Raw genomic sequence first — 65,760 nt, 5'->3', positions numbered from 1 at the left:
AGGTGGGGTAGCATTGCTGGTTAGAGAGGAGATTAACGCAATAGAAAGGAAGGACATTAGCCTGGAGGATGTGGAATCGATATGGGTAGAGCTGCATAACACTAAGGGGCAGAAAACGCTGGTGGGAGTTGAGTACAGGCCACCTAACAGTAGTAGTGAGGTTGGGGATGGCATTAAACAGGAAATTAGAAATGCGTGCAATAAAGGAACAGAAGTTATAATGCGTGACTTCAATCTACATATAGATTCGGTGAACCAAATTGGTATGGTGGCTGAGGAAGAGGATTTCTTGGAATGCATATGGGATGGTTTTCTGAACCAACATGTCGAGGAACCAACTAGAGAGCAGGCCATTCTGTATTGGGTATTGAGCAATGGGGAAGGGTTAGTTAGCAATCTTGGGTAAGAGTGACCATAATGTGGTGGAATTCATTATTAAGATGGAGAGTGACATAGTTAATTCAGAAACAAAGGTTTTGATCTTAAAGAAGGGTAACTTTGAAGGTATGAGACATGAATTAGCTAAGATAGACTGGCAAATGATACTTAAAGGGTTGACGGTGGATATGCAATGGCAAGCATTTAAAGATCGCATGGATGAACTACAACAATTGTTCATCCCAGTTTGGCAAAACAATAAACCAGGGAAGGTGATGCACCCGTTGCTGACAAGGGAAATTAGCGATAGTATCAAGTCCAAAGGAGAACATATAAATTAGCAAAGAAAAAGCCGGCACACCTGAGAACTGAGAGAAATTCAGAGCCCAGCAGAGGAGGACAAAGGACTTAATAAGGAAGGGGAAAAAAGATTATGAGAGAAAGCTGGCAGGGAACATAAAAACGGACTGTAAAAGCTTTAAGAGATACGTGAAAAGAAAAATATTGGTCAAGACAAATGTAGGTCCTTTACAGGCAGAAACAGGTGAATTGAATAACTACTTTGGTACTGTCTTCACTAAGGAGGACATAAATAATCTTCCGGAAATACTAAGGGACCGAGGGTCTCGTGAGATGGAAGAACTGAGGGAAATACATGTTAGTAGGGAAGTGGTGTTAGGTAAATTGAAGGGATTAAAGGCAGATAAATCCCCAGGGTCAGATGGTCTGCCTCCCAGAGTGCTTAAGGAAGTAGCCCAAGAAATAGTGGATGCATTAATGATAATTTTTCAAAACTCCTTAGAGTCTGGACTAGTTCCTGAGGATTGGAGGGTAGCTAATGTAACCCCAATTTTAAAAAAGGAGGGAGAGAGAAACCGGGGAATGAGAGACCCGTTAGTCTGACATCGGTGGTGGGGAAAATGCTAGAGTCGGTTATCAAAGATGTGATAACAGCACATTTGGAAAGAGGTGAAATCATTGGACAAAGTCAGCATGGATTTGTGAAAGGAAAATCATGTCTGACGAATCTCATAGAATTTTTTGAAGATGTAACTAGTAGAGTGGATAGGGGAGAGACAATGGATGTGGTATATTTAGATTATCAAAAGGCTTTTGACAAGGTCCCACAAAGGATATTAGTGTGCAAACTGAAAGCACACGGTTTTGGGGGTATGGTATTGATGTGGATAGAGAATTGGTTGGCAGACAGAAAGCAAAGAGTTGGAGGAAACTGGACCTTTTCAGAATGGCAGGCAGTGACTAGTGGGGTACCGCAAGGCTCAGTGCTGGGAACCCAGTTGTTTACAATATATATTAATGATTTAGGCGAGGGAATTAAATACAGCATCTCCAAGTTTGCGGATAACACGAAGCTGGGCGTCGGAAGATGCTAAGAGGATGCAGGGTGACGTGGATAGGTTAGTTGAGTGGGCAAATTCATGGCAGATGCAATTTAATGTGGATAAATGTGATGTTATCCACTTTGGTTGCAAGAACAGGAAAACAGATTATTATCTGAACGGTGGCCGATTAGGAAAAGGGGAGGTGCAACGAGACCAGGGAGTCATTGTACACCAGTCATTGAAGGTGGGCATGCAGGTACAGCAGGCGGGGAAAACGTCAACTGGTATGTCGGCATTCATAGCAATAGGATTTGAGTACAGGATCAGGGAGGTACAACTGCAGTTGTGCAAAGCCTTGGAGAGACAGCACCTAGAATATTGTGTGCAGTTTTGGTCCCCTAATCCGAGGAAAGACATTCTTGCCATAGAGGGAGTACAGAGAAGGTTCACCAGATTGATTCCTGGGATGGCAGGACTTTCATATGAAGAAAGACTGGATCGACTAGGCTTATACTCACTGGAGTTTAGATGATTGACAGGGGATCTTATTGAAACGTATAAAATTCTAAAGGGATTGGACAGGCTAGATGCAGGAAGATTGTTTCCGATGTTGGGGAGGTTCAGAACGAGGGGTCACAGTTTAAGGATAAAGAGGAAGCCTTTTAGGACCGAGATGAGGGAAAACCTCTTCACACAGAGAGTGGTAAATCTGTGGAATTCTCTTCCACAGGAAACAGTTGAGGCCGGATCATTGGCTATATTTTAGAGGAAGTTAGATATGGCCCTTGTGGCTAAAGGGATCAGGGGATATGGAGAGAAAGCAGGTACAGGGTTCTGAGTTGGATGATCAGCCATGATTATACTGAATGGCGGTGCAGGCTCGAAAGGCCGAATAGCCTACTCCTGCACCTATTTTCCATGTTTCTATGTTTCTAAGTCACTGAACAAATCCACAGTGAGGTTACGGTTCCCTGTCTCGCGATTCGTCATGGGGAGTTTTGCCGCCCACTGTTCCCCGTCTCCATCCACGATCGGGTGTTTTACCATGCACGGTTCCCAATCTCCGTAACCCACATGGGGACTATTACCAGTCACGATTCCCGGTCTCTCTATCTTGTTAAGCGCTATTATCAATCACCATATCCCAATCCGGGAGCTTTACCGTACATGATTCACAATCATCATATCCAACACCGGGCCTTTTGCTGTGCTGGGTTCCCAGGCTTCCTGTCAAACTATTAGTCTGCCAAGCCCCATTGACCTGCTCTCCATCCCCTACCATCCATGTACTTAACCAGGTTTCTCAGACAGATGTTGTTAGCACCACAGACAAAGTCAGGAATCGCAGGTTAACCACGGTGCGACTAATGTTCTGAGCTGCGTACCTTTCAGTGCCAGAAGTATTGAAGGAAAGGCCGATGGTCTCAGGGCATGGATCAACACGTGGAATTATGACATTGTAGCCATTGGCGAGGCTTGGCTGCAGGAGGGGCAGGACTGGCTGCTCTGGGTTTCCATTGTTTGAAATGGGGGAGGGGTGGCAGGGAAATGTCCCGGCAGTGCTCAGTCAGGAAAGACTGGAGAACTCCTCTGGTGAGGCTTTATGGGCAGAACTGAGGAATAAGAAAGATACGACCACATTAATGGGGCTATATTACAGACAGCCCAACAGTCTGTGGGATTTAGTGGAGCAGATTTGCTGAGAGATTGCAGTCTGTTGTAGAAACATACTTTGTGATGGGAGGTGATTTTAACTTTTCTCATATGCACTGGGACGCCCATACTGTAAAAGGACTTGATGTAATAGGTGGACCCCATACAGATTAGAGAGGAGGAGTTATTTGCTGTCAAAGCACATTAGGGATGATAAATCTCCAGGGCCTGACCAGGTCCTCCCCTGCATGGTCTGGAGGCAAGTGCAGAAATTGCAGGGCCCGAGCGGAGATCTTCAGATCATCCGTAGCGACATGTGAGGTAGCGGAGGACTGGATCCACTGCTTCAGAAAACCTCCAAAAATAAACCAGGAAATTGGAGGCCGGGAATCCTGATGTAAGTAGTGGGAAAGTCATTGAAAGCTATTGTAAGGGACCAGATCTGTGACTATGTGGGTAGACTTTGACTGATCCGGGATGGTCAGCATGGCGTTGTGCCTGGTAGGTCGAGCCTCAGCGTTCTTATAAAAGACAAGACAGTGGATGTTGCCGACGTGGACTTTAGCAAGGCATTTGCCAAGGTTCCACTTGGGAGCTTAGTCAAAAGGTTTCAGTTGCTGGACACTCAAAATAAGGCAGTAAATATAACTGGACAGTGGTTTGGTGGGAGAAGCCGCGATGTGGTCGTAGATGGTCACCTCTCTGAGTGGAGGCCTGTGAACAATGGAGTGCTGCAGGGATTAGCGCCGGCTCGGCTGTTCTTTGTCATCAAAACCAACAATCTGGATGATAACGTGGTCAACTGGCTCAGCAGATTTACAGATAACGCCAAGATTGGGGATGTGGGGATCAGCATCTATGGAACTGGACAATGTCGATGCTTCAAGCAGAGACCCATCAGTGAAATTGGAAATGAAGGGGGAAGAGGACAGATTATGGATTGATTTGAAGGTTCGGGTTGTTGTTCTGTGAAACTCAGTGCTCAGGGCCTGTGTGTGAGCTGCTGCCTGTTCACGCACATTCCTCAGAACAGGGAGCGGCCCCTCTCCAGAAATCAAATGCAACCGGGTCTGAAAAAAGAAACACCCTCCTGCAGGCGCAAAGAAAGTCACTTCAATATCGTACTTAACCCTTTCTGCTGCAGGGAAGAGCGAGATAATCTCTAACATGATTTACCCAGGGTCCCGAACGCGCAACATTACCAGTTACAGTTGTTGCCCTGTTTGCCGCCAGTTTCCAGCACCTTATGTTTATCTCAAACTCGAACCGTCTGCAGTTGGCTTGAAAATATTCTTCAAGGATTTTTTTTTTAAATAAACCGGTCCAGGAGACCTTTCCCGGGAAAACGTCTGGCCATTTGGAATGGCCGGAAACCAATTCCACAGGTATTACCGGCGGGGTGTGAACCAACAAACATTGCTTGTGGAAAGAAACCTGCTGTTAACCGTGGGCGACGGGGTTCCTTGTAATAATAGTTGTCCGCATGGAACTGCAATAATCTCTAGTGTTAGAGTTAAACAATTCCCCTGAATCGAGAGGCGCTGAGGAAATCTTTGACCAGATTTATTACAGTTGAGTGTGAATATATATAGTCGGATGTGTTTGGATTAATTTCAGCAGAAAGGCGGCTCCCCGCACCTGAACAGGTGAGTGACGTTGGAGCTGAAACTACCTACGCCGGACAGTCCTGTTTACACACAGGGGGCGGAAGCTCAGCCCCTCCCAGAACCCGGGCTGGATCAAATTCTTAGCCTGGGACTGGCTGGGTTAAACAGAGAAACTCCGCCCCACTGGTTGCGATGAAAGAAAAAGGAGGGATCTGGGCGGAAGTCCGACAGAAAGGTTAACGCAGCCTGTTTGTTTTCCTCTTTAGGGTTGCTACATTGATCACACTCCCGCCTCCTCCCGCAGTCAGACCCGTCCTGAGCCGGTGAGAGTTAGTGTGACCCGGACCGCGGCAGTCCCGCTCTACCCCAGTTCACCCGGCCCTGTCCATCGGTTCACAGCCGAATGTCCTCGGGAGCAGCAGCATATACTGAACTTTCCGTACAGGGAGAACAAACCGGTTCCAGGATCATTGTCCGTCACACCCGGATATCGGACTGTTTTTCCGGGACCACACTGAACACCAACCGGTTACGACATCAGAGGTAAGTGTTGTCTATGATTCTGCACAACTATTCAGCGAGGCTAGGCTCTGTTCGGGATCGGGAGTGGATTTCGTGGGGGAAGGGAGTCCTGACGTGTTCGTGCTAACGAGTCAATTGTCCAAATGGATTAAGAGACGCGAGCTGGGTAATACTGAGAGCGAGCAGAAGGAATCTTTCGCCCTGGTAGAAACATATGAAATATCCCACGGGGCAGCGACCCGTCACCGATCTCTCTCGAACAAGAGAAAACAGCAGATGCTGGAAATCCGAGCAACACACACACAATGCTGGAGGAACTCTGCAGGCCAGGCAGCATCTGTGGAGAAACAATCCAGTCACCTTGGAGGCCACAGGTAGTGTTCTTTACATCGCGCCATTGGTTCCACCGCTCTTCCCAGCAGCAGAAAGGGTTAAATACAATATTAAACTGCCTTCACATTTGAACCACAGTGTCTTGTCGAACCGGTTGGATTGGATTTCAGCGGAATGCCGCTCCCTGTTCTGAGGAACGCGCACTGACGGGCAGCCGCTTACACACAGACCCTGAGCACCGAGTCTCACAGAACAACAAGCCCCACCTTCCAAATCAGTCAATCATCTGTCCTCATACCCTTTCCACTCCAGTCCTGATTAAGGGTCTGGTTCCGCAATGTCGTCTGTTTACACATATCCATAGATGTTGCCTAACCTGCTGAGTTCCTTCCAGCATTCTGTGTGTTGCCATGGTTACGAAAGCTCCGTGTGGGGCGGTGGGCGGGGCCCACAGAAACGGCCCACAGTACCCACATTGTCAGCATGTTCTTGGGGAATTAAGGTGAGAATAATTCAACTTCTGATATTTATTTTTCATATTTATTTCCAACTAACCAGTTGTCTGTGCTTTGCATCAGCGAACACGGAGATATTTGTGGTTTTTTAAGCTACTTCTGCTGCTGGTGCTCTTTGTGTTCCTGCTGTTTTCTGTTTGCACGAGTGACATTTTCCACCGGTCAGATGAAGTTTAAGATTAGCCCCCACCAGTTTCAAAGCAAGGGTGTGAGATGCAAACAGCAAGCACCTACTCCGTTTCCGGAATTTCCCATTTTAGAACAATACATCTATTGTTCCTGTGTCGATTGAGGGTGTTTTGAACTCTTCTCCACAATGGCCAGTGGAAGCAAAGACGGTTTTGAAGTGATGCAGGGATCCACATGGGGGAATACGTAATGACATTTTAGATCAGTTCAGCCGTGATCTCATTATCTGCACAGCAGTTTCGAGGGGACGGGTGGTCCAATTATGGGTTCTGTTGCGTTGACTGGAAAAACTCTGACAATTCAATTAATGTAAGCTTACTAGTGTGTGAAGGGAGATATTATTGTATTTATATAGTTGAACTGAACACAAGCGGTTTGCTTGATTTAATGATTTGCGTTCAGCTTTGTGTGTTCAACGTGTGCCCCAGCTGTGTCAAGGTGTCGAACTTCTGACTCATTCAGTGAGCGAGCCAGCACAGTCCGGGACCGAGGGACGCGCTCCCCGTTCCCTGTCCCTGACTCTACAGCCTCCACACCTGCCACGTGCACCAGCTCACCGCCCCGCCCACTGCGGTCGCGCGCACCAGCTCACCGCCCCGCCCACTGCCCTCGCGCGCACCAGCTCACCGCCCCGCCCACTGCCCTCGCGCGCACCAGCTCACCGCCCGCCCACTGTCCTCGCGCGCACCAGCTCACCGCCCCGCCCACTGCCCTCGCGCGCACCAGCTCACCGCCCCGCCCACTGCCCTCGCGCGCACCAGCTCACCGCCCCGCCCACTGTCCTCGCGCGCACCAGCTCACCGCCCGCCCACTGTCCTCGCGCGCACCAGCTCACCGCCCCGCCCACTGCCCTCGCGCGCACCAGCTCACCGCCCGCCCACTGCGGTCGCGCGCACCAGCTCATCGCCCCGCCCACTGCCCTCGCGCGCACCAGCTCACGGCCCCGCCCACTGCCCTCGCGCGCACCAGCTCACGGCCCCGCCCACTGCCCTCGCGCGCACCAGCTCACCGCCCCGCGCACTGCCCTCGCGCGCACCAGCTCACCGCCCCGCGCACTGCCCTCGCGCGCACCAGCTCACCGCCCCGCCCACTGCCCTCGCGCACCAGCTCATCGCCCCGCCCACGGCCCTCGCGCACCAGCTCACCGCCCCGCCCACTGCCCTCGCGCGCACCAGCTCACCGCCCGCCCACTGTCCTCGCGCGCACCAGCTCACCGCCCCGCCCACTGTCCTCGCGCGCACCAGCTCACCGCCCCGCCCACAGCCCTCGCGCGCACCAGCTCACCGCCCCGCCCACTGCCCTCGCGCGCACCAGCTCACCGCCCCGCCCACTGCCCTCGCGCGCACCAGCTCACCGCCCCGCCCACTGTCCTCGCGCGCACCAGCTCACCGCCCCGCCCACTGTCCTCGCGCGCACCAGCTCACCGCCCCGCACACTGCCCTCGCGCGCACCAGCTCACCGCCCCGCCCACTGTCCTCGCGCGCACCAGCTCACCGCCCCGCCCACTGCCCTCGCGCGCACCAGCTCACCGCCCGCCCACTGCGGTCGCGCGCACCAGCTCATCGCCCCGCCCACTGCCCTCGCGCGCACCAGCTCACGGCCCCGCCCACTGCCCTCGCGCGCACCAGCTCACCGCCCCGCCCACTGCCCTCGCGCTCACCAGCTCACCGCCCCGCCCACTGCCCTCGCGCACCAGCTCACCGCCCCGCCCACTGCCCTCGCGCGCACCAGCTCATCGCCCCGCCCACTGCCCTCGCGCGCACTACATGTGGCCAAAACATTGGAGCTTTTCTATACTCCTGGTCAGCAGTCTGCCTCTACTTCGTCAAGTATTGGCTTGTCCGATCTTCTTGCTGTCTGATGCACTCTTAACACTTTCCTTCAGCATCTAATTTCAAAGTCGTCGATTATTTTGTAATCAGCCTCACTAACAGTCCAGCTCTCACAGCCAGACATCGCAACTGGAAATACCATAGACCCGACTCTACGGTTCTTCGGAGACGATGTTATGTCTCTGCGCTTCAGAATTTTATCTAAATTTCCCATTGCTGCCCTGTCCAGAAACAAGAGCTATTTAATTTCGTGGCTGCAGTTACCAGCTATAGAAATCTTTGAACCGACAAAATCTGTTACTGTTTACACTTCCTTTCCATTTATTACCACGAATTGATAGGGCTGGCCGGTATACTTAATGTTGAGGGACAAGTCAACTTTCCCACTTTCTTCTTTAACGCTCATTAGAAGCTTCCGCAGATCCTTCTCACTTTCAGCCATTGGAGTCGCATAACCCGCATGTCTGAGGCTGTTAATGTTTCATCCGGCAGTTTTACCATTCCTCCCTCGGAGTGTCCGGCACCCTGAGCCCATAGGCTGGCCCTGGACTAATTCCACTTATTCCACTTACTGTTATTTAATTATTTATGGTTTCTATATTGCTAAATTTCTACACTATTCTTGGTTGGTGCGACTGCAACGAAACCCTTTTTCCCTCGTGGTCATTAAAATATGTCTGTCTGTCTGTCTGTCTGTCTGTCTGTCTGTTGATTCCAACACTTTGAGTCCTCGATGCCAGCATTGCTCATGATGTGTTCAGTATAGGAATAAAAGAAGCAGGGTGGCCGTATGCAGCCTTATCGCACGTATCCCAATCCTGAACCAGTTTGTTGTTCCGTGGTCAGTTCTAACTGTTGTTTCTTGATCTTCGTACAAGTTTCTCATAAGGCAGATCAGATGTCCAGGTATCCCCATTCTCATAAGGCAGATCAGATGTCCAGGTATCCCCATTTCTCTAAGGCATATATGTCAAACTCAAGGCCCGCGGGCCAAATCCGGCCCGCGGTGGAATTATCTTTGGCCCGCGAGATAATATCTAATTACTATTAAAGCTGGCCCCAGTAATCGAAGCGCCTATGGCGTATGAAATGGCTAATGCTGAGTTTATTCAGGTACCAGGTTTTCAGGGTTTTTAGTGTTTATTCGGCAGTCTTGCTCGGCAGTCTTCTTCATAAGAAACGGAATTTGTAAAGTGAAACACTTTGTAGTTATAGCAGAGACTGAGACACCTGAGAGCAGGCTGAAAAAACGGAGGCAACGAAAGCTGCGTTCGCACGCGTCCGACTGATCCGGCCCGCATGAAGCTGCATTTTGCTCATTCCGGACCGTGACCTAAAATGAGTTTGACACCCCTACTCTAAGGGTTTGCCACAGTTTATGTGGTCCACACTGTTGAAGGCTTTCAAATAGTCAATTAAACACAGATAAATACATTTCTGGAATTCTCTCGATTTCTCTGTTATCCAGTGTAAGTTAGCAATTTGGAGCACAGCGCAACTTCCTCTACCTCTTCTAAAACCAGCTTGTACATCCAGCAGTTCTCCATCCATGTATTGCTGGAGGCTTGCTTGCATGATCTTTAGCAATACCTTGCTAGCATGTGAATTAGTGAAATTGATCGGTAATATGACATTCCTTTACATTTCCCTTTTTGGGAATTGGGATATAAACTGTTTTTTTTTCAGTCTGAAGGCCATTTTTAGGTTTACCAGATTGCATGCAAATTGCATGCAGCACTTTTACAGCATAACTTTTAAAAAGTTTTAAACAATTCAACTGGACCCCTGTTTCATCCTGCAGCCTTATTATTGGCAACGTTTTCAATTCGACTTCACTTTCCAGAATATCTGGCTCTAGATCGATGAGGAAGTCACTTTTCAGGTGTATTTGCTATTGGGATATTTCCTGTACAATTCTTCTATGTACTCCTGCCATTTCTTTTTGATGTCTTTGCTTCTATATAGTCCTTCCGTTTTTTTTTTTGTCTTTTCCTATACTCATTCTGGCATGAAATGTTCCTTTAATTTCTGTAATCTTCTTGAATAGATCTCTTGTTTTTTTTTTAAATGTTGGCTTCTTCAGCTTCTTTACATCGCTCCTTTAAGGAAGTTTCCGTATCTTTCCTTGATATCTTCTTGAACTTCGTGTACATTTGGAGGTATTTGTTCCAATCTCTACTGGCCTTCACTTCTCTTCACTGCTCAGCCTCCGCAGAAAGCCAATTTGCTTTCCCGGCCTCCTTTGTGTTTGCAATACTTTTTGTTGGCACCTCTTGTATAATGATCCTCACTTCTATCCATAGTTCTTCTGGCTTTCTCTCCACCGAGTTTAATCCATGAATCTGTTCTTTACTTCCGCGTCATGTTCTTGAGGGATGCGATCAACATCATACTTCTGGTCCGTTGGGTTTTCCTGATGGTCTTCAGTTTCATTCTGAATATTGCAACAAGGAGCTCCTGGTCTGAGATTGTCAGAGACCAGAGGGACTGATGAGTACACTCACTGCGGCGACACGGGGCTGTGAAGGGGTGTTTGCCACGCTGTCCTTCAGCAGTCAGGGTACTGAGTGCAGGAGTTGGGAGCTCCTGGTCTGAGATTGTCAGAGACCAGAGGGACTGATGAGTTCACTCGATGCGGCGACACGGGGCTGTGAAGGGGTGTTTGCCACGCTGTCCTTCAGCAGTCAGGGTACTGAGTGCAGGAGTTGGGAGCTCCTGGTCTGAGATTGTCAGAGACCAGAGGGACTGATGAGTTCACTCGATGCGGCGACACGGGGCTGTGAAGAAGTGTTTGCTACGCTTTCCTTCAACTGTCAGGGTACTGAGTGCAGGAGTTGGGAGCTCCTGGTCTGAGATTGTTAGAGACCAGAGGGACTGATGAGTTCACTCACTGCGGCGACACGGGGCTGTGAAGGGGTGTTTGCCACGCTTTCCTTCAACAGTCAGGGTACTGAGTGCAGGAGTTGGGAGCTCCTGGTCTGAGATTGTTAGAGACCAGAGGGACTGATGAGTTCACTCACTGCGGCGACACGGGGCTGTGAAGGGGTGTTTGCCACGCTGTCCTTCAACAGTCAGGGTACTGAGTGCAGGAGTTGGGAGCTCCTGGTCTGAGATTGTTAGAGACCAGAGGGACTGATGAGTTCACTCACTGCGGCCACACGGGGCTGTGAAGGGGTGTTTGCCACGCTTTCCTTCAACAGTCAGGGTACTGAGTGCAGGAGTTGGGAGCTCCTGGTCTGAGATTGTTAGAGACCAGAGGGACTGATGAGTTCACTCACTGCGGCGACACGGGGCTGTGAAGGGGTGTTTGCCACGCTGTCCTTCAACAGTCAGGGTACTGAGTGCAGGAGTTGGGAGCTCCTGGTCTGAGATTGTCAGAGACCAGAGGGACTGATGAGTTCACTCACTGCGGCGACACGGGGCTGTGAAGGGGTGTTTGCTACGCTTTCCTTCAACTGTCAGGGTACTGAGTGCAGGAGTTGGGAGCTCCTGGTCTGAGATTGTTAGAGACCAGAGGGACTGATGAGTTCACTCACTGCGGCCACACGGGGCTGTGAAGGGGTGTTTGCCACGCTTTCCTTCAACAGTCAGGGTACTGAGTGCAGGAGTTGGGAGCTCCTGGTCTGAGATTGTTAGAGACCAGAGGGACTGATGAGTTCACTCACTGCGGCGACACGGGGCTGTGAAGGGGTGTTTGCCACGCTGTCCTTCAACAGTCAGGGTACTGAGTGCAGGAGTTGGGAGCTCCTGGTCTGAGATTGTCAGGGACCAGAGGGACTGATGAGTTCACTCGATGCGGCGACACGGGGCTGTGAAGAAGTGTTTGCTACGCTTTCCTTCAACAGTCAGGGTACTGAGTGCAGGAGTTGGGACACTATTTTCTTTGAGATAACATGAGCCCAGTAAGTCCCCTGATTTAACCCTAGTCTTGTCACAGGACAATTTACAAGCTGCCCGCCTGCATGTCTTCAGACTGGGGTGAAACTGGATCACCCGGAGGAAACCCATGTGATCACGGTGAGAACCTGCAAACTCTCAAAAACTTTCAGAAATTGAAACCGGGTAGTTCCAACTGTAAAGAGTTGTGTTAACCACTATGGGTCCGTTGTATAAGTCGTTGGTGAGACTGTGTTTGCAGTACAAATTATAGTTCCAGCCACCCCGTTTGAAAAGGCTTGATTAAAGTGGAAGCAGTGCAGGGCAGATTTGCGAGTGTGTTATCAGGGCCAGAAGGCCTCAGTGCTGGGGAGGATGCTAATCTGTGTCTTTACTCCCTGGAATGTAGGAAACTGAGCAGCGACCTTACAGAAATGTTTTAATTTATGAAGGGCAGAGTAACTGACTCCCTCTGTTTTATTTGTGTAATTCAGATTATCGCCAGCAGGTGGTGCTTTCTTCCACCCTGAAGGCGGACAAGCAGACGATAAGCAACCAACGTCAGTCGGAGTCAGAATGGACACAGGTATGCTCACTGGGCTCTTTCTCATTAAAACTCTGTCATCATGGTACACGTCTAGTCAAATCGTCAATAATTCAGAGTAATAAACGTGGGTTCTAAAGGGGCACAAAAAGTGATAACAAACGGGGTCATTGATCACACTGGTAAAGCGGCCTTGAGCAATGGAACAATTCATCAGGCCCAGCGCAGGGACCTAACAACAGAAAGAGTCGAATAACTCCAGGCTAATCTTCACCTGACTGAAAGGAGAAGGAGCTCTTGAATAAGGTGGGTGTGGGTAACTCAGACAGGAATACAACAGCGGGCAATGTAACAGTCCAGGGAGCAGATGGAATTTCTGTCAGTATTTGATACGCCCTGATGTGGGAAACGCCTGATGTGAGAGAAACAGATGTCGTTTTCTCTTTTAGAAGGGAAATGGTGAATTCTCCCCGGATTTTTGGGTTGCTGGACAGTGGAGGTGCGGGGTGTTTCCCACAGTGTGTTTTCTGTGGCCGAGTTAAAGAACGGTATATTGTGGGAGAATGGGCTGGGTGCAGGAGACAGCGAGCAGGAGAAATTTTAAACAGGGAATCTGAGTGCGCTACCAATATATGGCGAATGGGATAAAATAGAGACAAGAGGGTCAGTAGAGAAGGCAACGCACACAATGCTGGACGGACAGCAGGGCAGGCAGCATCTCAAGAGGGAAATCAACAATCGACACTTCCGATTGACGAATGTTAAGCAGAGACTTTGTATATCCATTTGAAAGATGTCTTGCTGACATAAAGTAGAGTCAGGACTGGAGAAGCATTCTTCTGTGTGAAGGTCTGTGACAAGCCGAGTCCGCAAGGGTCACTGCTTCGCCATGCGTCGTGTGTGATGTAAATACATTAATAATAAACTATGCATTACGCAAAACGATTACATAATCACATGGGTGGACTGATACGTCGATTTACAGAAGTTGGTGGTGTCGTGTAAATTTGAGACTGTTGTCGAAATGTTCAACATCCAATTATAAATATGAACAGACAGTCACCAGGTACAATTAATTAGGGCAAATATGAGGAGTTTAACTTTGGGAGGTCAAGTTCACGAGCCATATGCACAGTGTATGCTGGGACCGTTAGGAAGATTGATGCACGGACGGGTCTTGTGATGGATGTGCATAGTTTCCTGAAATTGGCAACACAGTCGGCAGCGTGCAACGACAAGTGGTGGTGTGAATATGTATTTCTGAAAATTGTGTTGTAGCTGGATGAACGTTGGTTAAGAAAAAAAATCAGTATTGTGCACTGATCTGATAAGCACATCACGTGAATGATGTGGAGGTTCTGGAGAGGGTGCAGATGTGTTTCGCAATGATTACAGAATATTGGCTTCCAAGAGAGGTCGAACAACCTAGGGTTGCTTTCCCTGGAGCGGTGGACACTGAGACCTTTTCTCAGAGAAATGTGTGAATTCATGATGGGCATAGCTAAGGTAGATAGTCTGTAACTCGTGGCAAATGTTAAATACCAGAGCGAATAGGCTTAAGGTTAGAAGGGAAAGTTTAAAACGGATCTCGGAAGCATGTTGTCTTCTGAGATAGATCAGTTTCTGGAATGTGCTGCCGAGGGAGGGTCTGGAAACGGACACTCGGCAGCATCTAAGAAACATTTGAACTCATGCGTAGGCCGGGAATGGAGGGATATTGACTATGTTCCTGAAGAAGGGATTGGTTTAATTTGGCATCGTGCACATCTACTATTTTATGTTCTATGACTGACTACAGATCTGAACTCGGCCATCTCCGCCTTCCTGTCAAATTGTGATGATCACCATTTGTTCCGGTTGACGAGATTCTACAAGGAGAGACTGGAACAGGCGATTGAGGAGGGTGTGGAGGGAGTCGGCTTCATGTTAATGGGCGATGATCACTTCACCGGGCCAGAGTATCACGTAAGTGAGAGGGAAGTACACTGAGTGTAGATTCTACTGAATTTATCATAGACCAACAGAACCGGTGTAACGGCACCTCTGGGCTATGAAAATCCTTCAATGTTTGTGGTCAACATCAAGAAAAGAGTTTTCGTTTGCGGATACACTGAGCCTTTATTCACCACTACAAGCCTCTGACCAGTTTTCCGAACACTTTCAGTTTTGGACAGGTTAGGATACAGACAATGATTGACAGGTGACTTTAGTGTGTGACACTTGACGGACTTTGCAAGTGGACAGAGAACCACGTTACACCTCTCTGTCTGACATCATTTCATGCTCCCAATGCTCGACATTAAGGGCGATTCATTAGTCTGTATTCTCTTGATAACTCCCGGGTTTCTCACAAATCAAAATTATAGTGATTAATTTCTCAGCTCATTTCTCGAGTCTACCTTAAACCCCAACATCAATTGAACCAGGCAGAGCTGAATCTCGTCTCTGTTAAACTGCTGATCCGTTTTGTTGGTTAATATCCCAACATGCCTCATGGTTCCATTACTTTCTGATCCTTGTGACTGTTCCACTATGAGATTCTAACGACCACAACATATGCTATTAACATTGAAAAGTGCAAAATCAGTATCACTGGAAATATTCCAACCATCTAAAGCTAACACAGAATTACAAATAAACAGCTTTCCAGTGGTCCTTCTGATACTGGAGTGCATTCACCTATTGCCAGCCAGTCCATACCGAACTCGACATTCCACAGGAGACAGCCGACAATTTCAATCCAAACTTCTTTCTCAACATTACCACACGTGCACAGAAGTCCAGAATTTGCTGTCTTCCCCTCACTGCCAAGTCCCAGCTGTCTGCTGACACTGGACCCCTCATGGAGCCTGGCAGTGAAGTGTGAACCTTCTGTGGTTCACCAGCAATTACACCAGGGAAAATCAACAACGACCCTCTCATACTTCGACCTAGTCATAGTCATTAAACTCCACTGTACAGCCACAGGCTCTTTGGCCATCTAGTCCTCACTTACCTAACTTTTTCTGTGCCTCCAGGTACTCTGTAATCTCATCCCTAACAATCGATTCCAACAACTGCAAAAATGTGCATTCAGTTCCTCTGCCATTTCTGTGTCTCTCATTACAATATTTACAATGTCATTTTCTATTGGTCCCATATCTACCCTCATCTCTCTTTACACGTTATATACATTTAAAAAAATCTTTTAGTATCTTCTTTGACATTTTTCGCCAGCTTCCTTTCGTATTTCATCTTTTCCTGCCAAATGACCTTCGTAGTTTTCTTCTGCAAGTTTTTAAAAGATTCCCAATTCTCTAACTTCCCACGTGCTCTGGCTTCCTTGCATGCCCTCTCTTTTGCTTCCAGTACTGTCCTTCTTCCATTCGAAAATGTCTTCTAGTTTGGAATATATCTGTCTTGCCCTTCCCTCATCTTTCGCGGAAACCCCAGCCACTGTTGCTCTGCTGTCCTTCTTGCTAGTGTCTCTTTCCAGTCAATTTCGGCCAGTTCCCCTTTAATGCCATTGTAATTTCCTTTAATCCACTAAATACCGACAGATTGGAATTTAAATTCTCCGTCTCAAATTTTAAAGTGAACACGAACACATTCTGAACACTGAACCCTAAGTGTTCCTGAACCTTAAGCTCTCTTTTCTAATTGCGATCATTCCGCAACCTCCAATCCAGCAAAGCTGATCCCCAAGTGACTTCAACCGCAAGCAGTTCTGAAACGCCATGCCTTAGACAATCCATGGCCTCTTCTACCTCCATGATGAGGCCAAACTGAGGTTGGAGGCGCAACACCTCATATACCGTCTGGTTAATGTCCAGCCTCTTGGTATGAACTTCTGGTAATTCATTCCCTCTCCCTTCCCTTATCACACTTTCACTCGGCCTCCTCTTCTAGTTGCCTATCACCTCTCTCATGATTCTGCCTTCCTCTACTACCCATAGTGTTTTCCCCTTACATTCCTTCTTCACCTCTCCAGCCTATACACTCCCTGCTTCCCCTCTCCCACCCCTTGATCTTTCCTCTGATCGTTTTTTTACCTGCACCTCCTTCTCATCCCACCTTCTTTATAGGGCCCCTGCCCCCTCTGTCTTCAATCCTGACGAAGCGCCTCGGCCCGAAACGCTGACGACTCATTTCTACGGATGCTGCCCGACGTGCTGAGTTCATCCAGCTTGTTTGTACGTGTTGATTTGACCACAGCATCTGCAGTGCACATTGTGTTTACTAAAAATTCTCTCTTTTGATGTCAAGTAGTGGCCTGGTTTTTCCAATCCACTGCCATTTAAAATCTCCGGCGATTATCATGACAATGCCCTTCTGACACGCGTTTTCTATCTCCTGCTGTAATTTCTAATCCACATCCCGGCTGCTGTTTGGAGGCCTGTATACAACTGTCATTAGGGTCCTTTTACCCTTGCCATCTCTTAGCTCAACCCATAGGGACTCTGCACTGTCCGATCCTATCTCAATACTTTCCAATTATCTGATATTATTTCATATACACAGTGCGACACAACCCCCTCTACTTACTATCCAATCGTTCCGATATACCATACATCCTTCGACATTCAGCTCCCAATTGCAGACATTCTTTAGCCAAGTTTCAGAGATGGCCACAATGTCATACTTGCAAATCTTTAGCTGAATTTCAAGATCGTCCATTTTATTTCTTATGTTGCGTGCATTCAAGTATAACAATTTCTGTCGAGTATTTGTAGCTCTCTGTTGTAACTGCACCTCGCCCTGTAACTCATGTAACTCACCCTGTTCCTCCCCCTGTAACTCATGTAACTCACCCTGCACCTCGCCCTGTAACTCATGTAACTCACCCTGTTCCTCCCCCTGTAACTCATGTAACTCACCCTGTACCTCGCCCTGTAACTCATGGAACTCACCCTGTACCTCGCCCTGTAACTCATGTAACTCACCCTCTACATCGCCCTGTAACTCATGTAACTCACCCTGCACCTTGCCCTGTAACTCATGTAACTCACCCTGTACCTCGCCCTGTAACTCATGTAACTCACCCTCTACCTCGCCCTGTAACTCATATAACTCACCCTCTACCTCGCCCTGTAACTCATGTAACTCACCCTGTACCTCGCCCTGTAACTCATGTAACTCACCCTCTACCTCGCCCTGTAACTCATGTAACTCACCCTGTACCTCGCCCTGTAACTCATGTAACTCACCCTCTACCGCGCCCTGTAACTCATGTAACTCACCCTGTACCTCACCCTGTAACTCATGTAACTCACCCTGTACCTCGCCCTGTAACTCATGTAACTCACCCTCTACCTCGCCCTGTAACTCATGTAACTCACCCTGTACCTCGCCCTGTAACTCATTTAAATCACCCTGTACCTCGCCCTGTAACTCATGTAACTCACCCTGCACCTCGCCCTGTAACTCATTTAACTCACCCTGTACCTCGCCCTGTAACTCATGCCACTGGCTGTGATTGTTCTTATCTCCTGCCTGTCCTTTTTATCAGCTCTGTTTTCCCCATCCTCAACCCTAACATTCTGCTCCCCAACCCCCCGCCTAATTAGATTACACCCTCCATAACAGCTCCATTAAATCTGCCTCTATCCCAATTTCTGCATTCAAATCTTTGATATATGAAGACCCATGTCCTTAAAGCTTTGCAACGCAATTTACTTTTGGCAACAATTTCAAGAAGTTTTGGATCTCCTCTTTGGATACCTTGGTTTTACCGACCTGTTCAATGTCCTACCAATAAATGTCTTAGTTCTATCACCGTATGTCCTCAAAAAATGCAACACCTCACACTTGTCCTCATTAAATTCCAGCTGACAATTTTAATCCACCCTTTTCCAGCTGTTCCAAGTCCCTCTGGAAGCTTTGATAACCTTCCTCGCTGTCCCTACTTTGGTGTCATCCACAGATTTGTTGACCCTCTTTACCATAGTATCATCCAGAGTGTAGGTATATGATATAAATGACAGACAACATCAGACTCAGCACAGGTCCCCGAAGCACACCACTTACTCATAAGCCTCCAGTCAGAAAGCAAACCTCCACTACCTGTCTTAGCTTCTCTCACAAATCCAATATCTAAACTAACTTACTGCCATGTCATGAATACCAAACGAATTCATCTTACTGACCAAGCTTCTATGATGGACCTTTTCAAATGCCTTGCTGCATTTCATGTAGACAACATCCACTGACTTGTTTCCATTGCTTGCTTGGTAACCTCCTCAAGAATCTATAAGATTGGTTAAATCAACACATACAAACACGCTGGATAAACTCAGCAGGTTGGGCAGCATCCATTGAAAGGAGCAGTCAACGTTTCAGGCCGGGACCCTTCGTCAGGTCTTAGCTCTCTTGATTTCCTCCTTTAGTAACTCTTGCATTTCTTGTATTCATAGTGAACCTCATTTAATTCTTCAATCCTCTACTTGCAATGCGCTCAGGGCCTGAATGTCTCGCAAAACCAAGGTTCCATAAACATGTTACCCTTCCCTTTTATTCTGGCAGGAACTTTCAGACTCTGTACTTGTGGTCACTTATTCATTCAAACTCTGTACACTCAACATTTCAGTTTTGGAGGACTCACTCTTACCAAGCATGTCTGTATCAGAAAACAACCTGTCCCAAACTACTTGCACCAGATCCCTTCTGATACCAATAAAATTGGCCTTTCTCCATTTTACATTTTTAACCAGAAGACCAGACCTATCCTGTTGTATAATGATCTTCATACAAATGGCACCAGATCCATAATGTTTACCTGCACACAGGTCTGTCACCTGCCCTGTCTTTTTCCCTAAAATATTTCCAGCACACACTGCCTATAGTTATGACTTCCTTGAACTCATCTGACCAGCAGCATCGCATTCAGCCCTTTACAATATGGGGATCCCAGTCAATAAATAGAAAGTTAAAATGATCTACCATCATAACTTTGTGTTTATTGCGACTCTCCGTGATCCCTCTACAAATTTGATCCTCTAAAACCCATTGATTAGTCCGTGCTCGACAATATAATCCCATCCGTTTCTTCTTGTTCAGTTTCACCCATGCAGTCTTAGTAGACGAGCCCTCCAGCTGTCCTGTCTGTGCAATGTAGGGATATTTTTCTGACGAGTTATGCTATCTCTCCTTCTTTAATTCCTCCCGCTCTATTGAATCATGTCTAACACAACGGAACTCTGGAATACTGAACAGCCAGAGCTGCACCTCTTCCTACCAAATCACATCAATGGTTACAATGTTGTAATTCAATGTGCTGATCCATGCTCTAAGCTCATCTGCCTTTCCTACAATATTCCTTGCATTGAAGTTAGACGCAACTCGGAACATTAGTTTCAGCATGTTAACCCGTTAGTGTACTGATTGTGTATGATCAGCCATGATCACAGTGAATGGCGGTGCTGGCTAGAAGGGCCGAATGGCCTACTCCTGCACCTATTGTCTATTGTCTATTGACTCTGGAAGATGGCTTAACAACATATTTCCCACACTGCCACTCCATTATCCACTCTGGTTCTTCATCCCCCTGCAACTATAGTTTGACACCTCCCCCATCTATATACTGCTCTAACAACCCTTCCCGCAAGGTTATCAGTCCCCCTCCAGCTCAGGTGCAAAACGATCACCTCTCTCCACGTCCCATCTTCCTTGGAAGAGAGCCCAATCATCCAAACACCTGAAGCCCTCCATAATGCAACATCTGATCAGCCACACGTTAGACAATATTATCGTCCTATTTCAGACCTCACTCGCACGTGGTACGGAGAGCAATCCTGAGAGAACAGCTCTGGAGTTCCTGCTCTTTAGCTTAGCATCTGACAACATAAGCTCACTTTGCAGGACCTCATCACATTTTCTACTCTTGTCATTGGTGCCAACGTGGACCACGACCTCTGGCAGCTCATCCTGCCCTTAAGAATGTGTCAGACGCAACGGCAGATGTCACTGACATTGGCAAGACTTCATCCAAAAGTTTCGTTCTCGTAAATAGAATCTCCAGCCTGTTCTCCGAATCATTTAACTCCCCCTGTCAGTGCAGCTCACCACTTCTCATCCCTTCTGAGTCGCAAAACCAAACTCTGTGCCAGACGCATAATCGCAGTGGCTTTCCTCTGCTGGGCAATACCCCGAAGCACAAAGATATATACCTGTTACAGAGGAGTTTTCGGTGGTGGTTGCCTATCCTCTTCCCCCCTCCTGACGGTCACCCAATTATCTACGGACTGCGCCTTGTGGATATATCCGTCCCTGAACAGCCTGTCAGTCAATCTCTCAGCCTCCCGAGTGATCCCGGGTTCATCCAGCTCCAGCTCCAATTCCTCAGCACAGTCTGTAAGAAGCTGCAGCTGGAGGAAATGCCTGAAGGGGCAGTGGTCGGGCTACCCCTGTCTTGCTGCACCCTGTAGGAAGAGCATTCCACTATTCTGCCTGGCATTCCCACTGTTCTAATCATGAAAAAAAGAGGAAAAATATTACCCAAAATCTACCTAAAGCCTCCGCCTCTCCGCACTGAACCCTCTCTGACACAGAACCTCAACTCCCCACTCTATTTCTGGTTCACTCACGCTATGTGTGCTCTTCTTAAAACTCGTCGTGGATAATTACCCCGCCATCTGTGGCATGCACGAACTCCTGACTGACCCCCTCGCATCTTTCAAAATCTTTACCCCGCTATGAACACTTTAATGGTTGTGACTGATCTACAGTGAGTAGAATGTGCTGGGTCAGTCCATGTTCAGGGTAGATTTGTACCCATCCCTCTGCTACTCAATATATTCCCCATTGTTCATTACAGAGCGTGACTGAGCTGGCGGAGAAGGGAAACCGAGCGGGCGCTTCCAAACTCCTCCTGGATCTGGTGATGGAGAAGGGCTCGGGGGCAAGGAGGGTGATGTGGGAATCCTTTGTGAAACTACATCACCATTTACCGAAGCTGAGCAGAATATTGGATGAAATACGGGAACGAGGTAGGGTGAACAATACACTGTGTGTTACAGATGTAAATGCTCATGAATTTACAGTATTACACAGAACAAACTTCATGAAGGTTAATCTGTTTGAACAGGTGACGGTCAGTTCGCCTACGTGGACACTGAGCGGGGTTTATCTGAAGTGCCCAAGCATCTGAAAGGTAAGCGATGGAACGGACATTTCAAAGACTTTATTTCACTCTGAGAGTCATAAGTGGGGCATTGGGAGTAGGCCCAGAAGCAAAGCACAGATACTGAACTACCAGGAACAGGACTAGGCGTGAGAAGTAAGCAAGGGAAATGGGGAGGAAAGGACACTGGACAAGACACAGGCCCCGGACGAGACAAGGATTCCGGGCCTGGGCTTGGACTTGACAAGGATAGCGGAACCAGGACATGGAACTGGGAACTAGGATCCTGGGCTTGGACTCCGAGCCAGAGACTGGACAAGGACCCAGAAACTGGGTCTTAACTCGGGCTCGGACTCCAGAACAAGGCTCGGACAAGACGAGGCCACAGGACGAGGAGAAGCACAGGACAGGGCCAGAGACTCTTGGAAGGGACAAGGGAACCTTAGCACAGGACGAGGGAATCCTCGCACAGGGCTGGGCAAGGTACTCTTGTGCTGAGCGAGGCACATGACGTGATGAGAACCCAGAACCTTGGTCGATGGAGAAACATGACGGGACGTGAGACTCATGGACAAGGGAACCGCAGCACCGGGCTTGGCAAGGTACTTCTTTGTTGGCACATGGACATGACAAGAACCAAGAGCCTTAGTCGAGGAAGAGACAGGAACATGGAACACCGAGCCGGGACACCTCCTTGGGTACAGGACGTAGGGCCGGGTCTCATCACACCGAACACAGAGTAGGTCCCCTCCTTGGGTACGGGACGTAGAGCCGGGACTCATCACACAGAACACAGAGCAGGTCCCCTCCTTGGGTACAGGTCGTAGGGCCGGGACTCATTACACAGAACACAGAGCAGGTCCCTTCCTTGGGTACAGGACGTAGGGCCGGGACTCATAACACAGAACACAGAGCCAGGACCCCTCCTTGGGTACAGGACGTAGGGCCGGGACTCATAACACAGAACACAGAGAAGATCCCCTCCTTGGGTACAGGACGTAGGGACGGGACTCATAACACAGAACACAGAGCAGGTCCCCTCCTTGGGTACAGGACGTAGGGTCGGGACTCATAACACAGAACACAGAGCAGGTCCGCTCTTTGGGTACAGGACATAGGGCCGGGACTCATTACACAGAACACAGAGCAGGTCCCTTCCTTGGGTACAGGACGTAGGGCCGGGACTCATAACACAGAACACTGAGCCGGGTTGCCTCCTTGGGTACAGGACGTAGGTCCGGGACTCATAACACAGAACACTGAGCCGGGTTGCCTCCTTGGGTACAGGACGTAGGTCCGGGACTCATAACACAGAACACTGAGCCGGGTTGCCTCCTTGGGTACAGGACGTAGGTCCGGGACTCATAACACAGAACACTGAGCCAGGTTGCCTCCTTGGGTACAGGACGTAGGGCCGGGACTCATAACACAGAACACAGAGCCAGGTCCCCTCCTTGGGTACAGGACGTAGGGCCGGGACTCATAACACTGAACACAAAGCAGGTCCCCTCCTTGGGTACAGGACGTAGGGCCGGGACTCATAACACTGAACACAAAGCAGGTCCCCTCCTTGGGTACAGGACGTAGGGCCGGGACTCATAACACTGAACACAAAGCAGGTCCCCTCCTTGGGTACAGGACGTAGGTCCGGGACTCATAACACAGAACACAAAGCAGATTCCCTCCTTGGGTACAGGACGTAGGGCCGGGACTCATCACACAAAACACAGAGCCGGGACTCCTCCTTGGGTACGGGACGCAGTGCCGGGACTCATTACGCAGAATGCTGAACACGACGCGACAGTTCCCAACGCTAGGTAGCGGCAAATCGGCAGAACCTACCTAGCGAAGGTGTGGACATAGACAAACAGTTCAAAACAGGGCGAGGCTCCAGACACAGGCAAGACGAGGCAAGGCTCCAGGCAGAGGCGAGGCAAGGAAAGGCTCCAGGCTGGAAGGTTAAAGAAAAGGATACAGACGGAGAATTTGGACAGGAACAATCCAGCAGCGAGAGGGTGAATCCTGAAGCTATTTATGAAGCCAGACCAAAAGAGAATAAGCTGCCTCATCAGAAACTAGGGAAACCCGGAAAACCTGGAATAATGAACGGGACCGGACCGTGAACCGGAATGATGATTTCATGGACCGGACCATGACACTGAGAGCCTAAATACCTGTATTTAGAGGCATGTTTCGAGACTGTCAGAGTTCAGGCGACACTCCTTGTGCTGTGGCTGGTGGACGGATAACCATTTGCTTTTTTCAGAACACCATTTTACGGTCCGGATCTTCGGCTGTGCACCTGGAGAAATCTATGAGTTTGCTAAACAGACTCCGGTCAGTCAAAGAAGAAACATAGAATATAGAACACAGAATAGTATAGCACAGTCAGGCCCTTCGGCCAATAATATTGTGCTGACTTTAAACCCTGCCACCTATGTAAACACCCCCCCCCCCGCACCTTAAATTACTCCATATACCTGTCAGGTTGTCTCTTAAATTTCACTTGTGTATCTGCCTCCACCACTGACTCAGGCAGCGCATTCCACGCACCAACCACTGAGTGAAAAAAACTTCCTCTAATGCCCCTTGAACTTCCCTCCCCTTACCTTAAAGCGATGTCCTCTTGTACTGAGCAGTGGTGCCCTGGGGAAGGGGCGCTGGCTGTCCACTCTATCTATTCCTCTTAATATCTTGTACACCTCTATCATGTCTCCTCTCATCCTCCTTCTCTCCAAAGAGTAAAGCCCTAGCTCCCTTAATCTCTGATCATAATCCATACTCTCTAAACCAGGCAGCATCCTGGTAAATCTCCTCTGTACCTTTTCCAATGCTTCCACATCCTTCCTATAGTGAGGCGACCAGAACTGGACACAGTACTCCTAGTGTGGCCTAACCAGAGCTGCATCATTACATCGCGATTCTTAAACTCTGTCCCTCGCTTTATAAAAGCTAACACAGCATAAGCTTTCTTAACTACCCTATCTACCTGTGCGGCAACTTTCAGGGATCTGTTGACATGTACCCCCAGATCCCTCTGCTCCTCTACACTACCAAGTATCCTGCCGTTTACGTTGTACTCTGCCTTGAAGTTTGTCCTTCCAATGTGTACCACCTCACACTTCTCCGGGTTGAACTCCATCTGCCATTTCTCAGACAACTTCTGTATCCTATCAATGTCTCTCTGCGACAGTCCTCTACACTATTCACAACACCACCAAGGTAGTGTCATCTGCAAACTTGCCAAACCACCCTTCTACACCCATATCCAATTTGTTAATAAAATGACGAAAAGTACAGGTTCTAGACATATCCATGTGGGACACCACTGGTCACAACCCTCCAAACCAAATGTACTCCCTCCACCACAACACACTGCTTTCTGCAGGCAAGCCAATTCTGAATCCACCTGGCCAAACTCCCCTGGATCCCATGCCTTCTGACTTTCTGAATAAGCCTACCGTGTGGAACCTTGACAAATGTCTTACTAAAATCCATGTAGATCATATCCACTGCACTACCCTCATCTATATGCCTGGACATCCTCTCAAAGAACTATATAAGGCTTGTTAGACACAATCTGCACTTCTCAAAGCCATGCTGACTGTCCCTGATCAGACCATGACTCTCCAAATGCCCATAGATCCTATCTCTAAGAAACGTTTTCAACAGCTTTCCCACCACAGACGTAAGGCTCAGTGTTCTATAGCTATCCGGGCTACCGTTACTACCTTTTTTGAGCAAGGGAGTAGCATTCGCCTCCCTCAAATCCTCCGGTACCATTCCCGTGGACAACGAGTAAATAACGATCCTAGCCAGACACTCCGCTATATCTTCGCTGGCCTCGGGGGAATGTTCCGTCAGCCCCGGGGACTTATCCGTCCTGATGTATTTTAGATAGATAGATAGATAGATAGATAGATACTTTATTCATCCCCATGGGGAAATTCAACATTTTTTCCAATGTCCCATACACTTGTTGTAGCAAAAACTCATTACATACAATACTTAACTCAGTAATAATATGATATGCATCTAAATCACTAACTCAAAAAGCATTAATAATAGCTTTAAAAAAAAGTTCTTAAGTCCTGGCAGTTGAATTGTAAAGCCTAATGGCATTGGGGAGTATTGACCTCTTCATCCTGTCTGAGGAGCATTGCATCGACAGTAACCTGTCGCTGAAACTGCTTCTCTGTCTCTGGATGGTGCTATGTAGAGGATGTTCAGGGTTTTCCATAATTGACCGTAGCCTACTCAGCGCCCTTCGCTCAGCTACCGATGATAAACTCTCCAGTACTTTGCCCACGACAGAGCCCGCCTTCCTTATCAGCTTATTAAGACATGCTCCAGAACATCAACCTCACTCATATTGTCCTCAGCGTCATCAAGTTCCCTCTCTGTGGTGAATACGGAAGAGAAGTATTCATTGAGGACCTCGCTCACTTCCACAGCCTCCAGGCTCATCTTCCCACCTTTATTTATAATCGGTCCTTCCTTCACTTCTGTCATCCTTTTGTTCTTCACATAATTGAAGAATGCCTTGGGGTTTCCCTTTACCCTACTCGCAAAGGTCTTCTCATGCCCCCTTCTCCTCTCCTCAGCACTTTCTTAAGCACCTTTCTTCCTACCCTCTGTTCCTCTATAGAACCATCTCATCGTGGCTTCCCGAACCATGCTGCCTTCTTGCACCTGACTAGCTTTTCCACCTCACTTGTCACACATGGTTCCTTCACACTACCATTCTTAATCTTCCTCACCGGGACAAATTTATCCCTAACATCCTGCAAGATATCCCTGATCATCGACCACATGTCCTTAGTACATCTCCCTGCAAAGAAAAATCATCCCAATTCACACCCGCAAGTTCTAGCTTTATAGCCTCATAACTTGTCCTTCCCCAATTAAAAAAAATCTTCCCCTCTCTGCTTTTATTCTTGTTCATGATAATGCTAAAGGCCAGTGAATCGGTGTACACTGTCCCCAGATGCGCACCCACTGAGAGATCTGTGAATTGACCCGGTTAGTTACCTAATACTAAATCTAGTATGGTATTCACGCTAGTCGGGCTATCAACATACTGTGACAGGAATCCGTCCTGGACACACTTAAAAAAGGCTGCCCCATCTAAACCATCGGAACTAATCAGTGTCAATCAGTACTCGAGCAGTTAAAGTCACCCATGATAACACTCTGTTATTATTGCACGGTTCCAAAATCTGCCCCCTAATCTGCTCCTCGGTATCTCTGCTGCTACTAGGGGGCCTATAGAATACTCCCAATAGAGTAACTGCTGCCTTCCTGTTCCTGCCTTCCGCCCATACTGACTCAAAAGCGATTCCTGCTACATCACCCAAACTTTCTGTAGCTGTAATAGTATCCCGGACCAATAATGCCACCCCTCTTCCCCGCACCCCCCGTATCCCTTATAAAGCACTGGAATCTGGGAATATTGAGAAACAATTCCTGCTCTGGTGCCAGCTAAGTCTCTGTAATGGCCACTACATCATAATTCCATGTGTGTATCCAAGCTCCCAGTTCATCACCTTTGCTCCTCATGCTTCTTGCAAAGAAATACCCGCACTTTAGCCCTTCTGCCTTGCTACCTTTATACATTTTATCCTGCTTCTCTTTATCAAAGCCTCTATATGTTAGATCTGGCTTTACACCATGCACTATATTTGCAGCTTTCGCATGACCAGTATCCTCTTCCACCTCAGGATGTGCTCTGACACTCTGGTTATCCTCCCCCTGAAAGTATCGTCCAAATCCTCTGAGCAGCAATAGCAAACCTTGCCGCAAGGATGCTAGTCCCCCTCCTGTTCAGGTGCAACACGTCCCGTCGAAACAGGACCCACCTTCGCTGGAACAAGGCCCAATCTTTCAGAAAAATGAAGCCCTCCCTCCTACAGCAACTCCTTAGCCACGTATTTAGCTGCATTATCTCCCTATTTCTAGCCTCACTAGTACGTAGCACGCTAATCCTGAGATTGCAACCCTGAAAGTCCTGTCCATCAATTTTGCAGCTACATCCTTAAACCCTCTTTGCGGGACCTCCACCTTCTTCCTATCCACGTCATTGGTCCCTACTTGGACCACGACAACCGGCTACTCACCCTCTCCTCTTTTCCCTCCTTCCCTTCTGAGCTGAGGATCCAGTCTCGGTGCCAGAGCCGCAACCACTGCAACTTGTAGCTGGTAGGTCATCCCCACAAATAGTATCCAAAACGGTACGACCCCCCCCCCACCCCCCGCACCCACTGCTACCGTCTGCAGTGTTTCAGAGTTCAGCAGAAGCTGAGCAGTCAAAGCAGTGAAACCACCAACTCCACACAACACTCTCCTCTCCAGAATCACGTATCCACTTGGTGCTCGCTGGAACACCGGGGAACCTGCAAACACGAACAGCGGATCTGAATGGGATCAGAGACGTTTCTGGGACCGTTCATTTTCACACACTCTTATCTCTGATTTCCCGATTTCACCCAAACAATGCCTTTTTTTTAAATTAGGGGAAATAAGTGGGTGTTCCGTGTTCATCAGATCAGGCTTTGACCACCTACTTCTGTCCGTCCTCAGATGTTCGACAGAAACACATGGAGACTCTGCGGACACAGACTGAAACACTGAGAGTGAACACGATCCTGATGAGGGAGAAGGTGAAGGTTTTTCAGCTGGTTGATCGATACGCTGAGCTCACGGTCATTTCTACTGTTCGAGATCGGACACTGGTGGAACATGAGCTGCTGGCAAGAGGCAGAGACCACGAGGAGTGGAGACAGAAACATCTCCGCAAAGAGCTGGAAAAAGTCCAGATTCCTCATCTATTTCGTAATAGTCACTCACAGAGTTTTCGGGACAAAATGAAAAGATTCATCACACGATTAACTTCGGGATGCTCGGTAGTAATGGCCGGAGTCCCGGGGATCGGGAAAACGACAATGGTACAAAAGATTGTTTACGACTGGGCCACAGGGAAAATATACCAACAATTCCACTTTGTCTTCTGTTTCAAATTCCGGGATTTAAACTCTATTAACTGCAGAATAAACCTGAGGGAACTAATTCTGGATCAGTATCCATACTTTGGGAATATCCTGAGAGAGGTCTGGAAGAACCCAGAGGGATTGCTGTTTATATTCGATGGTTTGGATGAATTCAAACACAGAATCGATTTTGCTGACAGTCGGAGAGACACAGAACCCAAGCACCAGTGCCCAGATCCCGAGTGGTGGTGTGAAGTGTCTGACATTGTGTACAGTTTAATACAGCACAAGCTGCTCCCAGGGTGTTCAGTGCTGGTGACCACCCGCCCCACTGTGTTACATTTCTTGGAAAAGGCTGAGATCAGTGTTTGGACTGAAATCCTGGGATTTGTTGGTGACGGACGGAAGGAATATTTCATCAGGTATTTTGAAGATCAGACTGTGGCAGCAGCTGTTTTCAAACACGTGCAGGAGAACGAGATGCTGTACACCATGAGTTACAACCCCGCTTACTGCTGGATCCTCGCTCTGACACTGGGCCCCTTCTTTACACAAAGAGTCAGGGACCGGCAGCGAGTTCCCAAGACCATCACCCAACTATATTGCAACTATATTTACAACATCCTGAAAAACCACGGCCGTGAGATTGGGAACCCCCGTAATGTGTTACTCAGGCTTGGACAGATGGCCTACAGAGGAGTGTCCGAGAAGAAGATTATGTTTATAAATAGGGATTTGATCAACTACAATCTGCAGACTTCCCCGTTCCTGTCCGGGTTCCTGATGGAGCTTTTGGAGAGAGAGGATTCTGCCCAGAGCGTGGTGTACACATTCCCACACCTCACCATCCAAGAGTTTGTAGCTGCAGTCGCACAATTCCTGAATCCACATCCTGGGGATATCCTGAAATTCCTCACTGTAGACCACAACACGACAGATGGGCGATTTGAGGTATTTCTCCGCTTTGTTGCTGGTCTCTCCAACCCAATGACAACTCGGGGCCTGCAGGAGTTTCTGGGTCCATTTCCTAATCAAACAACCTGCCGGGTGATTGACTGGGTGAGGGAGGAGGTTAAACGCCAGAGTGGAAACACATGGAATGAAGCTGGTAAAAGGCGCCTCCTGAACACATTGCACTACCTGTTTGAGTCTCAGAATCGTGGACTGGCTCAGGCCGCACTGGAATCCGTGGACACAATTTCATTCAGTGGAATGACACTGACCCCGGTTGACTGCGCGGTCCTGTCTCATGTCATCGGACTCCGTGATACAATAAAACACCTCAACCTGGAGAAATGCAACATTCAGTGTGAAGGAATCCAGCGGCTGGGACCCGGGCTGCACAAGTGCCAGGTTTTGAGGTAACTTGATTTATCTCTCACACCGAACTGTGAAATTGTCCCATTGTGTTGTTTCAAATTTGGTAAAATTGTAGATAGGGTGATGAAGAAAGCTTTTGGTATGTTGGCCTTTATAAATCAGAACATTGAGTATAGGAGTTGGGATATCATGTTAAAATTGTACAAGATATTGTTAAGGCCAAATTTGGAGTATTGTGTACAGTTCTGGTCACCGAACTATAGGAAAGATAACAACAAAATAGTGTTACGTATTCAGGCAACAATAAATATATATGAGTTAGGCAAGGGTTTTTATAACCAATAACACGTTTATTAAACACTGAAAACAAACCCCCCAAAAGTAACCAAACACTAGTGTAACCGGAAATCAGCTGCTGTGCGGCAGATTCACAGTTCTTAATAGCATTGCAGTTCAAACAGTTCTTAAAGCGGTATTGAAAAAAAACAGTTCTTTAAAGCGGTATGCCGAAAGTTCAAAAGCTCACAGTCCATTTAAAAGGAGAGACTTTTTAGGCGATTTAAATTCTCTTCCACGTCGTTGTCCTTCGATCCCCGGCGTCGAACTCTTCCCACGTCGAATTTTTTATGAAACGTAATGGTTTAATGTCACTAACCTCTTCTTCCACACTCTGTCCTCAATCTCCCGCTATCCCAGCGGAGATTAACACGAGAACAGTCAACGAAATCCTTCCAAATGAGGATCAAATAAGGTCGAAACCAATCCACCGTCGAAAATCGATTCTCCTCGATCTTTATCTTCCAAATTCTTATCTTCACTCTCCACCAGCAAAGAAACTGCTGGCAATGACCTTTTAAACTTTAGGCATTATATAAAACTTCATTTTTCAACTAAACTGCGTCATCACATTAAATCACGAAGTGACATGAAGTCAGCTTGGCAAATCCAGCCACGAACAGCCCCACCTGACAGGTTGGTCTTCCTTTTATAACCTGTAAAAAAAACCTGTCACATGACCTCTACTGGCGGGAAAATGACGTCACTCCACCACCACAAGACCATTACCTCATGTCCAGTAGAACTTCAACCCCAGTCACGTGACAAGGGTACCACTGTCACGTGTCACGGGTACGTAACACCTCCCTCCAAAAAAAAACATTTTTGGTCTGACAAGAACAAAAATTTTAACAATTACTTACAAGAAAAACAAATGTATAAATTATATAACATACACAATATACAATACAGTAGGAGTGTTACAATCAGAAAAAAAAAACACTCCAAAAAAAATTACATTGTACATTCAACATCGAGATAGACAATCAGCAACCACATTATCTTTACCTTTAACGTGAGTTATCACAATATTGTACTCTTGTAACATCAAACTCCAATTTAATAATCTTCTGTTTTTGTTTTTCATCTTACTCAGAAAAACTAACGGATTATGATCAGTGTAAACAATAAGTGGTTTTTGAGTTGTACCAACATATACCTCAAAATATTCCAAAGCTAAAACAAGAGATAACAGTTCTTTCTCTATTGTTGAATAGCTTCTTTGATGCTTATTAAATTTCTTAGAAAAGTAAGCTGCTGGATGATCAACCTCATCACCCTCATTCCTTTGCATTAATACTGCTCCCGCAGCTTCATCACTAGCATCTACAGCTAATGAAAAAGATTTTCCAAAGTCAGGTGCCTTAAGCACAGGTTGTTGACATATCATTGTTTTCAATTTTTCAAATGCTTCCTGACAAGGCACTGTCCACACAAACCTCACATTCTTCTGCAGAAGGTTAGTTAATGGAAGGGCAACATTAGCAAAATTCTTACAAAATTTTCGATAATATCCTACCATTCCCAAAAATCTTCTGAGAGTTTTTTTCCCCGTCGGAGTGGGAATGTCTAAAATTGCCTGAACTTTTGCCTGAACAGGAGCTACCTTACCTTGACCCACAACATAACCAAGGTAAGTCACAGGGGCATGTCCAAATTCACTCTTAGCTAAATTAATAGTTAAGTTAGCTTTTGAAAGCCTTTCAAACAATTTCTCCACCGCAATTATGTGTGCTTCCCAAGTATCATTTCCTGTCACTAAATCATCAATATAAGAATCAGTATCTTTCAATCCTTGAATCACAGAGTTAATCATCCTCTGGAAAGTACCTGGGGCATTCTTCATCCGAAATGGAAGAACATTATACTCATATAAACCAGATGGAGTTACAAATGCAGAAATCTCTCTACCTCTGTCCGTTAATGGAACACACCAATACCCTTTCAATAAATCAATCTTTGTAAGGAACTTTGCTTTTCCAACTTTATCTTCACAATCATCTACTCTAGGAATTGGATATGCATCTGTTTTCGTTACAGCATTCACCTTCCTATAGTCCGTACAAAACCTAATACTACCATCAGGTTTTGGCAACATAACACATGGCGAACTCCAATTCGAGTTAGAATGTCTAATAATATCATTCTCTAACATGTATTCAATTTCATTCTCAGCAAGTTCACATTTTTCCATGTTCATCCTATATGGATGTTGTTTAATAGGTTTGGCATCTCCAACATCTACATCATGTGAAGCTATAGTAGTCCTTCTCGGAACATCTGGAAATAAATCCTTATACTTAAAAATCAATTCCTTCATCTGTTGTTTCTGCTCTAGCTGTAAATGTGCTAATTTCTCATCCATATTTTCCAGAATGGTCGAATTAGGTAACCTAACAGAAACAATGTTAGATTTAGAATGAAAGTCAGATGAATCATCTATCATGTTCCCAGTTACATCAAACTCATTCTCACTAACCACAACAGTCACAGTATCAGATTGTTTCTCAAAATATGGTTTAATCATATTTATATGGCAAAGTTGTGTTGACCTTCTACGATCTGGAGTTTTTATTACATAATCCACATCATTGATTCTAGACACAATTTCATAAGGACCATGAAATCTAGCTTGTAAAGGATTTGTCTGCACTGGGAAAAGAACCAACACCTTATCTCCAGGCTTAAACATCCTCATCCTAGCTTCTTTATAATACCAAGTTTTCATTTTCTCCTGAGCCAACTTTAAATTTTCCTTGGCTAAGCTACAAGCTTTATGTAACCTGTCCTTAAATTTCAAAACATAGTCCAACAAATTAGTGTGTACTTCCTTACTAATCCACTGTTCCTTCAATAAAGCTAAAGGTCCTTTAACTCTATGCCCAAACACAAGTTCAAATGGACTAAAACCTAAAGAATCCTGTACCGATTCCCTTACTGCAAATAAAAGTAAGTTTATACCCTCATCCCAGTCACTTTCATTTTCCACACAATATGTCCTAATCATATTCTTGAGGGTAGAATGAAACCTCTCCAAGGCACCTTGCGATTCTGGATGGTATGCAGACGAAGTGATTTGCTTAGCTCCCAATGTATAAACTATCTGTTGAAACAATCCAGACATAAAATTACTGCCTTGATCAGTTTGTATTTCCTTAGGCAATCGAAAATAAGTAAATAATTTTATAAGAGCCTTCGTCACAGTTTTAGCTTTTATATTCCTAAGTGGTACTGCCTCTGGAAACCTAGACGAAGTACACATGATAGTCAACAAATACTGATAACCAGTTTTTGTCTTTGGTAATGGACCAACACAATCTACAATAACTTTAGAAAACGATTCACCGAATGCTGGAATAGGTTGTAATGGAGCTACTGGTGTAACCTGATTTGGTTTACCCACAATTTGACAAGTATGGCACGTTTTACAAAACATCGCCACATCTTTTCTTAGACCAGGCCAGTAAAAATGTTTTAAAATCTTGTCCACAGTTTTCCTTACCCCTTGATGTCCACCTAAAGGCACACTATGAGCTAAAGTCAAAATCTCATTCCGATAAACTTTAGGAACAACTACCTGATAAACAACATTCCATTCCTCACTTGCAGGAATTGTAGGCGACCTCCACTTCCTCATCAACACTCCGTTTTCCAAGTAATATCCTACTGACACCTTCTCAATTTCACTACCTAGTAAAGCTTGTTCCCTTAATTTTATAATCTCAGGATCTCAATTCTGCTCTGCTATCATCTCCTTCCGAGACAGAGATAAATCTTCATAGTCAGACTTACTCCCAGAATCTTGTTCAAACAACGAAGGTAAGAAAGTCTCTGACACATCCTCAAAACTCGAATCCTGAGTTGAACAGTCATGAGTAACAACCTCATTCTGCACATCAATTTTTTTAGCCATAGCTCTAGTCACAACACAGGTAGAATCTGTGTTAGAATTCATCTCTGGTTCCTCTGACTCCATTGTCACATGTACTTCAGGAAAAACTTGTCCACCTGCCAAGTCATTACCTAACAATAAAGAAATACCCTTCACAGGTAAGCTCTGCTGTAATCCTACTTTAACAAATCCTGTAACTAACCCTGATTTTAAATTTACATTATGTAAATGTACAGGCATAAAATCACTTCCAACACCTCTAATGTAATTTACCTCACCAGTATCACTCTCTTCATTAAACTTCAACACACTATCTAACATCAGTGATTGAGAAGCTCCAGTATCCCTAAGGATTTTTATTGGCACCAGAGTAGGTCCTTCTTTCAAGGATACAAAACCTTCAGTTATAAAATGATCATATCCCTTTCTAACTCGGTCAGAGTCTAACAAATCCTCATTTGTGTTTACCAAACCCTGTAACTTTACAGGTGCTTCAGTATGTTGCACACAAGCATCTGGAACTGCTTCCTTCTCTTTCTTTTTCAATTTGAAACAGTTAGCTATTACATGGCCAGGCTTCTTAGAATAGTTACAAATAAGACCAAACTGTCTTTCCTTCACAGGATTTCCTTCCTCCTTACCTTTCTCATTAACCTCTGATTTAATTTCTGATTTACCTTGAGTCTCCATATTATTTTTCCTCTTAAAAATTCTACCCTGAGGAAATTTATTCTTATGGATTAAAACATACTCATCAGCTAATCTAGCACAGTCCTGCAATTTATCAGTATCCCTCTCATTTAAGTAGGTCCTTACTTCAACAGGAATGCTTCTTTTAAATTCTTCCATTAAAATCAGCTCTCTCAATGTATCATAGTCCTCATTTACATTTTTAGAAGAAACCCATCTCTCAAAACACACAGCTTTATCATAGGCAAATTCCACATAAGTCTTTTCCACAGACTGTTTCAAACTTCTGAATCTTTCCCTCTATGCTTCTGGGACTAATTCTTACGCTTTGAGATTATTCGTTTTCACAATATCATAATCTAATGCCTGCGCAGCAGTTAAAGCTGTGTAAACTTGTTGTGCTTTACCTTTAATTACACTCTGTAACAACACTGACCATTTATCTTTCGGCCAGTCTGACATCCGAGCAATAGTTTCAAAATGTTGAAAAAATCTTTCCACTTCTGTTTCACTAAATGGAGGGACCAATTTAATTTCTTGGCTAGCAACAAACGGTTTTTTAGAACCAGAAGACTGATTCCCAGACCTTAATTCCGCCATTGCATATTCAAACTCTCTCTTTTTCTGTTCAGCTTCCAATTTATAACGCTCCAATTCTGCTTTACTTTGATCCAACTTCATTTGTTCAATTTGCAACTGTATCTCCATATTACTTATTGGAAACGATTCTAAAATCGATTCATCAAAACCACCCGAAGCCACAAAGTGTGATGCGATTTTTCTCTGTATTACAGCCTTTGATGTAGTCTTCAAAATACCTTTAAGTTGCAATCAATTAGCAATCTCAGATACTTCAGTTTTTTTCGCCTTCGCTAACAAATCCGCGTCGGGCGAATCCAGAAACCCATCAATATTCATCGTTGCCGAATACCACTCACAAGCCAATCAAACAAAAGAATCGAGTATTCCCCGTTTCCAAAACACCGACTCAAAATTCAACAAGCATTTAAACTCAAACGATCCAATCCCGGACGAGCCCCCATATTTATGTTACGTATTCAGGCAACAATAAATATATATGAGTTAGGCAAGGGTTTTTATAACCAATAACACGTTTATTAAACACTGAAAACAAACCCCCCAAAAGTAACCAAACACTAGCGTAACCGGAAATCAGCTGCTGTGCGGCAGATTCACAGTTCTTAATAGCATTGCAGTTCAAACAGTTCTTAAAGCGGTATTGAAAAAAAACAGTTCTTTAAAGCGGTATGCCGAAAGTTCAAAAGCTCACAGTCCATTTAAAAGGAGAGACTTTTTAAGGCGATTTAAATTCTCTTCCACGTCGTTGTCCTTCGATCCCCGGCGTCGAACTCTTCCCACGTCGAATTTTTTATGAAACGTAATGGTTTAATGGCACTAACCTCTTCTTCCACACTCTGTCCTCAATCTCCCGCTATCCCAGCGGAGATTAACACGAGAACAGTCAACGAAATCCTTCCGAATGAGGATCAAATAAGGTCGAAACCAATCCACCGTCGAAAATCGATTCTCCTCGATCTTTATCTTCCAAATTCTTATCTTCACTCTCCACCAGCAAAGAAACTGCTGGCAATGACCTTTTAAACTTTAGGCATTATATAAAACTTCATTTTTCAACTAAACTGCGTCATCACATTAAATCACGCAGTGACATGAAGTCAGCTTGGCAAATCCAGCCACGAACTGCCCCACCTGACAGGGTGGGTCTTCCTTTTATAACCTGTAAAAAAAAACCTGTCACATGACCTCTACTAGCGGGGAAAATGACGTCACTTCACCATCACAAGACCATTACCTCATGTCCAGTATAACTTCAACCCCAGTCACGTGACAAGGGTACCACTGTCACGTGTCACGGGTACGTAACAATAGAGAGAGTACAGAGAACATTTACGAGAATGTTACCTGGGTTTCAGCACCTAAGTTACAGGGAAAGGTTGAACAAGTTAGGTCTTTACTCTTTGGAGCGTAGAAGGTTGAGGGGGGACTTGATAGAGGTATTTAAAATTATGAGGGAGATAGATAGAGTTGACGTGGATAAGTTTTTTTTTTCATTGAGAGCTGGGGTGATTCAAACAAGAGGACATGAGTTGAGAGTTAGGGGGCAAAAGTTTAAGGGTAACACGAGGGGGAATTTATTTACTCAGAGAGTGGTAGCTGTGTGGAACGAGCTTCCAGTAGAAGTGGTAGAGGCAGTTTCGGTATTGTCGTTTAAGGTAAAATTGCATAGGTATATGGACAAGAAAGGAATGGCTGAGTGCGGGTCAGTGGGACTAGGTGAGAGTAAGCATTCAGCACGGACTAGAAGGCCGAGGTGGCCTGTTTCTGTGCTGTCATTATTATATGGTTATATGTAAATTTCAGAAACTTAAATAATGTAACAAACAACTGGTGAATAATTATCCAGGGATATCAAGGTTTTGTTGGATGTTGTTGACTTCAGTGAACAACGACCGTTGGTTTAACGGCAGTAAAACACCGGAATGGCTGTATTTCTCGCTGCCCATGACACGTCCATTGGCAATGTTCCTTCTCACTGTTACTGACACCCAGACCGACACTGACTGCATCAGATGGGTTAGAGCTTCACACAGCTTTCCCTGTCAGTAAAAAGAGACCATCAGCAGACTGCCCCGGTGAGAAGTAAATAAATACCATTGAGAGATTGTCCTCCCCCACCCTTTCCCGTGTGTGACTCTCACCATCAGTCTAACCGTGTGACGTCTCACTAGCAGATACCCGGATCCCATTCGGGTACCTCCTCTACCGATAGTGGACGTCATTTGTGACCCACCCCTCCCGAGCAATCTATTTCTGAATCCCCTCGGTTTGACGGATTATCTTTTCCCATCGGCATCCTCCTCTGGGATCTCTTCCAGATCCCCTTCCTTCTGTAGGATGTGTTTTCCTTTCTTCTGTGAGATCTCTCTACCCCATTCCCCTTCCTTCTGCAGCTTCAGTCTTCACATCCCTTTACCTCAGGTGGGATCTCCCCCACCATCTCCCATCGACAGTCTCCACATTCACAATTCTTTCACACTGTGGGACTTCCTCCCACCCTTCAACCCTGCTCCTTCCGACACTCTCACGTCAGGAACACTTTTCTAACCATTGGGGAATGAGACAGAATACATGGGGTTAACAGGGTTTAGTCTGTGACCGACAGACTAAATTATTGACATTGGGTGAATATCACGGAGCTGGGCAATGAGAGACATCGACAGTGATGGGAACTCCGATCAGTGATTTATGGAAGGGTTAAATGTTTCCTGAAATATCCGCGTGAGAGAAATTCCCTCAGACCCACGGTTTGTATCACTTTGTTCATCAATTTGTCTGTTTGTGTTTAGACTTGGGGGGAATGACCTGGGAGATTCAGGAGTGAAACTGGTGTCTGCGGCTCTGGGGAACCCGGAGTGTAAAATACAGAAATTGCGGTAAGTACCAGACTGTGGCAGATTGTGTTTACAGTCACTGGGTCTCTGACACTGAACATGAATGTGATCAGTGATAGTGTTACTGATAAACACGGGGGATCTGTACCGTCTCCTGTCTCTCTGTGTCCTTCACCCTCACTCTCTCTCATCTCCAGGCTGTTCGATGTCGGTCTCACAGATTCTGGAGCCAAGAATCTCGCCAGCGATCTCATTACAAACCGTTCACTCACGGATCTGGACCTGAGTACCAATAAACTGGGAGATTCAGGGGTGAAACTGGTGTCTGCGGCTCTGACGAAACCGGAGTGTAAAATACAAAGACTGTGGTAAGTGCCATACTGTGGGAGATTGTGCTTACAGTCACTGTGTGTCTGACATTGAACATTAATGTGATTAGTAATTGTGTAACTGATAAACACTGAGGATTTGTACCGTCTCCTGTCTCTCTGTGTCCTTCACCCTCACTCTCTCTCTCTCTCACCTCCAGGCTGGCTGGTGTCCATCTATCAGATTCTGGTGTCGAGGATCTCGTCTCAGCTGTCATTACAAACCGATTACTAACGCGGCTGAACCTGGAATCAAACTGGCTCACAGACCGATCGATCCCCGCTCTTCGCCTCCTTATACTAGCACTCCCGAGTCTGGAGCGGATCGTGTAAGTGTTAAGGTTCAATATGATTAACAAACAGCGGATGCGTGCGTTTTCTGGTGTTATTTGTCTGTCAGCGTTGTTTAAACATTAACCCCAGTCCCCTGTTACTAACACTGTTGTATAATCTGTTTATTCCATCTTTATTCTCCCATCTGTTTCAGGCTGGTGGAGAATATGTTCAGTAAAACCGGGGAGAAAGAATTGAGGTCTCTCCAGGAACCCAGGCCTGGACTGAGAGTGATATTTGACCATCGGAATTTGTGAACATTTTCGCGCGTCTAATGGGGACATTCAGGCAGACTTCCCTGTTTTACCTTTAATTGTGCCATTAACGGCCGTGCTCCAGAATTATTTCCAATAGACTCCGGCTCCAGCGGAGCGTGCCTTGACGTCAGAGACAGTCCCGCAGCGAGAGTTTCCGTCCACAGTGCAGCGGCCCTGTTCCGCCGGATGTCCTATTGCAGGTTTCGCTAAGGGGAACCGGGGAATTACACAGACAGGTGTTACGTACCCGTGACACGTGACAGTGGTACCCTTGTCACGTGACTGGGGTTGAAGTTATACTGGACTTGAGGTAATGGTCTTGTGATGGTGGAGTGATGTCATTTTCCCGCCAGTAGTGGTCATGTGACAGGTTTGTTTTAACAGGTTATAAAAGAAAGACCCACCCTGTCAGGTGGGGCAGTTCGTGGCTAGATTTGCCAAGCTGACTTCATGCACTGCGTGATTTAACGTGATGACGCAGTTTAGTTGAAAAATGAAGTTTTATATAATGCCTAAAGTTTAAAAGGTCATTGCCAGCGGTTTCTTTGCTGGTGGAGAGTGAAGATAAGAATTTGGAAGATAAAAATCGAGGAGAATCGATTTTCGACGGTGGATTGGTTTCGACCTTATTTGATCCTCATTCGGAAGGATTTCGTTGACTGTTCTCGTGTTAATCTCCGCTGGGATAGCGGGAGATTGAGGACAGAGTGTGGAAGAAGAGGTGAGTGCCATTAAACCGTTATATTTCATAAAATTCTTCGTGGGAAAGTTCGACGCCGGGAATCGAAGGACAACGACGTGGAAGAGAATTTAAATCGCTTTAAAAAGTCTCTCCTTTTAAATGGACTGTGAGCTTTTGAACTTTCGGCATACCGCTTTAAAGAACTGTTTTTTTTAAAAAAAATACCGCTTTAAGAACTGTTTGAACAGCAACGCTATTAAGAACTGTGAATATGCTGCACGGCAGCTGAGTTCCGGTTAAGCTAGTGTTTGTTTACTTTTGGGGGGTTTGTTTTCAGTGTTTAATAAACGTGTTATTTGTTATAAAAACCCTTGTCTAACTCATATATATTTATTGTTGCCTGAATACGTAACACAGGAATTACATCGGAAGCCATTGTCAGTTGGAACACCATTGTCCCAGGCGGGATAATCAGGGAAGGGGATCGTTTTTGTCACTTTGGTCTGAGGACAGTTCCTTCGGCAGTCTTGCCTCTATACTGATGATAAATTAGCAAGTACCTTGGTAGTAACCCTGGGTCTGCAGCGATCTCGGACACAGTCCTGGTGTGATTTAATAATCATCGGTTCCTCGATACAGAGTGACGGTGAGAAACGGGACTGATTATTCAACCTGTCACTCGTTGTCGCGGGTCAGTTAATTGTGTGCGACTGCGAGTGAGTCGGGAGCAGCTTCTTCATTCCCGCACGTCAGCAGCTCACACATTCTTTAATTTACGTTTATCACGATGAAATCAATAAACTGCTGTAACTCCCTGCCGGATGAGTCAGACTAGAGAAACGAACACAGACCTGAGATTCCCACAGCACCGCGCACCAAGTGCACTGAGACAGCGGTCCTGATCCCCTCACGGCAGAGCAGCATCTCCTTCCAGCCGAATGAAGGACAGTCTCACAGAGTCTGATTGCCTCCCGCGCTCTCCTAGCTCCATACCTCTCCCATTATCTCCTCGCTCCCTAACCCGCGCTCTCCTCGCTCCATACCTCTCCCATTATCTCCTCGCTCCCTAACCCGCGCTCTCCTCGCTCCATACCTCTCCCATTATCTCCTCGCTCACTAACCCGCGCTCTCCTCGCTCCATACCTCTCCCATTATCTCCTCGCTCCATAACCCGCGCTCTCCTCGCTCCATACCTCTCCCATTATCTCCTCGCTCCCTAACCCGCGCTCTCCTCGCTCCATACCTCTCCCATTATCTCCTCGCTCCCTAACCCGCGCTCTCCTCGCTCCATACCTCTCCCATTATCTCCTCGCTCACTAACCCGCGCTCTCCTCGCTCCATACCTCTCCCATTATCTCCTCGCTCCATAACCCGCGCTCTCCTCGCTCCATACCTCTCCCATTATCTCCTCGCTCCCTAACCCGCGCTCTCCTCGCTCGATACCTCTCCCATTATCTCCTCGCTCACTAACCCGCGCTCTCCTCGCTCCATACATCTCCCATTATCTCCTCGCTCCCTAACCCGCGCTCTCCTCGCTCCATACCTCTCCCATTATCTCCTCGCTCCCTAACCCGCGCTCTCCTCGCTCCATACCTCTCCCATTATCTCCTCGCTCCCTAACCCGCGCTCTCCTCGCTCCATACCTCTCCCATTATCTCCTCGCTCCCTAACCCGCGCTCTCCTCGCTCCATACCTCTCCCATTATCTCCTCGCTCCCTAACCCGCGCTCTCCTCGCTCCATACCTCTCCCATTATCTCCTCGCTCCCTAACCCGCGCTCTCCTCGCTCCATACCTCTCCCATTATCTCCTCGCTCCCTAACCCGCGCTCTCCTCGCTCCATACCTCTCCCATTTTCACCTCGCTCCCTAACCCGCGCTCTCCTCGCTCCATTCCTCTCCCATTATCTCCTCGCTCCCTAACCCGCGCTCTCCTCGCTCCATACCTCTCCCATTATCTCCTCGCTCCCTAACCCGGGCTCTCCTCGCTCCATACCTCTCCCATTATCTCCTCGCTCATTAACCCGCGCTCTCCTCGCTCGATACCTCTCCCATTATCTCTTCGCTCCCTAACCCGCGCTCTCCTCGCTCCATACCTCTCCCATTATCTCCTCGCTCCCTAACCCGCGCTCTCCTCGCTCCATACCTCTCCCATTATCTCCTCGCTCCCTAACCCGCGCTCTGCTCGCTCCATACCTCTCCCATTATCTCCTCGCTCCCTAACCCGCGCTCTCCTCGCTCCATACCTCTCCCATTATCTCCTCGCTCCCTAACCTGCGCTCTCCGCGCTCCATACCTCTCCCATTATCTCCTCGCTCCCTAACCCGCGCTCTCCTCGCTCGATCCCTCTCCCATAATCTCCTCGCTCCCTAACCCGCGCTCTCCTCGTTCGATACCTCTCCCATTATCTCCTCGCTCCCTAACCCGCGCTCTCCTCGCTCGATACCTCTCCCATTATCTCCTCGCTCCCTAACCCGCGCTCTACTCGCTCCATACCTCTCCCATTATCTCCTCGCTCCCTAACCCGCGCTCTCCTCGCTCGATACCTCTCCCATTATCTCCTCGCTCCCTAACCCGCGCTCTCCTCGCTCGATACCTCTCCCATTATCTCCTCGCTCCCTAACCCGCGCTCTCCTCTCTCCATACCTCTCCCATTATCTCCTCGCTCCCTAACCCGCGCTCTCCTCGCTCGATACCTCTCCCATTATCTCCTCGCTCCCTAACCCGCGCTCTCCTCGCTCCATACCTCTCCCATTATCTCCTCGCTCCCTAACCCGCGCTCTCCACGCTCCATACCTCTCCCATTATCTCCTCGCTCCCTAACCCGTTCTCTCCTCGCTCGATACCTCTCCCATTATCTCCTGGCTCCCTAACCCGCGCTCTCCTCGCTCGATACCTCTCCCATTATCTCCTCGCTCCCTAACCCGCGCTCTCCTCGCTCCATACCTCTCGCATTATCTCCTCGCTCCCTAACCCCAGTTCTCCTCGCTCGATACCTCTCCCATTATCTCCTCACTCCCTAACCCGCTCTCTCCTCGCTCCATACCTCTCCCATTATCTCCTCGCTCCCTAACCCGCGCTCTCCTCGCTCCATACCTCTCCCATTTTCTCCTCGCTCCCTAACCCGCGCTCTCCTCGCTCGATACCTCTCCCATTATCTCCTCGCTCCCTAACCGGCGCTCTCCTCGCTCGATACCTCTCCCATTATCTCCTCGCTCCCTAACCCGCGCTCTCCTCGCTCGATACCTCTCCCATTATCTCCTCGCTCCCTAACCCGCGCTCTCCACGCTCCATAACTCTCCCATTATCTCCTCGCTCCCTAACCCGCTCTCTCCTCGCTCGATACCTCTCCCATTATCTCCTCGCTCCCTAACCCGCGCTCTCGTCGCTCGATACCTCTCCCATTATCTCCTCGCTCCCTAACCCGCGCTCTCCTCGCTCCATACCTCTCCCATTATCTCCTCGCTCCCTAACCCCAGCTCTCCTCGCTCGATACTTCTCCCATTATCTCCTCGCTCCCTAAGCCGCTCTCTCCTCGCTCTATACCTCTCCCATTATCTCCTCGCTCCCTAACCCGCGCTCTCCTCGCTCGATACCTCTCCCATTATCTCCTCGTTCCCTAACCCGCGCTCTCCTCGCTCGATACCTCTCCCATTATCTCCTCGCTCCCTAACCCGCTCTCTCCTCGCTCCATACCTCTCCCATTTTCACCTCGCTCCCTAACCCGCGCTCCCCTCGCTCGATACCTCTCCCATTATCACCTCGCTCCCTAACCCGCGCTCTCCTCGCTCGATACCTCTCCCATTATCTCCTCGCTCCCTAACCCGCGCTCTCCTCGCTCGATACCTCTCCCATTATCTCCTCGCTCCTAACCCGCTCTCTCCTCGCTCCATACCTCTCCCATTTTCACCTCGCTCCCTAACCCGCGCTCCCCTCGCTCGATACCTCTCCCATTATCTCCTCGCTCCCTAACCCGCGCTCTCCTCGCTCCATACCTCTCACATTATCTCCTCGCTCCCTAACCCGCGCTCTCCTCGCTCGATAACTCTCCCATTATCTCCTCGCTCCCTAGCCCGCGCTCTCCTCGCTCGATACCTCTCCCATTATCTCCTCGCTCCCTAACCCGCGCTCTCGTCGCTCGATACCTCTCCCATTATCTCCTCGCTCCCTAACCCGCGCTCTCGTCGCTCGATACCTCTCCCATTATCTCCTCGCTCCCTAACCCGCGCTCTCGTCGCTCGATACCTCTCCAATTATCTCCTCGCTCCCTAACCCGCGCTCTCGTCGCTCCATACCTCTCCCATTATCTCCTCGCTCCCTACCCCGCGCTCTCCTCGCTCCATACCTCTCCCATTATGTCCTCGCTCCCTAACCCGCGCTCTCCTCGCTCAATACCTCTCCCATTATCTCCTCGCTCCCTAACCCGCGCTCTCCTCGCTCCATACCTCTCCCATTATCTCCTCGGTCCCTAACCCGCGCTCTCGTCGCTCGATACCTCTCCCATTATCTCCTCGCTCCCTAACCCGCGCTCTCGTCGCTCGATACCTCTCCCATTATCTCCTCGCTCCCTAACCCGCGCTCTCGTCGCTCGATACCTCTCCCATTATCTCCTCGCTCCCTAACCCGCGCTCTCGTCGCTCGATACCTCTCCCATTATCTCCTCGCTCCCTAACCCGCGCTCTCCTCGCTAACTCCCCACGCTCTCCCGCCCCCATCCTCCTGCTCAACTTGCACGCCTCTGCGCCTGGGTTCACTCTTTGCACCTGCCACCGGCCTACTGTCCTTGTTATAGTATGCCGCGCTCATCTTGCACCCACCATATCCGCGCTCTCTCGCTGCTGCGGTGTCACACCCCTTCCGTACTGCACAGCCCATTACTCTCCATTGTCGCATCTTCCCCATACCTATGACAGTCTCTTAAAAATCTGGAATGTATCTGCCTTAAGAGTATAATGCCCAGGATCTTGTTTCCCACCTCTCTCCTCGCTTCCCACCACCGGCCCGCACTCTGCATGCCCGATAAACCCCCTTCCCCCACCACCGCAACTCACTCGGCTCTCCTGCCGAACTCTCCTCGCTGACCCCAGCACTCTACCTGCGCCAGCCCCCTAAATCCCTCCACTGCGCCTGAACAACCTCATACCTCTCCCCACTCACAGCCTACAAACTTCCATATTTCTGTCGTCCCTGTGCTTTTCTGAGAGTCTCTTTATTGTTCTTCATGCATGTACTCCATAATAACCCTCGGCAGGGCATTCTTGACTTCCCCTCTCTCTGTGGAAATTTATTAAAAAATAACTTACCATAAATCTTCCTCCACTTAATGTAAACAGTTGTGCCTATATTAGGATCTCTTTAAAATCCCCAATGTACCTTCTTCACCCACCATCCCAAGCAACGTATTCCAAGCATGATCCACAGTGCGTTAAAAAAAACTACCCCCCATATCCCTATTACAATTGTCACGTCTCACTTAAAATGTAAGCCCTCTGTTGTTTGATATTTCAACTGCGAAAAATATACTGTCCGTTTACTACGTCCATGCTTCTCCTGAACTTGTAATCTGTACCTTCCTTCTCCTCCCCTCCAGAGAAAATAACCCGTTTATCCAAATTCATGTTATAGTCTATGCCCTTATAAACTCGTCTGCACCGTCTTCAAAGCCTCGACATTCCAGTTCAAATTCCAAAGTAAAATCTATTATCAGAGTAAACACGAGGAAATCTGCAGATGCTGGAAACTCAAACAACAACACCCACAAAATGCTGGTGGAACACAGCAGGCCAGGCAGCATCTATAGGGAGAAGTGCTGTCGACGTTTAAGGTCTCGGCCCGAAACGTCGACAGTGCTTCTCCCTATAAATGCTGCCTGGCCTGCTGTGTTCCACCAGCATAAAGTAAAATCTATTATCAGAGTGCCTACTTGTCATCTTACATAACACCGAGATTTTTTTTTCTTTTTTTTTGTGTGGGTATACTTAGCGAATCTATAGAACTGTAACTATATTGTGTAAACATCAGCAACGACGGACTTTACACAGCTGTGCAAATGCAGATAGAAATTGCGGCAGGTCAAGTCGTTGTTGGTCCGGAGCAGACCGGTCCGTAGGCTTACACACATGAACATCCCGAGTGAAACAACTGAAATGTCCCTGTCGCTGCAACTTCCCAGACAAAGTGGGAGGAGGGATTTTATTCTGTTGATTTATTCCAATTGAATTCAAATTTCCAGCAACCTTGTGAGGTGATCAATACATTCCCAATGCTCAATGCAAACTGCATGACGGAGAAAGGATTTCCACGTTATTTTATAAACAGAACGATCAATGTCGATTCGTAGATATTGATATTCCGCAGTGTGAAAGGTTCAGCAGGAGGTTCATGCAGCTGATCCACTGCTTCCATAATTGAAGGAGTTGCTCACTGCTGAGGGATATTAAATTAAGTGGATGAGACAAGACATGAGAGGTATAGTTTTAACGTGCTTGGACGTAGGTTTAGAGGAGATGTCGGATTTTTTAAATGCAGAGAGTCGTGAGTGCGTGGAATGGGCCATCGGCGGCGGTGGTGGGGGCGAAAACGATAGGGTCTTTTAAGAAACTCCTGGATGGCCAAATGGAGCTTAGAAAATAGAGGGCTATGGGTAAACCGTAGGTAGTTCTAAGGTGGGGACATGTTCGGGACAGCTTTGTGGGCCGAAGTGCCTGTACTGCGCAGTAGGTTTTCCATGTTTCTATGTAAGACGTGCCTATCACCTGCGATCCCATTGGACGAATAGAAAAAGCCTGACACTAACTTTCGGAATGGGAGAGAGAGGGAAGAGATAAAGGAGGGTTGAAAGGATAGGGGAGAAAGGAAGAGGGGAGATATTCAGAGACGGCCTAGTGAGGAGTGCAGTGAGATGGAAAGGCAGAGGGATAGAGAGAGTAGAGAGACGGAACGAGCTGGAGAGGGAGAGAACAGGATAGTCAACATGTGACAGCAGGAGTTTGAGAGAGAGAGGACACAGAGATATAGAGATATATTGGTTGAAAAAGTTATATAGGGATGGTGAGAAAGAGAAAGGTGTGGGATGGAGGGAGAGGGAGTGGAGAGGGAGGGGTGGTAGTTGAAAACCCTTCTGAGTTTCTCTGAAGCTCCAGCTTCGGATGGCAAGACTCTGTTTTTCCGTTTGCTTTGCTCCTTACGGCTGTCTGCTGGGCTGACGTCCCTGATGTTTATTTTTGTTGTTGCTGTCTTGACGAAGGGCCAGTCCGGGTAGCGCACGCCTTCAAGACTTCTCTCAAATACCTGCGCTCCCTGTCTTTAGCTGTGATATTGGTAGGCTTACACTCGGCGCCGCGATGTTCTGTTCTGATAACCCACAATTATGTTCTAATGGGTGATCAGAGTCAAACCGTAGATGGTGATCTGTCCGTGTTGGTTTCCTGTAAACTTCAATATCCAGATGTCCATTTCCTTTGATAAGGACTCCACAGTCTAAAAAAGGCAGTCCATTGTTCTCGACGCGTCCGGTGTAAATTTAATGTTTTCATCCACCGAGCTGATGTGTTCTGTGAAAGCTTTTGCGTCATGGAGTTTGAGGTTAACCCTATAACAATTACAGCATGGAAACAGGCCATCTCGGTCCTTCCAGTCCGTGCCGAACGCTTAATCTCACCTAGTCCCACCGACCTGCACTCAGCCCATAACCCTCCATTCCTTTCCTGTCCATATACCTATTGATTTTTAATGACAATATCGAACCTTCATCTACCATTTCTACTGGAAGCTCGTTCCACGCAGCTACTACACTCTGAGTAAAGAAATTCCCGCTCGTGTTACCCCTAAACTTTTGCCCCCTAACTCTCAACTCATGTCCTCTTGTTTGAATCTCCGCTACTCTCAAAGAAAAAAGTCTAACCACGTCAACTCTAACCCCCTCATAATTTTAAATACCTCTATCAAGTCCCCCCTCAACCTTCTATGCTCCAAAGAATAAAGACCTAATTTGTTCAACCTTTCCCTGTAACTTAGGTGCAGAAACCCAGGAAACAAATCCAAGTCAGCGTAGGAACGTGTCCCAGGTTTCATCCCCATTCCTCAGCCAATGACCGGCTGATGTTCCAGTTCCCTGGGCTTGCTACTGCCTGATAAAGATAGCTGGGTCAGCGATAGTGTGTGTGTGGGGGGGGGGGGCGGTGATAGAGATGTTACAGTGATATTACGGTGTGGGCAGAATGCAGAGAGATATAGAGACAGAGAAGGAGGAGATAGAGCTGTTACGGTGAGGGAGGAGAATAGACAGAGAGGGTGAGATAGAGAGAGATAAACATGGCGTAGCGGGTAGGGAGGCGGGAGACAGAGACACGGTGGAGAGAGAGTGAGAATAGAAAGGGAGAGGGGAGGTAAAACGAGGGGAGCGGGAGAGGAAGATACAGAGGAGCCGGAAGGCGGGTAGGGAATTTCGGAGGGAGGAGGCGAGGACTCCACTCTGGCCCTCACCTTTCCGTGTGCCGAGATATACTTGTCCTGGTTTTGTGATTCTTCACGGAGAGACAGAGACACACAGTCAGAGACGGCAAGAGAAGGGGGGAGGGTGAGGGTTCCTCACTCACCTCGGTGGGATTTGGGTGTTTGTCCCGGGGCCGCGGTTTTTCATGGACAGAGGGGATGAGCAGGAGAAGTGGAAGCGTCCGACGATCAAACCAGGAACCGCCGGGGCGATGTAAATCTCCAGGACCATGGATTCTCTGTATTAGTGACACAAATCCCACCGAGATTCCCTCCAATTCCACGTCCTTGTGCCTGTGCTCTCTCTCTACTCCCCACCCGCCCCACTCCACTCGCTCAAATTATTTCCTCTCTGTCCCGCTCATTCGAGAACTCTCTCCCTCCATCGTCATTCTCTCTCCTTCACTCCTCCCTTCCATGAGCCCCTCTTCACTCTCCCGCTCTCCCTCTCGTCCCCCCTCTCCTCTCCGTTCCACACATTCCGTCTCTTAATCTCTCTTTCCCCCGTTTGCTCGCCCTCTCTTTACTCCCTCTGTCTCTCAGTCCCTCTCCAAGTCTCCCGATCCTCACGTTTGCTGTCTCCATCTCTTACTTTCCCAGGTCACGCCTCACACTCCCCCTGCTCTCTTTCTCTCCAACCAGACTGCCCCCTGTTAGCCGCTTCTCTCTCTCCGGCAACACCAATCTCTCTCCCTCCCCCCTATCTCCCCACTCTCACTACTCATTGCCGCGCCACCCGCGACTCACTCGATCACCCTCCCCAACATCCTCAATCTCTCTCCTCCCTCTGGTCTCCTTACAGCTGCTCATCCGGTGTTTGTTTGTGTCGCTCTGATCCCCTTATCAACACGGGCTTCCTCTGACAACGGTTACTTCCCCTCGCTGAGCTCAGAGACGCAGAGGATCCTCGACAGGAGGACTGAGCGATACTTCCATGAATGCAAAATTCGCCAAGATGGAATCACGGTCTCCTTCCAGAGGTGAGTGGGGCAGAAAGATGAAGGGAGAGAGCTCCATTACGTGTCTAAGCACGGGTGAGTTTGATCGGACAGGTGGAGGGAGTTTAGCTCTCTGGCTGAGTCCTGGAGTGTTTGCTGGAACGCTGTGGACTGAGCTTTACTCTGTGTCGGACCCCGGGAGTGTGTGATGGGACGGTGTGGAGGGATATTCACTCTGTGTCTGACCCCGGGAGCGTGTGATGGGACGGTGTGGTGGGAGATTCACTCTGTGTCTGACCCCGGTAGTGTTTGATGGGACGGTGTGGAGGGAGATTCACTCTGTGTCAGACCCCGGTAGTGTTTGATGGGACGGTGTGGAGGGAGATTCACTCTGTGTCAGACCCCGGGAGTGTGTGATGGGACGGTGTGGTGGGAGATTCACTCTGTGTCTGACCCCGGTAGTGTTTGATGGGACGGTGTGGAGGGAGATTCACTCTGTGTCAGACCCCGGGAGTGTGTGAAGGGACGGGGTGGAGGGAGATTCACTCTGTGTCTGTCCCCGGGAGTGTGTGAAGGGACGGGGTGGAGGTATATTCACTCTGTTTCCGACCCTCATTGCACTGTGCCGAGCTGAACCTGGTGTGTGGTACGTTGGGCCTAATTTCCCGGCCCTGCCTGAGCCCCGTCTCCGGACAGATGGACGTCAGTTTCATCTTCGTTGCTTGGGCTGTGTTTAGGTGGCGTGTCCAATGCTGTTGAGAAATCTCAGCACAAGCGTGGAGCTGACAGGAGTGATTCCCTGATTGAGAGGGAACTCATGAGAGCGGGATTGAAGAGGGAGCACAGTCAACGGGTAGCGGTGTGTGTGTGGAAGGACGGGGTGTAGGGATCGCCGTGGCAGTGACTCTGTGGGGGCAGCGTTAACAAAGATGTAAGGAGAGGGTGGCGTGGGAGAAGAAAATGCCGTGGGAAGGGGGCCGTGGTGTGAATATCGTTGGAGGGACGCTGCGGGGGAAGGGACAGTGAGGAGTGATCACTGGGTGATGACAGGTGATTTAGAAGAACCATTGAAGGAATGTTTAGATGCGAACGGGAATGGGAGAGGCGGTGATGAGGGGGAGATTTCGATAACATTTTAATATCCACTCTCTCTCGTTTCTAATCCCACTATTCCCTCTCTCCACTTCTGCTTCCTGCCTCCCCACTCTCCCTTTATCTGTTCCCCTCTCCTCTTCTCTGTTCCTTTCTTTCTTACACTGTCCATTCACTTCCCCTCTCTTCCTTTCCCACACCGATTTCCCCCCTCTGTCATCCCCTCTCTCCTCTCTTCCCCTCCTTCTCCCCTTCATTCCTCTTTCACCCACACCCCCTCTTCCTCCTTTCCCCCTTTCTCCACTCTCCCCTTTTACAGCTCTCTCTCTCTCTCCGTCCTCTCCCTCCTCTCTTCCTGTCTCTCACCTTCTGTCACTCTTCACTCCATCTGTCTCTCCCTCTCGGTCCCCTTTCCATCATCTTCTCCCACTCGTTCCCCACTCTTCTTTGACTTCTTTAGCGCACCATCTCTCTGTGACTTTACCTCCAGGGAACCATGTCCCTGTAGCCCTGGGTCCCTCTGTTCTACAACACACCCCAGGGTTCCTATCAGCCTCTGACTCCACTCTCAGGGAACCGTATCCTTGTACACCTGGGTCCATCTGTTCCACAACACTCCCCAGGATCCCTGTCTACCTGTGACCCTACTTTTAGGGGACCGTGTACCTGTACCCCTGGGTCCCTCTATTCTACAACACTTCCCATGGTCCCTGTCTACCCGTGACTCCACTTCCAGGGAACAGTGTCCCTGTCGCCCTGGGTCCCTCTATTCTACTATACTCCCCATGGTCCCTGTCTACCCATGACTCCACTTCCAGGGAACCGTATCCTTGTACTCCTGTGTCCCTCTGTTCTACAACACTCGCCATGGTCCCTGTCTACCCATGTCTTCACTTTCAGGGAACCGTGGCCCTGTACCCCTGAGTCCCTCTGATCTACAACACTCCCTAGTTTCTTGGCCTACGTGTTACTCCACTTTTAAGGAATGGTGTTCCTGTATCTTGGGTCCCTCTGTTCTACATCACTTTCCTGGAGTCCCCTCTCCCCAATGTGCCATCTAGGTTGTCATACTGAAATTCGATAGCTCGCACTTCTCTATTCTAAATTGCGTTTGCCTCCTCGGCACAGTTCCCCAGCCAATCGAGATACCACTATTGAGATAGCTATATTCTCAGTTTACCAAGCAACCAACGTTAGTTCCGTCTGAAGATTACCAACCGCACCTTGTATAATCTGCCACAAATGGAAAACAGAGTTGACAATGATCACTGGATCCACCCGAGTTTCCCTGGTGAACACCATTAAGACGGGCTTCTACCCTGGGAAAGGACCATCGACATTTAATACTGTAAGTCAAGACATCTGTGCCGTCGTTTAAATCTATGCACATTACATCTACCATCCCTACCTTTGGGTCCTCGATAACCAAACGGATCCCATAGATCTCCTTGGGCTCCACGTCATCCTCCAGAGTAGTTTACCATCTGGGCCGTTGCTGCCCGGCTGATATCAGACTGCTGAACCGTCCCCTAGCAAGATAGGATGGGCTCTTCACCTCACAATCTCCCTGATCGTGACCTCACTGTCCGCCTGCACCTCTTTTCCTCGGTACGCGTGACACTTTATTCTGCACTCTGTGATTGATTTGCCTTGTTCTCCAATAAAGTGACCTGTATCTATAGATGTAACTGGGATCACTCCTGTCTGTGATGTATATAAATAATCTGGAGACAATGTAGATCAGTGGGTTAGTAGGTTTGCAAATGGGCCGAAGATAAGTGGTGCTGTGGAAAATATTCCAGAAGACCATAAGACAAAGGAGCAGAAGTCGGCCATTCGGCCCATCTAATCTTTCCGCCATTTCATCATGAGCTAATCCAGTTTCCCCTTTAGTCCCATTCCCCTGACTTCTCACCATAACCTTTGATGCCCTGTTTACTCAGATACTTATCAATCTCTGCCTTAAATACACCCAACGACTTGGCCTCCACTGCCACCCTTGGCAACAAATTCCATAGATTCACAACCCTCTGGACAAAAAATCGCATCTCTGTTCTGAATGGGCGCCCTGCAATTCTCAAGTCATGTCCTCTCGTACTAGACTCCCCCACCATGGGAAACAACTTTGCCACATCCACTCTGTCCATGCCTTTCAGAATTCGATATGTTTCTATGAGATCCCCGCTCATTCTTCTAAACTCCAAGGAGTACAGTCCAAGAGCGGTCAAACGTTCCTCATATGTTGACCCTATCATTCCCGGAATGATTCTAGTGAATATTCTCTGAACACTCTCCAATGTCAGCACATCCTTTCTTAAATAAGGAGCCCAAACTGGGATATTCACTGGGATATGGATCATTTACAGATATGGGTTGGAGAAAGGGCAGATGCAGATTAACCCAGTAAAAACGGAAAATTTTGTTCTTTGGTATGACAAATGCGAAGAGAAGGCTCACTATTAAAGCCAACGCCCAGAGCTGTGGGATCTTGGGGCCCAGTGTCATTGCTCGTGGCTACACAGTTTGATAGGATGTTTGAGAAGTCGAATGCCATGGTACCTTTATTAGTCGGGGTGTTATGTCAGCAAGGCATTAGGTTATGCTGCAACATTATAATGCTCAGATTGAGCTGTATCAGGCGCATTGTGTAGAGTTCCGGTCACCACATTATCGGAAGTATGTCGGGGCTTTGGAGAGCCTCCAGAGAGGGTCAACAGGACGCCGCCCGGATTCGATGGCGTGTGTTACAACGAGAGGTCCGGCACTTGGGTTGTTTTCCCTGGAGCGGCGGAAGATGCGAGGAGATAGGACAGAGGTTTATAAGATTATCAGAGGCACAGACAGAGTAGACTGACAGCACCTTATTTTTTTTTTTACTCAGAGTTGAAATGCCCAGTAACAGAAGGGAATGTACTCGAGAAAATACTGTGAGTCTGTTCTGTGCTGAACTGCTTGCTCGGCCTTCTCTCTGTGATAAGAATAATCCAGTTTCCAAATCTATCAGGCGGAATGCCCTGAACAGGCAAAGCCGAGATTATTATCCCGGTTTTCATCCGAGTTTTCCCCACAGACAGCAAAGGTCTCAGTGCGGATCCGTGCCCAATGCCACTTGTCACTGACGTGCATCGCAAGCTTGTGAATGAATCTCCCGTGAGAGGGACAAAGTCAAAGGCCCGTCAGAAGTCAATTCTTTAACGCCCTACCTACCTGTACCATCAACGCAAGATCCCTTTGCAGGTCGGCATTTAAAATACCTGCCGTTAACTCTGTTCTTACCCTGCCCTGCCCCTTTACATTTGACTTGGCAAAGTGCAAAACCTCACACTTACCCGGGTTAAACTCCATCTCCCTTTTCCTCATCCACAGTTACAACTGATCGATATCCCACTGAATCCGTGGGCGATCTTCCACACAGTCCACAATATCACCAAACTTTGGGCGATTCGCAAGTTTACAACCCACCCAATTCCAGTTTCATCCTTGTCTGTCCGATACATCAAAAATGCCAGAGGTCCCGGGCAGGTCACTGCGGAACACGATTAGTCTCAGGCCACGAGCGAGAATAAATCCCATGCGTCACTTCCTCTGGTTCGTGTGGGCAGGCCAACTCAAAGTCAAAAGCTCAGTATTCACAATACATTTATCATCAAATCTTTATTCAAATATTTACCAATCTCTGAACAATTTACAACTACGAAAAATCAATCAGAAATTAGACAGTCGTTGCCGAGTACAGGATTTGGGATTGTCAAAGACGCCGGCTGGAAAGTGGATGAGATTGAGAGAGGCGGGAGGGGGTGATCGTGGTGGAAGGAGAAAGCGCGAGTGGCGGGTGGAAGGGAATCCCACTGGGGGACACGGCTGAATTCACGTACACGCTGAATGGTCTCTCCACAGCTGCGCATGAACAGGAGCCGAGACATAGACCGTGCCGTAAGATCTGCCTACTCTGCCTCGTTACGTCCATCCTCGTCGCGATAGTTGCCGGGCTCTCGATCCATGGTGAGTCAAACAGACTCCGTGTGGAGTCAGACGGTAAAGAAACGGAGTGGATTCAGGTGACCACGTAAAATCTCACAGTGACGCCGACACAACCCTCACTTTTGACACCAACACGCTAATTACCGTGACACTGATACGCCCCACACCAACACCCCTTCATGCTGACTCCGACTCGCCAATCAACGTGACAACAATAGCACCCTGACAGTGACACGGTCACGGACACAGAACCCTCGTGTCACCGATGGGTTTCAATGAGATTCCCACTTCACCCTTCTGACCTCCAGTGAGTCCAGGCCCAGAGCTATGACATGTTCTTCATTCGACAAGCCTGAATTCATTTTGGTGATTCTACTTTGAATCATCTCCAACGTCAACACATCCATTCTTAGATAAGGGGACCCACAGCAGCTCATAATACTCCACCTGAGGCCTCACCAGGGCTTTATAAAGGCTCAACATGAGATCCTTGCTTTTGTGCTCTGGTCCGCTCGAAATCAATGCTAGCGTCTCATTTTCCTTCCTCACCACAGACTCAACCAGCATATTCACCTTCAGAGAACTCTGCCTCTCTCCGTTGTTGAAGGGTGGAGTGACACCTGCAACTTCCGAGTCTCCGGAACCAGGGCAGAATCCAATTCTTCTTGAATAAGCATTAACAAAGATCCACGATTTCTTCAGTTGCCTCCTTCAGAACCCTGGGTGTAGACAATCTATTCAAAATGACTTATCCACCTTCAGACCCCTCACTTTCTCCAGCACCTTCTCTACACATGGCTCCGTTACCCCCTTCTGTCCTCAGACTGTGTCCAACCTCAGACATACTGCTGGTGCCTTTCACAGTAAATACTGAAGCAAAATATTTATTCCGTTCCTTCACCATCACCCTGTCGCCCATTACTATCATTTTCCAGTGATCCAATATCTACTCTCGGCTCTCTTTTACACTCTATATATCTGAAGAAACATTTCATTTCCTCTTTGATATATTTGGCTTTTTACCATTGCAGTTCCGTGACTCGATCCACAATGATTCTGCACCTGACGATCCTCTGTCAATACTCTCCAATGGTTTGATTTCATTTATTTTGCCAACAATGCCAAGCCTCTCTATCAGCCTACATGCCTTGTTTTCCGCTACAAGTTAATAGATAACATAGAATAATAAATAAATACTTAAACAAACAAACAAATAAATAATTATAAATAGATAGATAGATACATTTTAGTATATAGAATAGATGATAAATCGAGCAAAACAGAAATTCGATATATTAAAAAGTGAGGTAGTGTCCAAGTGTTCAGGTTCCATTTAGAAATCGGGCGGCGGAGGGGAAGGATCTGTTCCTGATCCACTGAGTGTTTGCATTCAGGCTCCTGTTCCTCATTCCTGATGGTAAGAGTGAGAAGAGGGCGTACCTGGCTGCTGGAGGTCCTTAATAATGGTCTCTGCCTTCCAGGGAAAACGTTCACTAATATTGTCCTGGGTACTTTGTAAGCTGACAAGCCTCAGAAAATTCTGCTGCTACTTTCGGTCCTGTACAGTTGCTCCTCCATGCCAGACAGTGATGCAGTCTGTCAGAAAGCTCTCCACGGTACAACTATAGACGTTTTGGAATGCATTTGTTGACGTGCCAAATCCCTTCAACTCCTAATAAATTATAGCCGCTGTCTTGCCTTCTTTATAACAACAATGATATGTTGGGACCAGATAGATCCTCAGAGATCTTGACACCCAGGAACTTGAAGCTGCTCACTCTATGTGTTCCTTCGTCTTAACCTTCCTGAAGTCCAGAATAAGCTCTTTCGTCTTACTGGCGGTGAGTGCCAGGCGGTTGTCGCCTTGTCAGAAATCTGTCAGATTCACCAGAATGATCTTAAACTGGAATCTGAAGTTCTCTGATGATAGTTGTCTTCTCAAAGGAGGTGAAAACATCAGGATGAAACAGGGAGAGTCAGTAAATACTTTGCCAGCTGATCTGTGCTGAGCCAGCAAGAGATTTAAGATGTGCATGGGGCCTTATGGCACTTTTCGGCGGGCTTAAGTCATCGCGAGCAGTCGCTTGTTTTCCAGAGAGCCAGCAACAGGTTTAAAACCTGACCCGGCCTTTTGGGATCTTTTTGCAGTCTTCTGTCATAGCGATTTTTTGGGCAATTTGCGATGGCTAACAACGAGTTAGACTTAACCGGAGCGGCCATTGTGTGAGTGATCCAGTGTTAGATTGGAGGGAATAACCTGGGTGTTGCGGGGCATTCTTCATCCAGCTGATACAGATATCTAAAAGTCGGTCGCTGCAACAATGCTTCAGGCACCAACACACCTCGCAGCGTGACAATTACACGCACTTCACCATGTCACCGACACGCCCTTCACCATCAAACAGAAATTCATCTCAGAGTGACGAGAAGTCATCTTTCACCGTGACACTGACACATCCCTCACAGGAACACTGAAACAGCCTTTCCGTAACACTGGCAATCTCCTCTCCGTGACAAAGACGCACCCCTCTCCACGACACGGACACAACCCACAACGTGATACCCACACTCCCCTCACTGTTGACCGACTCGTGAATCACCGTGACACAGACACACACCTCACCATTTCTCTCAGTGTTACAGATCCGTCAGTCTCTGCTCGCCTCCGATCAAAAGTACCTGAGACTTTGGGAGCAACATCAGGAGATGAACAGGACCCAGTGCCAATGTCCAGTACAAATCCACGAGCCGAACTCAACCCTGGAATCCATGACATCAGATAATTCCGTCTTGGATCTCTCCCAGAGCACCTGTCTAAAGAACATTTCCGTCCCAAGCAACAACGTCTCCATCCTCGAACATACATTGTTTATCCTCGAAAGAAACCACTCCATCCTTGAAAACAAATTGTTCGCCCTGGAAAGCAACCTCTCGGTCATGAGCACCGATCTCTCCGATCAGCATCAAACGCAAACCGATCTCCGTCACAACTTCAGTCACCTCGAACTGAAGTGTAGAACTCTCAACGAAACCAAGGCTCAAATCTGCCAGCTGCTGACCAGCAGAAAAGGTGAGAGAACATCCGCCATTCTCCCGCTCCTATACCCTTTGGCCGATCTCCTGAATGTGCAATGAGAAGGTCCGATTGGAGAGACACTCACAGTCTGACTCCCGGTGTGTGTGATGAGACGGTGTGGGTGGAACGACACCCAATGTCCCACTCCGGGAGTGTATGGACAGGTGGAGAGAGTGCCACCTAGTGTCTGTACCCGGGATTGCATGATACAGATCTACAGAGGCAGATTCTCTCAGCGTCTGGCATTGCTGCATAGGGACTGTCACTCTGCGTTTGACACCCGGTGTTTCTGTTAGCAGCTGCGCTCTCTGTCTGACCACGAGTATGTGTGACTTGACAGTGTGGATAGAAATTCTGTCTGTGGCCGACCCGACAGTCTATAATGGAAATGTGTGGAGGGAGCTTCATTCTGTGTGACCACGGGAGTCTAAGAATGGACTGAGTGCAGGGAGCATTACTCTGTGTGACAGCGGGAGGGCGTGATGGAACGGTGACGAGGCAGTTTGACTCTGTCTAACCACGGGAGTGTGCGATGGGACGGTGACGGCTGTGTTGCACTCTGTGTCTGACATCAGTGTGTGTGATAGGACGGTGTGCAGCAGATTTTACACTCTGCCTGACTACTTCAGTGTGTCAGGGGATGGTATGGAGGGAGATTCACTCCGTTTTGGACTCCACGGTTCTGTGATGGGACGGTGTGGAGTTATCCTCTATCTGTATCTGACTCTCAGCGGACGTAATTGACAATACTGTTCCTTGTTCCTGATTTCCAGATCAAGTGTGTTCCCAGGACTGGATCAGAAATCAAGGCCTGTGTTATTTCATTTCCACGTTTGAAAGTTCTTACGAGGGGGCGAAGCAACTTTGTTCTATCTCTGCTTCAAAGCTTCTTGAAATAAATTCAAACGAGGAAGAGGTATGTGACAGATTGACAGAAGAAATATCCATATCAGAGTGAATCTACCTCCACACCGTCCCATCACATTCTCCCGGTGACAGACACAGAGTGAATCTCCCTCCACACCGTCCAAACACACACTCCCAAGGTCAGACAACGAGTGAATCTCCCTCCACACCGTCCCTTCATGTACTCCCGGGGTCAAACACAGAGTGAATTACCCTCCACACCGTCCCATCACACACTCCCGGGGTCAGAGGCGGATTGAATCTCCCCTCTACTCCGTCCCATCACACACTCCCGGGGTCAGACACAGAGTGAATCCCCCTCCACACCGTCCCATCACACACCCCGGGGTCAGACAGAGTGACTCTCCCTCCACACCGTCCCATCACACAGTCCCCAGGTCAGACATAAAATGATGGTCCTTAAATTGTGCTCGATTTCAATCATTAATGATGGCAATTTAACTTCACAGAATTTTGTTAACAACGCTGTCCGCGGAGAAGACAGTTCATACTGGATCGGAACATGCAAAGCCGGGTGAGAGTTGGGGTCATGTCGGTTTCGGAGAGGGATTGGGCAATGGGATTTATTTCGAGAACTGACACAAGTTTGTGGGGGAAGTGGGGTACGTGGTGCTTTTGGGGGATGCATATGTGCTGGATCACTGGGAATATTTTCAGGACAGAACCAGGTCAATGGGGAGAGTGTAAGGCGGTAGGATTATTCTGTGGCCTTGCATCCCCTGCAGGAAGAGACTGGGCAGTTCGATTAATTTGGAGACGAACGCAGTCTGAGGGAGGAAAGTGGAAAGGGGGACTATTTTGGGGACTAACATGGGTCCGTGGAGAGCAAATGCTGCGGTGGGTCTATTTGGGGAGGGACAGGGAGTGGAGTACTGCGATTAATTTGAGACTGACACGGTGGGGTGTCTAATCTCTGTGGGGTGAGATTAGTCAATGCGGTTAGTTTGGGGACCGAGACGGGCTCTTGGTAGGGAGCGGAGAGTTGGTTTAATCTGTGGGCTGTCATGGACTGTGGGAAGGGAGTGGAAAGTGAGAGTGTTTTGGTGATTGGCACATGTCTGCAGGCAGAAGGTTAGACAGTGGGATCATATTGGCAACTGGCACGGGGCTGTGGGTGGAGAGTAGGATGTACGAGTACTTTGAGGCCTTGGGAGAGAGAGTGTATCAGTGTGAGTATTTTGGGGAATGAGACAGGGCTGTAGGGAGAGTGGAGCAGTGTGATTAGTTTGGGGACAGACACGGTTCCTTTGGAGAGAGTGGGTCTGTGGGAGTATCTTCGGAACGGAGACAGGGTCGTGGGGAGAGGCCTCGGCTCTGGGAGTAATTTGAGGAGGGACAGGGTACAGCGGGGAGAAGATGTGATCGTGGGGTTATTTTGGGGAAAGACACAGCGCAGTGAGTAGAGTGTTGGGCAAGGGATTATTCGGGGACTGACACAGCGCTGCGGAGAATGGGTCAATGACAGTATTTTGGAAACTGGAACAGATATGTGTGGAGAGAGAGGGTCAGAGTGAGTATTATGGGGACTGACACCGGTCGGTGAGGAGAGATTGAGACAGTGGGAGTATTCAGGGGACTGACACCGGGCTGTCTGCTGGAGTTGTGTTGTCCCTTTTGAAATTGTTTATCTCCCCTTGACAGGGAAGCGTCCTCGACCGTCGTGTACAAGGTGAACGCTGGAAAGTTCGAATGCAGTGAATGTAAATTCAGTTGGCTTGGAAGTTGCAAAAATGATCAGCACCGTTTCATTTGTGAGAAGCCTGCAGCTTTGTTCCCGGATATTCCTGAAAAGATCCGGGATCTCTGTCAAAATCCCGGGGAACCGAGTTAAATCAAGTGGCATCATTCTCTTACCCCAATTCCAGCTCTCTCCCAGACTCTGACAAACCCATCCGCTCCGCCTCTTGCCCCTACACTAATCTCCTCTCTCTACCTATGGCACTCTTACTCAGCATCTCGCTCTCTCTTTACCCTCGTTCCTCCAAACTCTCGCTCTCTCATAACTCCTCCCCTGCCATCTCCCCTTATCTGATCCCCATGTTCTTTCCCCTCACTCTCAGGCCTCCCGCTCCCAGTATCAAAGGACTGTATAGGATGTTTACCGCCTGACTCATTATCTGTGACTTATCCGCCCTGGGCTTTGTATCTTTGCATGATCAGTACGTCGCAAGAATGCAAAATTAATGTAAGATGCAAAAAGAGAATAAATACTGCAAAAATGTGGACGCGGTGTCATACATTCAAAAATATGATGCCGGCGGGGCAGAAGGTGTTTCTCAATCTCTGAGATTTTTGTTTCTTGTTCCTCTTCCCCAATGGTAGAAATGAACAGGGAGTTTTTCCCTGGGCGAGCGGCCTCAGCGATGGATGCCGCCTTGTCGAGGCACCGCATCTTGACGATGTCCTCGATGTTGGGGAGGGTTGTGCCCGTGATGGAGCTGGTTGAGTCAACATCCTGCTGCCGCCTCTGGCTACCTTGTGCATTGCAGCCGCCGTACCAGGCGGCGATGCAATAATTCCCAGCGATCATTTGTTGGTCTTCAATGAAAGACCAAACCTTCTCAAACGGCTAACGTTGTAATTCCTTTTGTAACGAGAGATCTATGGTGGTGATGGGAAATGTAGAGTATGGTCTGGAATACACTGAAACGCAGACTCGAAATAAACAAGACGACAGCAAATGCATCTGAAGTTTAAATCGCAAAGAATAGTTCTCGAAGTGGATCTCCTACGGTTGAGCACTGAGTGCTCAGCACGGGACGTCTACGACAGACTTTCCATGAAGCAATGTTGACAGGCAATAATTGTCAGTCTGAGTCTTAAAAGGGAAGTGACATCTCATCACACTCCGGGGAATGGACGTGCCGACACTTGGTTGCCTGGCGCTGTTCAGTCGGGAACATGACACGTTCTCCGTGTTTGCATGAATGTGTTGGTCCCACCAGGACAGATCCACTGAGATGCTGACACCCGGCAACACAGGAACTTAAAATCAGACCATGAGATATAGGAGCAGAATTAGGCCATCGAGTCTGCTGCGCCATTTCATCATGTCTGATCCAGGTCCCCCTCAGCCCTAATCTCCTGCCTTTTCACCGTATTCCTTCATGGTCTGAGTAATCAAGAATCTGTCAAACTCTGACTTCAATATATCTAAAGTCAGACTCCACAGCCGCGTGTGTAACCTGTTCTACATATTTCCCAAACTCTGGCTGAATATATTCCTCCCAGTCTCCGTTCTAAAAGGACGGATCTCCATTCCGATGTGGGTCCACCGGTCTCGCCACGGGGAACCTTCTCTCCACACCTACTTTGTCGGAGCCTTTGAACATTCGATCGATTTCAACAACAACCCTCTCCCCGCCGCCCCCTCATTCTTCTGAGTTCCAGCCATCAAACGCTCCTGATCTGATCAGCGTTTCAATCCCGGAATCATTCCCGTGATCTTCCTCTCAACCCTTCCAATGCAAGCTCATCTGGCCGGTATAGATAAGGGACCCAGAACCGCTCACAGTATTTCCAAGTGAGGCCTCACCAGTGCTTTATAAAGTCTCAACGCTGCATCCTTGTTTTCATATTCTAACCCTCTCGACAAGAATGCGAACATTGTATTTGGCTTCCTCGCCAGGGACTCCACCTGGAAAGTATCCTTTAGGGTATCCTGCACGATGTCTACCATGTCCCTTTGCAACTCATGTGTTTGAATTCTCTCACCATTTATTAAACAGTCTATGCCTTCATATCTTCTAACAAAGTACATGGCCATACACATCCCGACACTGTGATCCACCCGCCGCTTCTTTCCCCATTCGCCCAATCTCTCTGAACCCTTCTGTAGCCTCTCTGCTTCCTCGACCCCGCCTGTAGATCGGTGACGTCACTGCGGATCTGAGCTGACTGAGGTTTCCCGATGAGGATGTCCATCATCCAGTTACAGAGGGAGGTTCACTGGCCCAGGATCTGAAGGGAGGATTAGATAGATAGATAGATAGATAGATACTTTATTCATCCCCATGGGGAAATTCAACTTTTTTTCCAATGTCCCATACACTTGTTGTAGCAAAACTAATTACATACAATACTTAACTCAGTAAAACATATGATATGCATCTAAATCACTATCTCAAAAAGCATTAATAATAGCTTTTAAAAAGTTCTTAAGTCCTGGCGGTTGAATTGTAAAGCCTAATGGCATTGGGGAGTATTGACCTCTTCATCCTGTCTGAGGAGCATTGCATCGATAGTAACCTGTCGCTGAAACTGCTTCTCTGCTGAACGCCGAGCTGTTGTCAGTCAACAGCAGCCTGACGGTGGTGTTGAATAGTCCAGGTGGTCCATGGTCCAGGGGAGAGCAAATTAGATTGTATCCACGGAAAACCTATAGTGGAGTTCGTCACATTATAGTGGCCATGTCCTTGCTGGAGAAGGGGTTGAATTTGGGTACGACCAGCCTCTCTAAACACTCAATCACTGTATCTGTGAGAGTCACTGGGCAATTGTTGTTAAGGAAGCTCTCCCTACTCTTCTCGGGCACTGGTGTGATTGTCCCCGTTTGAAGCAGGGGGGAAATTCCGACTGAAGCAGAGGGAGATTGAGGATTGTCTCGGACTCTCCGCCCTACTCTACAGTCCTCCGTCACCTTATCCCTTAAATTCACCCCTCCTTGTCTCCGCCAGCCCCTGTATCACCTATCACCCTGAATTTCTCTGTCACCCACTCCGTCCAAGATCCTCATTCCCCGAAACGCGCCTCATCCCCTACTGCACCACGGCTCCGTCAGGCCGGTTCAAACGCCTCTGTGTCTGTTTTCACAGAGAAATACGGGTGTAATGGCGGAGTGTTAACGTCTGGTGCTATCACGCTCTCCTTCCACTGGGTATCGATCTCTTGGTTTTGAGCCTCTCTACCTCTCATCACCACCGACCAGTGACTGAGAACTCAACATCCCTTCACGGCCCTCCCCTCTCCTCCGCTACCAACCCCATCCTGTTGCTCTAAAGTTGGCGGCACACACATATTATCTCTGAGGCAGAGACAGAGTTCAAGACCACAGGAAGGCCGAAGCGATGTTGATTGCTGAGAGAGGAAAGCGGGCAGAGAGGAAGCTTCTCTCTTTTTCTGACCCCGGGAGTGTGTGATGGGACAACGCTTAGGGAGCTTCACTCTGTGCCTGACCCCGGGAGTGTGTGATGGGATAGTGTGGAGCGAGATTCACTCTGTGTCTGACCCAGGGAGTGTGTGATGGGACGGTGCGGAGGGAGATTCACTCTGTGTCTGACCCCGGGATTGTGTGATGGGACAGTGTGGAGGGAGATTCACTCTGTGTCTGACCCAGGGAGTGTGTGATGGGACGGTGCGGAGAGAGATTCACTCTGTGTGTGACCCCGGGAGTGTGTGATGGGACAGTGTGGAGCGAAATTCACTCTGTGCCTGACCCAGGGAGTGTGTGATAGGACAACACTTAGGGAGCTTCACTCTGTGCCTGAACCCGGGAGTGTGTGCTGGGACAGTGTGGAGCGAGATTCACTCTGTGTCTGACCCAGGGAGTGTGTGATGGGACGGTGCGGAGAGAGATGCACTTTGTGTGTGACCCCGGGAGTGTGTGATGGGACAGTGTGGAGCGAGATTCACTCTGTGTCTGACCCCGGGAGTGTGTGATGGGACGGTGCGGAGAGAGATTCACTCTGTGTGTGACCCCGGAAGTGTGTGATGGGACAGTGTGGAGCGAGATTCACTCTGTGCCTGACCCCGGGAGTGTGTGATGGGACAACGCTTAGGGAGCTTCACTCTGTGTGTGACCCCGGGAGTGTGTGATGGGACAGTGTGGAGCGAGATTCACTCTGTGTCTGACCCAGGGAGTGTGTGATGGGACGGTGCGGAGGGAGATTCACTCTGTGTCTGTCCCCGGGAGTGTGTGATGGGACGGTGTGGAGGGAGATTCACTCTGTGTGTGACCCCGGGAGTGTGTGATGGGACGGTGCGGAGGGAGATTCACTCTGTGTGTGACCCCGAGAGTGTGTGATGGGACGGTGCGGAGGGAGATTCACTGTGTGTCTAACCCCGGGAGTGTGTGATGGGACGGTGTGGAGGGAGATTCACTCTGTGTCTGAACCTGGGAGTACGTGATGGGAGGGTGTGGAGGGAGATTCTCTCTGTGTCTGATCCCGGGAGTGTTCGATGGGACGGTGTGGACGGAGATTCACCCGGTGTGTGACCCCGGAAGTGTGTAATGGAACAGTGTGGAGGGAGATTCACTCTGGTGTGTATCTATCACACATATCTATTCCTCTTAAGACGCTTTGAAACAGAGTTAGAACAATGCTGCTTCGCTCCATCGTCTGCTCTGGAAAGCAGGACTAGTGAACAGTGAATCTCTCTACACACCGTCCATTACATCCGCCGGTAGTCAGACAAGAGTAAAGGGAATCGTTCCCACCGGCCCAGCACACATTCACGGCTTCGGTTGTAAAGAGAAGATCACTCCGAACCGTCCGATTTCACAGGCTCTCACTCCACTCTCCTGTCCTGTTGGCAGGCATACAGAAAAGTATCCAAAACAGTCACCCAAAACACATTTCCGAGATCAGACCGGGAGTCATATCCTAAAAAAAAACAGTCACAGCACATACTAATTGCGCTAGAAAACAGCGTGAAGCTCCCTCCACACCGTCCCATCACACTCCTCCGTGGTCAGACTCGGAGTGAAGTTCCCTCCACACCGTCTCGTCACACAATCCCGGCGTCAGACTCACAGTGAAGCTCCCTCTAATCCGTCCCATTGCACAGCCCCGCGGTCAGACATCGAGGGAAGCTCCCAAAACACCTTTCCATCACAGACTTTCCGGGTCAGATGCGGAGTGAAGCTCTTCTGTGCGCGTTCACTCCTCCCTCCCTGGGGTCAGAAGCAGTGAAGCTCCGTACACACAGCCCCAGCACACACTCCCGGAGTCAGACACAGGGTTAATCTGCCGTCTCACAGTTCGATAACAGAATAACAGATTCGGAAACAGATCGAATCGTCCTGTTCACTCCCTCTCTGCCTCTCACCAAGCAACAGTTTTTCAGCGTT

At 48.2% G+C, this 65,760-nt stretch overlaps 2 protein-coding genes across 2 annotated transcripts; both read left to right on the top strand.

Moving 5' to 3' along the window:
* Positions 1-5,384: 5,384 nt before the first annotated feature.
* On the top strand, positions 5,385-28,918 carry LOC140720429 (uncharacterized). The gene is made up of 7 exons (XM_073035281.1): positions 5,385-5,524; positions 12,743-12,834; positions 14,591-14,757; positions 21,584-21,755; positions 21,854-21,919; positions 28,469-28,791; positions 28,865-28,918. Exons 1-7 carry the CDS (start codon positions 5,385-5,387, stop codon positions 28,916-28,918), a joined length of 1,014 nt encoding a protein of 337 aa, XP_072891382.1.
* A 593-nt stretch (positions 28,919-29,511) lies between these two features.
* Positions 29,512-40,427, top strand: LOC140720418 (ribonuclease inhibitor-like). Its single transcript, XM_073035271.1, has 5 exons — positions 29,512-30,236; positions 38,503-38,589; positions 38,745-38,915; positions 39,077-39,244; positions 39,403-40,427. Exons 1-5 carry the CDS (start codon positions 29,560-29,562, stop codon positions 39,503-39,505), a joined length of 1,206 nt encoding a protein of 401 aa, XP_072891372.1. The 5' UTR covers positions 29,512-29,559; the 3' UTR covers positions 39,506-40,427.
* Positions 40,428-65,760: the final 25,333 nt, after the last annotated feature.

This window comes from Hemitrygon akajei, unplaced genomic scaffold, assembly GCF_048418815.1.
Source record: "Hemitrygon akajei unplaced genomic scaffold, sHemAka1.3 Scf000042, whole genome shotgun sequence".
NCBI classification, from domain to species: domain Eukaryota; kingdom Metazoa; phylum Chordata; class Chondrichthyes; order Myliobatiformes; family Dasyatidae; genus Hemitrygon; species Hemitrygon akajei.
This window is presented reverse-complemented; position numbering and strand designations above follow the sequence as displayed.

Coding starts and splice junctions, on each gene's coding strand:
- LOC140720429 (XM_073035281.1), top strand. CDS start 5,385: ATGTCCTCGGGAGCAGCAGCATATACTGAACTTTCCGTACAGGGAGAA. Junction 5,525..12,742: donor AACCGGTTACGACATCAGAG/GTAAGTGTTGTC, acceptor TGTGTAATTCAG/ATTATCGCCAGCAGGTGGTG. Junction 21,756..21,853: donor GGATGAAATACGGGAACGAG/GTAGGGTGAACA, acceptor CTGTTTGAACAG/GTGACGGTCAGTTCGCCTAC.
- LOC140720418 (XM_073035271.1), top strand. CDS start 29,560: ATGGCCTACAGAGGAGTGTCCGAGAAGAAGATTATGTTTATAAATAGG. Junction 30,237..38,502: donor CACAAGTGCCAGGTTTTGAG/GTAACTTGATTT, acceptor GTTTGTGTTTAG/ACTTGGGGGGAATGACCTGG. Junction 38,590..38,744: donor TGTAAAATACAGAAATTGCG/GTAAGTACCAGA, acceptor TCTCATCTCCAG/GCTGTTCGATGTCGGTCTCA.